This window comes from Vombatus ursinus, unplaced genomic scaffold (assembly GCF_900497805.2).
Source record: "Vombatus ursinus unplaced genomic scaffold, bare-nosed wombat genome assembly UNPS02001287.1, whole genome shotgun sequence".
Classification (NCBI taxonomy): domain Eukaryota; kingdom Metazoa; phylum Chordata; class Mammalia; order Diprotodontia; family Vombatidae; genus Vombatus; species Vombatus ursinus.
In genome coordinates this window covers 11588206-11658889 of record NW_020941065.1, presented here as the reverse complement: position 1 = coordinate 11658889, position 70684 = coordinate 11588206, and the positions used below count along the sequence as shown (strand labels likewise).

At 49.5% G+C, this 70684-nt stretch overlaps 2 protein-coding genes across 3 annotated transcripts; one reads left to right on the top strand and one right to left on the bottom strand.

Annotated features, from left to right (window-relative positions):
- Nucleotides 1-20179: 20179 nt before the first annotated feature.
- On the bottom strand, nucleotides 20180-48146 carry MVK (mevalonate kinase). Of its 2 annotated transcripts, none has more exons than XM_027863697.1 (11): nucleotides 48054-48146; nucleotides 46403-46494; nucleotides 45643-45790; nucleotides 41887-42031; nucleotides 41093-41248; nucleotides 36068-36171; nucleotides 35213-35258; nucleotides 28537-28627; nucleotides 27246-27362; nucleotides 22470-22623; nucleotides 20180-21463 (listed from the first exon to the last, which is right to left on the bottom strand). In XM_027863697.1, exons 2-11 carry the CDS (start codon nucleotides 46478-46480, stop codon nucleotides 21312-21314), a joined length of 1191 nt encoding a protein of 396 aa, XP_027719498.1. In that variant the 5' UTR covers nucleotides 46481-46494; nucleotides 48054-48146; the 3' UTR covers nucleotides 20180-21311. The 2 variants fall into 2 exon arrangements, with proteins under 2 accessions (XP_027719498.1, XP_027719490.1); XM_027863689.1 differs by lacking the exon at nucleotides 48054-48146 and adding an exon at nucleotides 47822-48022.
- A 222-nt stretch (nucleotides 48147-48368) lies between these two features.
- Nucleotides 48369-63185, top strand: MMAB (metabolism of cobalamin associated B). Its single transcript, XM_027863709.1, has 9 exons — nucleotides 48369-48548; nucleotides 53520-53581; nucleotides 55416-55509; nucleotides 55700-55757; nucleotides 58697-58769; nucleotides 59024-59121; nucleotides 59353-59417; nucleotides 61472-61531; nucleotides 62786-63185. The coding sequence occupies exons 1-9, from the start codon at nucleotides 48403-48405 to the stop codon at nucleotides 62871-62873; spliced, it is 744 nt and encodes a 247-aa protein (XP_027719510.1). The 5' UTR covers nucleotides 48369-48402; the 3' UTR covers nucleotides 62874-63185.
- The last annotated feature ends 7499 nt before the right edge of the window (nucleotides 63186-70684 follow it).

Sequence of the window (70684 nt, the reverse complement as noted above, 5' to 3'; positions counted from 1 at the left end):
ACTCCTCCCTCCTCCTTCAGAATTCTTCATTAGAGGAGCCTAATTCTATTTCCCTTCAATGAGATCATACATGTGAGGTGCCCTGTAAACCTTAAAGCATGTATAATCATTAGTTATTAGTAGTAATGGTTGAGTTAGTATGACTCCATCCAGTGAAAAGAAACCTGACTTGAGAAGGGAGCCTGTAAGGCCTTGGAGGGGGGAATTCAGTCCTCACTCTCCCCTCCCCCCTTGCTCTCAGAGCCTGAGACCTTCTCCCAAGCCCATGAAAGTCAAACAGCGTCCTGAGCAGATGTGGATGCCTCCAGAACAGAAGGCAGGAGCCTCTTTCTTGGTGTGCCTTTGCATGCAAGGTCACATCCTATGGCTCCTGACTCCATAGGCCTACAAGAGATTCATAATAATTAATACACACACAAAAGCCCAGCCAGAGAGGGGCACATCCCGGCCCAGCTCCAGCGGAAGCCCGCGTGGAACTCCCCTGAGGCTTGGCCTATCTCTGAAGGCCCCCATCTAGCTTCCCCTGCTCAGCTCAGACCAGAACGGGCCCCCACCCACTCAAGCCAATTCAACAAGTATTTATTAAATTCCTACTATGTACCAGTGCTGGGGGTGCAAGTGAAGGCCTAACAGGGGTCCCTGCTCTCAAGGGGCTCACCATCTAACGGGGGGCAGCCTGCAATAACTATGGACAGACAATGTACAGACAGGACCAAATGGAGGGAATCTTAGAGGAAGGTGCTGACATTAAGGAAGACTGGGAAAGGCATTTTACAGAAGGTGGGATTTTAGATGGGAAAGAAAGCCAGGAAAACCAGGAGGCAGAGATGAGGAAGGAGTGCATTCCAGGCCAGGGAAAATGCCTGGAGTCTGGAGACGGAGGAACAGCCAGAGGTCAGTGCCACTGGATCACAGGGTACAAGGGAGAAAGCAAGTCATAAGACTAGAAAGGGGAACAGGTTATGGTATAGATATATGTAGGGGATATGTACATGGGAGATATATATATCTATATATCTATATACATATATATACATATAGGGAACAGGTTATGGGATAGACATATAGGGGTATGTACATGGGAGATATATATATACATATATACACATAGGGAATAGGTTATGGGATATATATAGGGGATATGTACATGGGAGATACACACACACACACATATATACACATGGGGAACAGGTTATGGGATATATATATAGGAGTATGTACATGGGAGATATATATACACATAGGGGAACAGGTTATGGGATATATATATATATGGGTATGTACATGGGATATAGGTACACACACACACATATATATATGCACACATATATACACATATAGGGGAACAGGTTATGGGATATATATAGGGGATATGTACATGGGAGATATACACACACACGTATTTATACACATACACACATATATGCATATAGGGAAACAAGTTATGAGATATATATAGGGGATATATACACACATAGGGGAATAGGTTATGGGATCCATAGGGGATATGTATGTGGGATATATAGCAGAACAGGTTATGGGATATATATAGGGGATATGTACATGGGATATATATATATATCTATATATATACATATAGGGAAACAGGTTATGGGATATATAGGGGACATACATATACACATTTAGGGAAATAGGTTGTGGGATATATAGGGGATATGTATGTGGGATATATATACATATAAGAGAACAAGTTATGGGATATATATAGAAGATATGTACAGGGAATATATATATATATAGGGGAACAGGTTGTGGGATACATAGGGGATATGTATGGGATATATATGTATGGGATATATATGGGGAACAGGTTATGGGATATATGGGGATATTTATATGGGATATATATGGGGGAACAGGTTATGGGATATATAGGGGATATGTATACAGGAGATATATACACACACACACACACACACACACACATACATACATACATATAGGGGAACAGGTACGAAGGGGAGAAGTTATGAAGGATCTTAAGCCAACAGAGAATGTTATATTTGATCCTGGAAGTAATAGGGAGCCAACGGAGTTTATTGAATAGAGGATGAGGTGAGACCAGCGCTTTAGGAAGATCCATTTGGCAGCGGAGTGCAGGATGGACTGCAGCGGGGAGAGACTTATGATGAGAGCAACCAACAGGCTGTTATAAAAGTCCAGGCTTGAGGTAACGGAGACATTGACGGCAACGTCAGAGAAGACTAGGGGATGTATACGAGAGACTTTACGAAGATAGAATTGATAGCTGGTGTAGTGGATAGAGTGCTGGGCCTGGAGTCAGGAAGACTCATTTTCATGGGTTCAAATCTGGCCTCAGGCACTTACTAGCTGTGTGACCCTGGGCAAGTCACTTAACCCTGTGTGCCTCAGTCTCCTCATCCATAAAGTGAACTGAAGAAGGAAATGGCAAACCACTCCAGTATCTTTGCCAAGAAAACCCCAAATGAGGTCATGGAGAGTCCGGTAAGACTGAAAAGTAACTCAACAACAACAACAACAGAGTTGGTAGGCCTTGGCAACAGATTAGATATGGAGGATGAGAGTGAGTAATCGAGGACAGCACATAGGTTGTGAGCCTGGATGATGGGGAGGATGGCAGTACCTTCAATAGTAAGAAAAAAAACTGGGAATGGGGGAGGGTCTGACTGGTGGGAAGATCTTTGTTCAGCTTGTGATCTGTTAGACTTAAGATGGAGGCATCCAGTTACAGAAGTCCAACAGGGAGTTGGAAATGGGAAACCAGAGGTGAGAAGAGAGGTCAGGGCTAGATAAATTGTTTAAGAATCATCTTCATAAAGATGATCATTGAATCTATGGGAACTGATGAGATCTCCAAGTAAAATAGTACATCGGAAGAAGAGAAGAGAAGGTTTTTATCTTGGAGCTTGAAGTGTCTTCATGTTCTCCAGAGGAGTTGTCCCTACATCTCCCAAACTAAGTCCATTTGAATTAATTTTTATTTTTTCCGTAAAATAATAGCTCCCACTTCTAAGAGGCCTCAAAGTTTACAAAGTGTTCTCCTCACACTAACCCTATGGAGTAGTGGAGATGCAGGGGTATAGGAGGGAAAGGTAAGGGTTAGTATTCCTGTTCTAAGAAATTATTTTATTTTTACTAATTCTCTTTTTGTTTTGTATCACATTCCATTTTCAAAGAGGAAGCATAAAGTAGTGAATAGAGAGCTGGCTTCTGAGCCAGGAAGACCTGGGTTCAAGTCCTGCCTCTGACAAGTACTGACTGTATGACCCTGGGTAAGTTACATAAAAGAACAATCGTGTTGTTCTCTACAAAATGCTGAGAAGGTGATGACCTGCACTGGGAGGGGGAGTTTCCTCACCTAGGAGTTCCCTGTATCAATGAACAGGTCCAGTCCCTATCCACTTCCAAATATATCTCTCCATCCTTCCTTACTTAATAAGCTTTCCCTTGTAACAAAGAGAGGGTAAATGCAGACTATCAGAACTAGCTAACACATAAGTGGCATCTGACCATATATGCAATACTCTACACCACATCTCTGCAGTGGAGAGAGGGGGGAACTATATTTTTTCAATTCCTCTGCAGGATCCTTAGTTTCACAGCCAGGTTTTGAAGTTACATCTCCTAACTCCAAGTCCAATGCTATTGACACCAAGCTAGGCTGCCTCCATGTCACCTGTTGGTGGAGTAGAGGATTTTGTTAGACTCAAATGGCTAATTCTCATGCTCTTTCCCCCTTGCCCTGATCATAGACTGAGCCAGACCCCCAAAGGGGATTCACAGCTCTTGCTTCTGATGCCTAGAGGAGACAGGAAACTCCTAGATAAGTCCAGTGGATTAATTTATCTAGGGGAGAAATCATTCCCTTTGGGGAATCTGGCACAGCCCAGCAATAGATTGACCCATTTAGGGGTGTACTCAAATTTTGACCTCATCAGCCAATTGTTAAATTTTCAGTGTGACTATTTATAACCAGGAAATTGACTAATACTGCAAACCAGAGTTTGATTTATTGTTTTGTTGATTGAATAGACTTAAGGAAGTGATAGGGAAAATGTTAAAAATGGAGACTAAACTGTATGATGGGTACATTTCTTTTCTGGAGAGCCAGTTGTTAAATATTTACCAGCACACTACTAGACCCATTCATCACCCACACCATATCCAGAGTGAACTGTGTAAAGACTGGGAAAAGAATACAGAAGCCCTGTGGTTCCAGAATCGTGACTTGCCTTGGTCACATGCGTTCCCTACATGTGTGTCTCACAACCCAAGTTTGTATTCACTCTCCCACTAAATCTATTTGTGGGGCAATGTGTTCCAGGTTTGGGGGATGGGGAATCCTATTTAACTTCCCTATTATTGTCAAGGGCATGGCTATCCTCCCACTACCCAAGGCTCATCATTGACTCCATATGCTCATTCAGCCCACGTAATCAATCTGTTGTCAGACTTGGCCATTTATACCTACATAACATCCCTCTTATAGGTTGCCTTCTCTCTTCTTCCACGGCCACAGTTTAGGACCTCACCACTGCTTGCGTAGTCTCCTGTCATCATCTTCTGGTTGGTCTCCCTGCCCTGTCTCTCTACTCCAATCCAGTCTCTACTCAGCTACCAAGGTTATTTTTCTAACTCTTAAGTTGATCACATCACCCTCTGCCCTGGTCCCTACTCTTTCTCAGTGAGCTTCATTCACTTCCTATTATGTCTAGGACCAAATAGAAGGTCCTCTCTTTGATATGTATAGTTCTTCCTCCCTTTCCCATCTTCTAATACTTGACTCCCCTCCTAGCTCTCTACAGTACAGCTACACTGGCCTAGTAGCAGCTCTTTGCATACATCCCATCTCCCGTCTCCATGTCTTTGCACTGGCTGACACCCATATTTGGAATGCCCTCCCTCCTTACCTCTACCTCTCAATTTTCTTGACTGGGCTTTCCTGGTTTCCTCAGCTACTGGTGTCTCCCCTCTGAGATCACCTTTCATCTACTCTCTCATCTTCGAGAATGAAGGACAAACAACAACAACAACATATCATGTATATACCAAGTTATTCACGTGTTGTTTTCACCATTAGAATATGAGTTCCTTGAGGGCAGGGACTGCTTTGTCTTTCTTCGTATCTCCATCACTTAGCACAGTGCCAGACACATTGTAAGTGCCTGATAAAGTCTTGTTGACTTGTTGCTATAAATACCTTTCCTAAGAGCTACTTCCATATATTGGCTGATACTTAATGGGAAGCACAGTGGTGGGGGCTCCTGAGTCACAATGCTTGTAGTTGCCCAGGAGTTTACCTCTAGAACCCAAGATAGCAGTCAGCTCTCTGGGAACCCAACCTACAAGTACATGTATGAGGGAAGGTTATTCCACGGGCACTACAACAAGAGAAGACACAAATTTTTTTTCTTTTAAAAGAAAAGAAGGCCTCGATTTTTTTCCCAAGAGCAGTTTTCTTTCTATTTTCAAAATCCCTGACTGCCCTGTGGGGATTCTGTATGGTGAACTCAACCTTCACCTGAGAATATTAATTACAACTCTGTCTTATTGATCAAGACAGTTAACAACGGTTTTGAAAAAAACAGAAATAGATCCCTAATTCAATCCAATCCACTAATTATTGGTGTCTGAGATACATATGTATATATGTACACGTATATGTGTATATGTACATACACACGTATATACATATACATGCATACACACATGCATATGTATGTGTGTATATACACACACATATATATGCCTATTCTGATTTGGGATGTTGGCAGGATAATTAAGTACATGCTGAGCAGTGAGGCATAGGTTTAAATCTCCCCCTTGGAAGCTTCCTGCTTGTGTACTCCTGGGCTAGTCACTTTCCTCTACTGTGCCTCAGTTTCCTCATCTGAAAAATGAGGGAGTTGGCTGAGATGCATTTGAGGTGCCTTCTAGTTCCGGAGATAGGATTTGAAGACTTGTGTTTTGAATCTCATCTTGGCTACTTCTTTTTTTTAGCTTCATAGCCTTGGGCAAGTTACTTACCCTTTCCAGGCCTCAGTTTCTTTATCTATAAGGTGAGCAGATAGGTTAGAGGATCTCCAAGCTCCCTTCCATCTCTGAACCTATGATATAATAGGATGACAAGATAATATGATCTCTCAACTCGCTTCCATCTCTAACGTCTGCTGGCTCTAAGATGCTCTGAAAACTCTGTCCCCAGACTCTGGAGTTGCCGGCAGGAGGAAGAATCTTGTCCTGGTTACTGTCAGCCCGAAATGGGTGGATCAACGTGACAGGGCCCTGTCAGATGTGGAGGGCTGACGAAATACAGAATCCCAAAGGTCAGGACTGGTAAGAGCCAAGCTTTAGAAGGACCCTGTTGTCGTTCAGTCCCGTCTGACTCTTTGTGACCCCATTTGGGGTTTTCTTGGCAAAGATACTAGAGTGGTTTGCCATTTCCTTCTTCAGTTCACTTTATGGATGAGGAAACTGAGGCACAGAGGGTTAAGTGACTTGCCCAGGGTCACCCAGCTGGCAAGCGTGTGAGGCTAGATTTGAACTCGGATCCTCCTGACTCTAGGGCCAGTGATCTATCCAATGTGCCATCTAGCTGCCCTAGAAGGACCCTGGAGGCCAACACCCTCCTTTAAAGGCAAGGAAACTGGGGCAGGTCTAGAGAAGTTGACTTACCCAAGGTCACAAAGGAAGAGGGTAGGAGCTGGATGTGGAGCTGTAAGAGACCCCAGAAAGCCCCTGCCTGGCTGACCTAGGCCTCTCTGGGGTCCAGGTGTAGGATTACATAACTAGAGCCCTTCTGGGCCCCACCCCATAACTCCTTTCTCCTCTCCTTTCCAGGAGATAGGTATAGTCGAAAACAGATCTGGGCTCAGGAGACAACTGGGCTTGAGTCCTTGCTCTGCTTCACTTAAATGCCCTTGGCAAGTGCAGATGCCAGTCTGGGCCTCAGTTTCTCTTCTGTAAAAGGAGGAGCTTGGCCTGGTTTGCCTCCAAGGTCCCTCCTAGGTCCAGCTCTACAATAGGATCTCCACCACTTGTTACCTGCGTGAGCGTGAGCCAGTTGCTTTGGGCCTCAGTTTCTTCAACTGTGAAACCAGGAGGTTGGACTAGCAGGAGGCCCTTTCTGGCTCTTAAATGGATCCAAGGCCCTTTCTTCTTATGTGACCTTGGGCTAGTCACTTGCCCACTATGTGTCCTCTGAGGTCCCTTCCATCTATAGATCTGTGGTTTGATGCCTACAAACAAAAGAGAATTCCTGAAAAGATCTCTGCAGCCTTGCCTATTAGGTAGGGTGTGCGCATGTGCGTGTGTGTGTGCACGTGTGCCTGTGTGTGCGTGTATGTGCGCACGTGTGCCTGTGTGTGCCTGTGTGTGCACGTGTGCCTGTGTGTGCCTGTGTGTGCATGTGTGCCTGTGTGTGCCTGTGTGAGCGCACGTGTGCCTGTGTGTGCCTGTGTGTGTGCACGTGTGTGCAGGGGAGGTGCGGACCTTGCCCTCTGCTCTCAGGCTGGGCTACCTGCAGCAACAGGACAAAACCAAGAGGCCAGCAGGGAAGGAGGGGGAGGGAGGGGAAGGGCAGCAGGGGAGCCTCCAGTCCCTTTCTGCCAATCATGGCTCCTCTTGGGCCCAGGCCAGCAGAAGCTCTCAGCCTGAAGGGGCTGGAATCTAATTCCTTCCCACGCCTGGCAGAGTCTTCACTTTGTGCGATTTAGAGATGGAAAGGATCTCAGAGATCTTCCGTCCATCCCAAAGGCACGGCTTCACCTCAATCCCACAAACGTTTATAAAACGTCAGTAGCTGTTATTCCCTGGGCCTCAGTTTCTTCCTCTGTAAAAACAGACTGGTTAATCCATGGTGAGGTGGATAGAGCACTGGATTTGGAGTCGGGAACACCTGGGTCCAAATGCTGCCTCAGATGCTCACTAGCTGTGTGACCCTGGGCAAGTCACTTAAGGTCAGTAAGCCTCAGGTACCTCCTTTGTAAAATGAGGAGGTCGGACGATAATGTGCAAGGCCCCTTCCAGCTCTCAATCTAGAACCGTGTACACTGGCCCCACTTTACAGAGGAAGAAACTGAGGTCTGGAAAGATAAAGTGACTTTTCTCAAGTCCACAGAGTCAGGATTTGAACCCAAGCCTTCTTTCCCACATCCCAGGTGTCATGACACACAGGTCCAGTTAACCAGTGGATGCCGTTTCAAATGCTCTGAGGGAGACTAGATGGGTGAGGGCCCCTCACCCCCAACCCCATGTGACCTTTCACACCCAGCAGGTGATCAGAGTGTCTTTCCCCAGGAAGAAGAGGGGTCCTGGTGGGTGATCAGGACTGTGAGAAGGCAAGCTAGAACTGTCAGTCTTTTTTTTTTCTTTTTTTGGCAAATCTCCTATTTTATGAAAAATGATGCAGGAGAAAAATTAGCCAAATTACGGGCATAATCCTTCAGCTGAAGTCACATCTGTAAAACAAGGTATAGGAATGATAAAATGGACGATGGGGGAAGAAAGGAAAGGGAAATGTGTCCTCACAAGCGCCCCACAGTGTCCTCTAACCTGCCTGCAAACACCAAGATGATTATCTGTGGAAAGATGGAGAGCTTTCCTGGTATTTGAGTCTTAACCATGGGGAGAAACGCCCAATTATACACAAATGCAGCCCATAGAGCACCTGGCCTGGAGTCAGAAAGACTCATCTTCCTGAGTTCAAATCTGGCCTCAGACACTGCCTAGCTGTGTGACCCTGGGCAAGTCACTTAACCTTGTTTTCCTCAGTTTCCTCATCTGTAAAATGAGCTAGAAAAGGAAACGGCAAACCACTGACGTATCGTTGCCAAATGGGGTCACAAAGAGTCAGACACAACTGAAATGACTGAACAACAAGTCTGCTCTAGGAATGGAAGTCTATTTAGATTGGTTTCACAGCGGGACCCAAACTCAGAAAATTAATCAGACCTCTTCTCAGGTAATAGGTTTCCAACCTGCTCAGGAAACCATCCCTTTGGCTCTAGCCAGGGCTCCTACCTGAGTGCTGGCTGCAGGAGCCAGAACTGAGGGCTTCCCTGGTCCCTTCCTGGCCCAGCCTGGCCCGGCCCCAGCCAGGCTTCTGCTGGCTTCTCTGGGCAGCTGCCCAGCTCAGATCTGGCACCTGATACCCACCTCTTTCCTGATCCCTCCAACCCCACTCAAGGAAGGGAAGACCGTAGCCACCTCTCTGCCTTGGAGAGAGAAAGGGGATGTAGGTCTGCCGGAGCTACTGCAGCCATCTTCCCTTCTCTCCACCCATGCCCGGTCTCCAGATGGCAGAGAACTACAGAATACTTTCTCCTTGCTGAAGTTGTCTCTGCTTATGCCAGGCCAAACCCTGCCTCTGGAATATTGCCAGTAAAGACATCAAGGCAGAAAACCTGGCTGTGTCATTGACTACCTGTATGCCCTTGGCAATAATGATCGTAAGATCACAGATGTGGAGCTGGAAGGAAATTTACAGGTCTTTGAGTGCCACTCTCCCATTTTATAGATTAGGAAAGAAGGCCCAGTTAGCTAGGTGACTCATCCCATGTCAAGCAATAAGAGCCAGGATTAAACCCAGGTTCTCTGGGTTCTGATCCAACCTACCCCCATTGTCTCAAATTGCTCACATTCACTCAAGTGCTTTATATACTTTTTTCCCATTTGATTAACCTCTCTGGGCCTCAGTTTCCTTTTCGGTAATACGGGGGGAGGGGTCCCTTCCAACTCTATCTCAAGGTTTTGTCCTCCCCAAAAAGGTGTGGGGCAAGTGAGCATGAGTCAGGGGAGCTGGTATCAAAATGGCAGAGTAAGAGTCAGCATCTTTGCCTAACACATCTCCTTGATGATGAGCTAGAAAATGTGCCAATGGAATTCAGAGCAGGAAGGCCAAGAAAGTCACAGCGGGTCATTTTTCCAGCCCAAGCAGCTTAGGAAGATAGACAAGAGAGGTCTGTGGACTCCGGGGAGGGAGGGCCAGGAATGCAGCAGCTGGGGGAAGCATTCTTGCTCCAGGGGACAATAAGGGGGGCTGAGGCTGAAGCACCTGGTCAGAAAGAAATCCCAGGGAACCCCCAAACCAGGGCTGGGAACAGGTCCTGCTGCCATCTGGCAGCTCTGGGGCCCATTACTCAAGTCCAGGTCACAGGTCCAGGGAGGAGAGGAGGGGTTATGAGTGAGAGAGGCCCTGGCAGTATGCAAAGATCTTGTCCCAGAGCCACAGCCGTGTGGCTCTGAGCCCGAGAGCTGAGAGGGGACTCAGTTCCAACATTTAGACCCATACACAAGCCTGCAATGGAATAACCAGGGCAGGAGACCAAGCCCAAAGGGGAAGCGGCAGGTTAGAGACTCTGAACCAGGAGAACCAGCAGTGGGCTAACAGTGACTGAGCCTAGCAGTGGCCTATGGAAACTCAGCCACATAGACCAACAGACCCAGACTGGGTCAGGAACTTTCAGAACACATACCCAGAGGGCAGCAAACAAACCTTTCCACCCGTCACAACATTGTGGAAACACCAAAAATTTACAGGACTCCAGATTGAGGTGTGAAAGCAGCAGCAGGACATAAAAGGACAGATGCTCAGGCCAAGCATCCCCTGCTCCCCAAAGTGAGCAGAGCCCAGCACTAACATAAAGTCCAAAGTCAAGAAGTTCCTAAAAGAATGAGCAAATAAAAAATGAATCCAACCATTAAGAGGTACTATGGGGACAGGGCAGCCCAAGACACAAACACCAGAGAAGACGACGACCTAAAAACCTCTACAAGCTTAGGGGAGCATGGGGTAGTTTACCTATCAGATAGATCTACAGACAAGGGAAGAATTTCAGACCAAACAACAGAGAGAGAGCTTTACAAAATGTAAAATGGATAATTCTGATTATATTAAATTTAAAGTTTTACATAAACAAAACCAATGCAACCAAGATTAGAAGGAAAGCAGAAAACTGGGGGGGAAATGTTTTTATAGCGAGTATCTCTGATAAAGACCTCATTTCTCACATATATATAGAGAACTGAGTCATTCCCCAATTGACAAAAGATATGAAGAGGCAATTTTCAGAAGAAGAAATCAAAGTTAACAAGTCATATGAAACACATGGTCTAAATCACTATTGATTAGAGAAATGCAAATTAAAATAACTCCAAGTTGTTGCCTCATACCTATCAGATTGACTAATATGACAGAAAAGGAAAATTATAAATGTTGGAGGGGATGTGGGAAAATTGGGATACTAATGCACTTTTGGTGGAGTTGTGAACTGATCCAACCATTTTGGAGAGCAATTTGGAACTATGCTCAAAAGGTATAAAACTGTACACATCTTTTCATCCAGCAACAGCACTGCTAGGTCTGTATCCCAAAGAGATGTTTTTTACAAAAGTAAAAGGACCTACTTTTACAAGGGTATTTATAGCAGCTTTTTTGGGGGCGTAGCAAAGAATTAGAAGTTGAGGAGATGTCCATCAGTTGGGAAATGGCTGAACAAATTGTGGTATATGATTGTAATGGAATACTATTGTGCCAAAAGAAATGATGAACAGGATGATTTCAGGAAAACCTGGGAAGACTTACATGACATGATGCAAAGTGAAGTGAGTAGAACCAGGAAAACATTGTACACAGTAACAACAATACTGTATGATGAACAACTATGAATCACTTAACTATTCTCAGCAATACAATGTTCCAAGAAAATTTCAAAAGACTCATGATGAAAAATGTTATCTACTCCAGAGAAAGAACTGATAAAGTCTGAAAGCAGACTAAAGCATACTCTTTTCCCCTCCCTCCCTCCATTCCTTTCTTGATAAAATGACTAATATGGAAATATGTTTTATATGATTGTACATGTAATATCTATATCAGATTGCTTACCATCTCAGGGAGGAGGGAGGGAAGAGAGGAATTTGGAACTCAAATTTTTTTTAAATTGTTAAAAATTGTCTTTACATGCTGATCGGGGGAAATGGGCTGAGTCTAAAATATTATTTAAAAATAAAAGAAAACCTCTATAAGCAAAAATCTCAAAGAAAAATGTAGATTGGACCAAAATTTGGACAAAAATGCAGCCCAATAAAAATTCATAGAAGAATTAAAGAAAGAAATAAAGAGCAAAAAACATTATTTTAAAAATCAAATAAGAGCGATAGAAGGAAAAATGGGGAAAAGAAATGAGACCTATGCAAGAATGTTATAAAAAGAGTATTAACAGCTTTGTTTAAAAAAAAAAGTACAAAAGTGGGGTAGCTAGATGGTGCACTGCATAGAGCACTAGCCCCAGATTCAGAAAGACCTGAGTTCAAATCCAGCCTCAGACACTTGACACTTACACTTACTAGCTGTGTGACCTTGGGCAAGTCACTTAACCTCGATTACCTTACCAAAAAATAAAGATAATGACAACAATAAGACAATATATCAAAATTTTGAGGATGTAGTCAAAGCGGTACTTAGAGAAAAATTTATATCTCTAAATGCCTACATCAATAAAAGAAAAAAGAGCAGACCAATGAATAGGGTACACAACTAAAAAAGAAAAAAACTAAAAAAAAAATTAAAAATTCCCACCCAATTAAACACTAAAATAAAAATCCCGAAAATCAAAGGAGAGATTGACAAAATTAAGTTTTTTCTAACTGAATTAACAAGTAAAATTTGGAGCTGTTTTTTTTTAATCCAATAAACTAGACAAACCATCAGCTACTTTGATTTAAAAAAAAAAAAAAAGAAAGAGAAAAGTCAACTTGCCGGTATAAAAAATGAAAAAGGGAAATACACAAGCAATGAATATAAAATTAAATCAATTGTTAGAGGCTATTTTGACCAACTATATGTCAGTAAAACTGACAATCTAAATGAAATGGATGAATATTTACAAAAATATGAATTGCCCAGAATAACGGAATAGGAAATAAAATAGAAAATATATTTTATTGATGTAAACATTTAGAGATATAAATTTTCCCCTAAGTACTGCTTTGGCTACATCCCAAAGTTAAGTAACTATATCTTAGAAAAAGAAATTGAACATGCCATAAATGAGCTCTCTAAGGAAAATGCCAGATGTATTTATAAGTGAATTATGCTAAACACTTAAAGAACAATTAATTAGAATACTATATAAACTTTCTGAAAAAATAGGTGAAGAAGGGGGCAGCTAGGTGGCACAGTGAATAGAGCTCTGTTCTTGGAGTCAGGAGGACCTGAGTTCAAATCCAACCTCAGACACTTAACACTTACTGGCTGTGTGACCCTAGGCAAGTCACTTAACCCCAATTGCCTAAGCAAAAAAAAAATAGGTAAAGAAGGAGTCCTACCCAATTTCTTCTATGAAACAAATACTCTCTTGATAATTAAACCAGGGAGAATCAAAACAGAAAAAAAGAAAAACTATAGACCAATTTCCCTAATGAATACTGACGCAAAAATTCCAAAAAAAATATTAGCAAGGAGACTACAGCAATCTATCACAAAGATCATACACTATGACCAGGTTGAATTATACCGGGAATGCAGGGCTGGTTCAATATTAGGAAAATGATCAGCACAATTGACCATATCAATAACAAAAACAACAAAAATCACGTGATTATTTCCATAGATTTAGAAAAAGCTTTTGAGAAAATATAACACTCATTCCTATTAAAAACATTAGAAAGCATAAGAACAAATGGAGCTTTCCTTAAAATAAGCAGTATCTCTCTAAAACCAAGAGCAAGCATTATTTGGAATAAAGATAAGCTAGAAGCCTTTCCGATAAGATCAGGGGTGAAGCAAGGATGCCCATTATCACCATTACTATTCAATATTGTGCTAGAAATGCTAGCTATAGCAATAAGACCAAAAAAAAAAAAGTTGAAGGAATAAGCACAGGTAATGAGGAAACAAAACTATTACTTTTTGTGGATGACATGATGATTTACCTAGAGAACCCCAAAGAGTTAATTTAAAAAATAATTAACAACTTCAGAAAAGTTGCAGGTTATAAAACAAACCCACACAAATCATCAGCATTTCTGAATCTTACCAGCAAAATCCAGCCAGGAGAGACAGAAAGATATAGAGCTCCAGACAGTATAAAATACTTGGGAGTCTAATTGACAAGACACACAGGAACTATATGAACACAATTACTATATGAACACAATTACAAAACACTCTTCATACAAATACATATCTAAACAACTGGGGAAATATTAATTGCTCATGGGTAAAGTTAAGCCAATATAATCAAAATGACGATACTAAGTAAATTAATTTGCTTATTCAGTGCCAGACCAATCAAACTACCAAAGGATTACTATATAGAGTTAGAAAAAAAAATTCATCTGTAGGAACACAAGTTCAATAATATCAAGGCAAGGGTATAGAAATCTATCCTGCCCAATAGGAAAATAGAAGAGGAAGGAGATAAGAGAAGGAGGGGGAGATAGAAGGGAGGGCAGATTAGGGGAAAGGGTATTCAGAATGCACGCTGTCTTGGGGTTGGGGGAGGGATGAGATGGGTAGAAAATTTGGAACTCAAAATCTTGTGGAAGAGAATGTTGAAAACTAAAAATAAATAAATTAATGAATCTCAAACAAAAGAATATCAAGGCAATAAGTGAAAAAAATGGGAAAGAAGCACGTCTAGCAATATTACATTTCAAACTATAATACGAAACTGTAAAAAATCAAAGCAATTTGGTACAGGGTAGGAAATAGGTTGATCAGTGGAACAGATTAGGTACAAAATATGCAGAAGCAAATGAGCACAGTAACCTAGTGTTTGATAAGGTCCCAGCCTTACCAAACTGGGGCAAGAATCACTTTTTGACAGAACTTTTGGGAAAACTAGAAAGCACACTAATAGGAATTAGGCATGGATTCCCTTCTCACCCACTGTACCAAGATAAACTCAAAATGTGTGCATGATTTAGACATAAAGCATATCATAAACAATTTAATGGATCAGGGAAGAATTTACCTGTCAAATCTACGGGGAAGAGTTCATGACAAATAAGAGATTCACAGGAAGTAAAATGAATCATTTTGATTATATAAAATTAAAATGTTTTTTACACAAACAAAATTAATTCAGCTAAAATTAAAAGAAAAGCAGAAAACTGGGGGGAAAGTCTTTGCAGCAAATTTCTCTGATGTAGAACTCATTATTAAAATACATAGCAAATTGGGTCAAACTTACAAGAATAAGAGCCACTCCCCAGTTGGTAAATGATAAAAGGATATGAATACGTTGCTTTCAGAAGAAGGGATCAAAGCTATCAATAGCCATATAAAAATTGCTCTAAGTCACTTATAACTGGAGAAATGCAAATTAAAACAACTCTGAGGTACTTCACAACCATCAAATTGGCCAACCTGACAGAAAAGGAGAATGACAAATGCTAGAAGGAATGTGGAAAAATAGGGACACTAATGCATTGTTGGTGGAGTTGTGAAATGATCTAACCATTCTGGAGAACAATTTGGAACTATGCCCAAAGGGCTATAAAATTGTGTATACCCTTTGACCCAGCTACAGCACTACTCCAAAGAGATCAAAAAAAGAATAGCACTCACATGTACAAAAGTATTTAAAGCAACTTTTTGTAGTGGCAAAGAATTGGAAACTGAAGGTATGCCTATGAATTGGGAAATATAATAATGATGGTGATAATAATAATGATGATGGTGATAGCTAATATTTATATAGAGCTTATTACGTACCAGACACTATGCTAAGTGCATTACAATTATTATCTCGTTTCATCCTCACAACTCTGGGAAGTAGGTGCTGCTATTATTTCCATTTTACAGATGAGGAAATTAAGGCAGAGGTTAAGTGACTTGTCCAGGGTCACACAGGTAGGAAGTATCTGACACCAGATTTGAACTCGGGTCTTCCTGACTCCAGATTCAATGCTCTATCCTGACGGAAAGCTACTGTGCTATATGAATGAAATGATGAAGGGAATGGTTTCAGAAACATCTGGGAAGACTTATATGAACTGATGCAAAGCCAAGTGAACAGAACCAGGAGCAATGTTATTAAAAAAGACTTGGGAACTCTGATTGACATAATGACCAATCACATGATGTTTCATGATGAAACATGCCATCCAAAAAAGAGAACTGATGGACTCGGAGAGTGGAAACAAATTTTTTTCTCTGTTTTTCCTTTTCTTGTTTTTCTGGGGGGGGAGGGGAGAAGGGGGGGACACGCCTAATTCAGAAATTCGTTTTGAATGACTGCACCTATTCATGATGGGTTTTGTATTTCTTGCCTTCTCAATGGGTGAGGGAGGAGGGGAGAGAATTTGGAATTGAAAAAAAAGGGGAATAAAAAAGTGCGCTTTAATAAAAAGATGGGGGAGATACCTAACTTAAAAAAAGGCAAACAACAAGAAAAAGTGGGGCATCAGCTAAAGGTTAAAAGAAAAAGGTAAGAAAGAGGTCATGAGGAAGCTAAGACTTGGAGAGGAGAAAGCCTCTCTGATTACGGCTTGAACCAAACGAAACAACATTTTGCTTCAGATCAGAGACCGTTCTGATCTCCCGGTTTAATAATTTTAGAAACATCTCTCACTTTGGCTCTGGCTCAAGCCACTGCACTGGTGTTTGGGGTCTGGGCTGGGGTGGAGAGGGAGGAGAAGCATGGGGCCATTTCACAGTTCAGTAAATAATGGGACGCTCAGGTTCGGTTTGTCCATTCAGCAAATACACGCAGTCGTTTTGTTTTGTCTTGTCTTGTGGCTTGTGGTCAGCTCCACGCAAGCCGCCGGTCTCCAGCTTGGAGCTCACAGGGGTTGGAATTGCACAGATATAGGAGAAGGGCTGGGGAAGGCAGGAGGATTTGCTGGCAGTAGGTTATTGGCTCCCAGACCGACACGATTCAGGAATCTGCAGAGGCTGGGAGTCTTTGGAAAATCACAGGACTGTAGATTTAGAACTAGGAGACACATTGAAGGTCATCTCTAGCCCCCATTTTGCAAATGAGGAAACTGAGGCAAGGAAGTGACTTGCCCAACATCACACGGGTGGTAACTCATAGTCAGGATTCGAACCCAGGTCCCGACTCTGAATCCCCCACCCTTTTCCACTATGCCACAGAAAATATGAATCCCATTTTACAGATGAGGAGACTGAGTTTTGGGAGGCTTTTGGGTCATCTAGTCCAATCTCCTCGTTTTACAGAAGAGGAAACTGAGGCGTTAACTTAGTTTGTGCAAGAGACATTGGTAGGGAGAGGGAAAGGTGGGATTTGAAGCTGACACTCCTCAGACACTTTGCTCTTTGCTCATCTATGAAATGGAGCAAGTCATCCTCCCCATCTCTCCCCTAAGGCCGTTGTAAAAGCAAAACAAAACCCTTTCGGCAATCTTTAAAATCTCTACTATTTGAAATATTTGCAGGAGAGCAGAGCCCAGGGGTGATGATTCTATCACGTGAAGGCAAAGTGACCTGCCGATCACATTTAAAAGGCTAAAAAAAGTTTCAAACATCCACTGCAGCGTTCTGCCACCTCGGTCCCAGGAGAGGACCTCTGACAAACTGGGAAAAAAAATTGGGGGAACTTCGTGTTTTGTAAGTAGAGGCTAAATTCCCAGCAGCTCCCAGGGCTAAGTGCTGACCCGAGCAATTACTGTCTGGCTTGTTGGCACGGCTAACGCCAAGCTCCAGTGATACCCAACTGCCTCATCAGAGAGGCAGGATGGGGAGGAAAATGCCCGTCCAAATTAGACTCGCTTCTAAACAGCCACTAAGAGGTCCTAACCTCAAGGGCTGCTGAAGACTCCAGGCTGGGGGCTCTTCCAGAAGGTGCCTCTGGTCCAAGGAAGGTTTTTGTGACGTGCCCCACTTCCCCATCCCAATCGCAGGGTTCTGAGTGATGTGGGACTCCATTGCAACGTACATTTTGGGCACGGGTTGATAGGGGGTCCAGAGAGGCGGACCCAGCTGGTGATAAGAAGGGACTTCATCCATGCAACACCGTGGATGGAAGGCAGCCCAGATCAAAGAAGGCTAGAATGTCACAGTGGGACACCAGGGGTTCTTAACCTTTCCTGTGTCAAGGTCTCTGCCGGCAGTCAGCCTGATGAAGTCGACAGACCCCTTCTCGGAAGAATGCTTTTAAACGTATAAAATAAGATACAGAGGAATATAAAGGAAACCAATTACATTGAAATACTGTTATCAAAATACTTAAAAAATCAAGTTCACAAGACCCCGGGGTAAGAACCTCAGATTTAGGTCAATTTTCATTTCAGAGAGAGAGGAAGTGTGGCCCAAAATTGACTCTGATAAAGTCACTCTAAGCCACAGCGCGGACAAAAGCTCCAATCTCCTAACCACCCCCCCCAAGGTAGCAGTGGAGAGCATAGGATTTCCATCAGTTCAGGACCAAGAAAATGGGGGCACCATTACCTCTCCTTTCCCCACCCCCAAATAGGATATGAAGCCAGCTATTTATTTCCTTCATCTACCAGGAGGGCCCATTGAGAAAAGGAACACGATCCGGGCCTAGGATTATGGACCTAGAACCTAAAGGGGCTTCAGGAGCCACTTGGTTTCCTATCTTCCCATTACCAATATGGAAACTGAGCAAAGTCACATGGGAAGTAATAGGAGCCAGTGGAATTTGAGTTTATGGCCTCTGGATTACAAGGACCAGAACCCAAAACCAGGCATAAGAAATACAGGGAAAACTCAGGGACAGCCTGGTTCTGCTCATGGAGGCAAGAACATTTGTTAACCTGGATGCATCCTGGGAATAGAGCGGGGCCTAGGAGGGCACAGTCCAAATGGAAAGCATTTGCAAAATGTACGCAAACACCACTGGGTCAGAAGAGCCGAAGGTAGAGCGTGGCTCCCTGGCTCGGCAGGTCGGCTCCCTAGCATCTCCCAAAGGGACTTTGGTCAACACCCTCTTCCAGAAGGCATCAGTCGCCCCCTGGCGACCAAGGGCAGGAACACACAGATGTCTGCGCGGTAGGGATGGATCCAGTTACTCAGCCCCATACCCAGCCCCAGCCTTGCCTGCTGATGACACAGAGGGCCAGAGCTGCCCCTTCTGCGTTGGTAACAAGCCCTCCGTGTAAAGGCTGTTCTGCTCGACTTCTCCAGTCTTCAGAAACAGATGACCCGCTTCTACTCACCAATTTACTCATCCCTTGCCCCTTGCTAACTGGTCGGGTGCTCAGACAGGTCTCGAATCGTGTCAGTTTAGGAAAAGATAAATATTCCTGTCTCATGGTCTCCGTTTTTGGTTTCCTTGATGACCCAAGGTTCAGGCACTGTGTACTGTGTGTCATTTAGGAGTCGGGGGAGGTTTGAGGAGGTCTCATCCCCTCACCTCTGGGGAGGAGGGAGTTGTGTGCAAGGCAGTTATAAGGAGCAGGGGGATAGACGAGTCAGGTGATGGACATGGGGCGCTTGTCCAGTGACCAAATGATGGCAGCACCTCACCTATACAAAAACCACGCAGGGAGATTCCCATCCATTCACAATCAAGACAGTGTGGGTCCCCATCGCTTCTCCCCCCCAAAACACGTGCCCCACCAGGACATGATATAAAGTCATTTTTCCTTTCATGTACTGATAGGGTCCATTGAGAAAGGGAACCACTGTAGTTGTGGACAAAGGTCAGGGAAAATGGCTCCCTGGGGGATGCAGGGGACACACAGTCCCTGATGGGTCACAAATAAGGTCAGTGCCCTCATACATTAAGTCCTTTTTCTTTTCTTTAAATCTAAAGTGACCAGTTTGTCTAAAGTGAATTTTAATCTAAAGTGAACAGAGAGATAGAAATTCCACGTTGGTGGTGAGCTGGACCACAGAGCTGGGGCTTGGGCCTCTCCCTACTCCATTAAGGGACTGCTGTGTACTGTGGGGGTCCAAAGAGAGTTCAGAGCCCTAGAAGTGAGATCTCTCTGGAAGGGCTTCCCCCCAAAAATACAACAAATCCTGTAAAGTAACACAAAATTGCCATATTAAAAAACATATATTTACTACCAAAGATTTTTTACTTTTCTTTCCATTCCTATAAAGGCTTTGTTCATCATTTCTGTTGTTGATGTGAGAACGGGTGAGGCTCCCTGGGGGTGGGGATGTCACAATGTCCTTAGGTTTTAAGTTCCCTACCCTGGTTTCGAGTTCAATGCACTCAGGCTACAGTGGCCTTCATTTACTCAGCATACATTTCTGTATTTAAAAACATCTTTACAAGGTCAAGTTCCTTTCCTCCATCCCCAAAACTTTCAAATCTTCCCTCCACCTCTCCACTCCATGTGGAGGTCATGGGGACAAGTTGGCCTCCACCTCCCCCCTCCCTGCACCTTTCAGGAGTTAAGGATGGGAAGAACTCCCAAGCGCCCCATGGCTGGATCAGAGGATCCTGGTCTTTCCTTTGGATTCTGCAGAAGCTGCTGGGCAGAAAAGCTCCCTGGGACTCCAGGCAGCGAGATCATCTCATGGACACAGAATTATCACAGGAAATTCTCATATTTCATACCAGCTGGACGTGGGGGCAAGAACGCTCTATACGAGGACCAGTATGGTACATTAAACATACCACAAAGGACATGACGTCTTCCCCGGTTCATTCATTCGGACATTCGGAGAGGCCTGCTCGGTGCTAGGGTGTCCAAAGGAATTTTAAAATGGGAGGAGTGGCCTGCATGGACAATTCCAGTTTCGCTGCTGAAGACAAGATGCTTATCCGTGACAATTTAACAGATGACCCCAAACAGCACTGGCTAAGTGATGACTGAGGAGTCCGGGTGGTACCACCCTGAGATTTCCAGAGGGAGTCCGCCAGGGCTTGAGCGGTCAGCGAAGGATTCATCGCAGGGCCGGTGCTGAGGGGCGGGATCTGGAGAAGCAGAAAGGGCAAAGGAGGCACCTCGCCCTCACCTCGTCTCTACAAGCAGAGAACCGCCACAGCCAGAGCTGAGGGTATCCCTCCAGCCCAAGCGGGTTCAGGCACTGAGTCGGAGGAAAGAGGGAACAAGGCCCGAAACCAATGGGTTTACGGTAGCTCTTAGGGACCCGGCGGTAAGGGAAGTTTGGAAATGGGAGAGCCTTCGCCTCTGGGGCAGCTGTGGGCATCAGGAAGTGGAGGGGGAGCATCCGGTGACCGTGGGAGCGGCGTGCACCTACACAGAATGGGATGCCGTTCTCATGTGCCAGCCCGCAGCTCTGGCTGCATGCAGCCATGACCGGCACTGGGGCAGGCCGGCTAGCTGTCTGTCGGGAGCTTGTGGCTGCCAGGGGCCCAGGAAGCTGCTGTCTGGGACAGTGACCGCAGAGCATTACCCTAGGAGCTGTTCAAAGCCTGTAGCACGTCGGCCTTTAAGGAAGACTCAGAATGGAGTGAGACTCCAGGAGCCCCAATGATGGTCTCCCAGCACTCGAACCCACAGTCGGTGAGGGCCTGTTTGGCTGCTTCTACCACAGACTGCTCCAGACCTGGAGGAGGAGGAAAGGCAGCCGTTACCTGCCCAGGACCTCGGTGTGATCAGACCCAATTCTCTGGGCACCAGGGAGTGTCACGGGAACAAGCCCGGGCTGTGCCTTCCCAGACCTCCCCTCTGCTCAGCAAGGCCGTCCTGCTCAGGACGCTCCGGGCCCTTTCACCCTCCTCCACGGCCTGTCTGGAGCCACATGCCCTCCATCAGTCTCCTCAGCACCGAGCACTGGGGACACGCCCTCAAGGTGCAAATCATCTGAGCCTCAGTTTCTTCATCTACAGAATGGGGTGACAGCAGTACCTGCTTCACAGGGTTGTTGGCAGGAAATGTTTATTATCAGGGAATGCCTAAATCAGGGCTCAGAAACCCTGAAGGTCAGCAATGAGGGCTCAGCAATGCCCCTTGGGGAAGGCACTGAGGGTGAAAGGAAGAGGACCATCAACTCAGGGCTGGACGGGGCCTGGGAAGCCATTCAGATCGGCTGCCATCTGGGCGGGAGGATGCCAAGGTCTTGGGTGTGAATCCCAGCTTAAGTCCTCACTACTCTGTGTCCTTGGGAAAACCACGCCCACCCCAGCCCCGCCCTCTGTGGGCCTGACTCCTTATTGGCAGAGGGGCTGCCAGCACCAGACTATGACCCTAACAAAGGGAGAGGGAGGAAAAAGAGAAAGGGGGAGGAAAAAGGAAGAGGCGGAGAGTAACAGAGGCGGAGAGGCAAGCTCCAAGCACACGAAGGGCCCGACGGGGAGACAGAAAAACAAGAGGGGCCTGGGGTGGGCAGAGGGCCAGGCCCGCCATCTCTCTGCGGGGCAGACACCAGGGCAGGCGTCCTGTCTGCAGCACAGCCCCTTGCCCAGCCTCGGAGGCCACCTCACAGTGGAAGAGCCGGGGAAACACTCCTGCTCTCCTTTCTAGAGGGACCACAGGGGCCTCACCCTTAGCACCCCTCCCCCCAGGAGCTGCCAGCAGGCCCCAAAGCTGGACTGTGGGAGCAGCCGGCTTACCTGGTCTGAGCAGAGTGAAGCCGCAGCCCCCGCCGCCGGCCCCCGTCAGCTTACTGTGCAGCCCGTGGGATGCTGTGACCTGGCACAGCCTGTCCAGGGAGGCGTGGCCCACTCCAATGGCATTGAGGTGATGCTGGTTCATGTCAATGAGCTCCTAGGAAACAGAGAGAGGTCAGGACACACTACACGTGCCTCCTGGGCAGGCTGCCGGAGCCCCTCGTGAGCACAGGCTCGGACCAGAGGCCAGCCTCCTTCTTTTACAGCACAGGAAACAGAAACCAAGAAAAGTTCCACGATTGTCCAGGTTACTGTGCACAAATGTGCATACGCGTGCCCAGAGAACCTCCTTGAATTCAGGACTTTTTCCAATTTTGCCCTGTCTGTCAACTGGCATAGTGCCAGGCATACACTCAACACTCAATACATGCACTTAATGACCCAGTGACCGGTCAGTACCAAGCCCGAGAGGAACCAAGGTCCCCCGCTGCACACCTCTCTCTGGGCCCCTGAGGGCCCCTGGCCCCAGGCCTGCTAACAAAGCACAAGGACTCTACCATCCAGGCTGCCATGGCTGTCTTAATCCCATAGATCAGGCCTGCTTTTCTGGGAAAAGCATTGGACTACCCTGGCAGAAGGTGTGTGGCATGCCTGTGTGCGTGTGTGTGTGTGCGTGCGCGCCTGTGTATGCGTAATCTGGGGTAAACCTGTTTCACAGAAAAAAGAGGCAGAGTGAGAGAGAAGACAGAGCAGACAGAGGGACAAAGAGGAGAGACAGCCAAAGAAAGAGGAGAAAGAGGAGAGGAGGAGAGGAGGGAAAGAGAGCGGCAGGTGAAGCAGATGGTTCCCAAGAGCCTCCCCTTCCCCAGCCCGGCCTCCACGAGGCCCACTCTGTGGGCACACACGTGAACGTGCACTATCTCCCGCCCTGGGCTGCAGCACGGAGGGGCGGCGGGCGGCGGGCAGCCGGCACCAGGCTCACCAAGTTCAATGGAGCGTGTGACACCTGGAGACAGGCTGACAGGGCCCCGGTCTGCCAGGCAAGGCGGAGACCCCAGAGCTCCGCAGCGTGGCCTGGGCCATGGATGAGGATCCGAGGAGGGCTCCTTGAGGGAGGAGCTCACAAGGGACACAGGCCGGTCACGGGAGGGCCAGAGGGAAGCTGAGCATCACGTGCCACAGCATCGTCCACTGCCAGAGGTTCTGGCTGAGAAGCCAGATGCTCTAATGGGCAAGAGAGGGGCTGGCAGGGAGGGCAGGAGGGAACAGCCTTGGAGAACAGAGAAGGATGGGGAGGCCAAAGCTCCCTGGGGGCGTGTGGCGGGACTTGCTGGAAAGCAGCACGTAACAGGAATGAATGAGTCCCCAGATCTTGGGGGGTCTGTTTCTCCCTCTGTAAAGGAGGCCCCCCTCCCCGAGATGGATCCGCCAGTGACAGGAGACCAGCCTTACAAGGTGTGATTACGCACACGGGAATCAGTGACAAAACCAAAGGGAAAAAAAAGATAAAATTCGAAAAAATAAACAGTCAAAGTGAGGGGGTTGGGCCAGACGACCCCAGGAGGGTTGGTTTCTAGCTGCCAAGGCCAGTTCCACTCAGCCTGGCCAGGGGAAGGATAGCACGTGAGGGGGCGGTGGAGGTGGGACTTCTGGCCGCCAGCCCTGTTCTTAGCCACCGGGTCACCACGGCGGGGTGTTAGCCAGGGGCAGAGGATCGAGGGAGGCCATTGACCACACGGACAGAGGAAGCTGCTGACTGATTCTGGGGCCAGATGCTGGGGCAAGCTTGAGGCCTTCAGACCCCAAACAACTATTAATGACATGGGAAATGGACCACTAGACAAGATGTGGGTACAGAGCCTTCCCAGCAGGCTGTGGGAGGTTGCTACAGAGAGATGGGGCTTTGCCTTTGCTAATCTTTGTCAAGTTACTGAGCCTGCTTGCCTCAGTTTCCCTATTTGTCAAAATGGGGTGAAATGGAGCGGTCTCTGGTCCAGGCCCCTCCTGCCAGAGTCCTCCCCTTCTCTGAGAAGCGACACCACTCTGGAGACCCGGCCCTGAATGATGGGCTGTGATCAGGGAGACCTCCTCTGCTGCCCCAATATGCAGAGCTGTTTGCTTCTGAGAATGCCGAGATGAGAGGCCTCTTCCTGACTTCTGACAAGAGCAAGCTGTGTTTGAAGGCGTCTGGCCCGATATGCTTGGCTTGATGGAGCTTCAAGCTTCCACGCCCCACGAGGGCTGTCAGTCACGGTGACACGTCTGCTGACGTCCACCCGGTTCACTCGTCCCTATACCTGCCAATGAAGCAGCGGCTCACCCGCCTCCCCCAACACCACCAGCCGATGGCCCTGCCACCGTGGCGTCAGACAGATGAGCCAGGGAGGGGAGCGTGAGGGGAGAGAAGGGACGGGACCCAGGCCCACCGGCAGCAGGGCGCCCAGATTCCACAAGAGCCTCCTTCCCCCGCCGTTCCGCCTGAGCGCCAGGTGCAGCCTTATCTCAGCTGATCCCAGACACCCGTCACATCCCGATCCCAAATCCATCAGCAATCAGACAACAGGTTATGACACAGTAGAACAGTTTGCTGGTTTAAGTATAAAGCTGTCCAAAAGCTGAGCCGTCCACAGCAGCCAAAAACACACCCGGTGGATAATCAATGGACTGTTCATTGAGCTCCCCACACAAGGCTGAAGCATGGGGGGTGGGGGTGGAGGGGGTGGAGAAGGGAGAAAGGAGAGAGAGAAGGAGAGACAGACAGACAGAGGGAGAGAGGGAAAGAGGGAGAAAGGGAGGGAGAGAGAGGGGGAGAGACAGAGAGAGAGAGAGAGGGAGAGAGGGAGGGAGAGAGAGGGGGAGAGAGAGAGAGGGACAGAGGGAGAGAGGGAAAGAGGGAGAAAGGGAGGGAGAGAGAGGGGGAGAGAGAATGAGAGAGGGAGGAGGAGGGGGGTAGGGGAAAGAGGATGAAAGAAAGAACAAGACAGAGAGATTGAGGAAGGGAATAGGAGAAAGAAAACAAAAAAGAGAACGAGAGAAAGAGAAGGGAGAGGGGAGAGAACAAAAGAGAGACAGAGAGAGCGCTGAAGCGCACAAGCTCGGGCGTGGCCACTATTTTCCCCATCACTGATTCCCTCTGAAAAACCCCCTTTGGATGGAGCATTTGAGGCCGTGGAAGATTCTGTCGCCTCCCGATTCCCCGCCAGGTGCTGGAGGGAGCTTGGCCAGGGGGATCTCTGTGCTGTCTCCCGCCTGGCCTCAGGCCCTCTAGGCAGAGGTCCCCTCAGCCTCACCTGGGCAGAGCCTCTCCCCAATTCCGTGTTCTTCCATTTGATTCAGCCCCTACTATAAGCTTGTGTGGACAGGTGCTGAGCCCTAAGGTCTTCCCAAGAACAGAGGCCCTGCAAAGCACTGGCCTGGGGCCCCATCCCAGGCCAGTCACTTGTTTCGGTCACTAGGGCTTGGCCCCTTACCTCTCAAATGGGGCTAAAAATCCCAGGCCTGCTCTACCTTCCCAGGGCTGCTAGGAAAATTTGATGAGATAAAGGGGGAAGAGTCTATACAGCATGCCCCAGGACATAAGGGACTGGTAGCATTGCTAAAGGCAGGGCTTTGGGGAGGAGGCGCTAGTAAAGGCTACTGGAATACTGCCTGCAGCCAAAGGAAAGTGGGTTTTCTCTCCCAAACACAAGACAGTGTGGTGTGGTGTGAAGAGGACTAGTCTGAGAGATTGGGGTTGTCTAATTCTGGCTCCGCCCCTTGGCTAACCTTGGGCAAGCTAACTAATCTTCTGTTACCTCAGTTTTCCTATCTGGAAAGAGTGAACTAGATGATCTCCAAGGCCCCTCCCAGCCCTGACATCCCCTGTTCCCAGGCCCCTCCCTGCTCTGACATCCTCTGTTCCCAGGCCCCTCCAGCCCTGACATCCCCTGTTCCCAGGCCCCTCCAGCCCTGACATCCCCTGTTCCCAGGCCCCTCCCAGCTCTAACATCCCCTGTTCCCAGGCCCCTCCCTGCTCTGACATCCACTGTTCCCAGGCCCATCCCAGCCCTGACATCCCCTGTTCCGAGGCCCCTCCCAGCCCTGACATCCCCTGTTCTGAGGCCCCTCCCAGCCTTGACATTCCCTTTTTTAAGACCCCTCCCAGGTCTGACATCCCTAGTTCTAAGGCCCCTCCCAGCCCTGACATCCCGTTCCCAGGCCCCTCCCAGCCCGGACATCCCCTGTGCCCCGCCCCCCCCCCCCCCCGTGACATCCCCTGTTCCGAGGCCCCTCCCAGCCTGACATCCCCTGTTCTGAGGCCCCTCCCTGCTCTGACAGTCTGTCTTTCTCTGATACTGAAACAGTCCATCACCTAAGCTGGGCACTCTTGTGCTCAAGCTCAGAAACCAGCCCCTAGCTGAAGAAGCAGGTTCCCAGCAGCCCTCTCTCCAATGAGTTCAACAAAAACTGTTCATTCTCAGGCAGTTCCGCTCCAGAATTAGGGAGGACTTTCCTTCCTGAATTCCCCTCCTCCCCTAGGAAGATAATCTGAAGGTTTAAGATCCTAACCCGCATCCCAATTCATTTTTTTGGAAGACAAGTGAGAATAGCAAGAAACAGGAAGCCAAAAGGACCCTGCCCCCCACTGGGTGCCCACTTGCCCTCTAATGATGCCAGCTGTGTGGCACAGCTCCCTCTGAAGGGCTGTCTGTCCTAGCTCCTGACACACCAGCTGCCTAATGGCTTTTCAATGAAGCTCTGGTGGGTGACGGACCCCAGGGAGGGGAGAAAAGCGCTTACTTCCAATACCACGTACTGCTCGGGGGTCGGGGCCACTGCCATCACACCCAGCACGCGCTCACATTCCTGGGAAATAGCATTGATTGAAGCTAGTAATGGGTTCATGATCTCTGGGAACTGCAAGGGAAAGAAGGAACTGTGAGGCCAGAGACAACGGAGGGGTAGGAGAAGCCGCTCGGGCCAAGGCCTGGTCGCCCTCTCCCTCCTCCACAGGTCGGTCTGACAATGTCAGGCTGGACACTGCCTAGACCTGCCACCATCCCATCTCTTCAGGGGACACCGGCATCCTGGGGTCTAGGCCTCCTCTGCTCAAATGGCACTCGTGTGACTCAGGGCATGAGTCTCTGCTCTCCAGAAGACGTGGACAATGAACCAGACGCCTCTTCTGTTCACCTCCTCACCCCTGACCCTCAAGAGCTATCTAGTGCCTCCTCCATGTCCCCCAGCACTGTGCTGGAGGGAGGAGGATGGAGAAGGAGCCGCTTCCTTTCTAGTGACAAGAAAAATAAAAACCACAAGGAGGATAACATATAAAGCGAATAAATATAAATACAGACAGAGTAGTTTGGGAGGGAAGACACTACCAGTCCAGAGGGTGAGGAGAGGCCTCCTGTAAAGGTGGTGTTTGAGGGAGCAGAGGAGAGAGGGTGCATGGCAGGTAGGCCAGCCAAGGCCAGGGCATGGAGACAGGAGACAGAGGGCCATGTGGGAAGAACACAGACCAAGAAAACCAGCGGCTGGGAAGCCAGAAGCCCTGGGCTCTTCACCAGGACTGCTGAGAAGCCTTAGCCAGGCCACTTAATCCTGCTGGGCCTCAGTTTCCCTGCTAAAATTGCCAACTGGCCAGCAGCTCCCCAAACTTAAGCCTCCATGCTTTTGCACGGGCCTCGTCCTCACTCCCACCATGTGGAACCCTTGACCCTTCAAGGCTCATCTTCAGGGCCTCCTCCCACAAATCCCCTTCCTTCTCAAAGGACCACACACATCCTCACCAGTTTACCAACTGTATACCCCAAATAGAATGGAAGCACCAGGAGGGCATGAAGTGTTTTTGGTTTTGTAAGTATATCCCCAGCACCAAGCCCAGGGCCTAGCACACAGGAGACATGTAAGCAATGTCTGGTGGAGTGGATGAGATTCACATGGCTAGACAGGGAGACTGGAAGGAGAGAGAAGTGGACGATGGATCACCATGAGGCGAGGAAGCAGGCAGTCCTTGGCTTTATTCTCGTCATTTCTCTGGGGCCCAAGTTTGCCCCCACCCCCGACCCAGAAACCCAAGAGAACTCACCTTTACCAGCTTGTCTTTGACACCAGCCACCAGGGTCTTGGTGCTCCGGGGCACTTTGGTGTTGGTCAGGAGAATTCTCAAGATCGGAATCCTGGGGTGGGGGAGAGACAAAACCTCTTAGGCCTTCTCCCCAACACTCCTTTTGTCCAAGAGCAATCCAAACTGGGACTTTCAACTAGGTTTTCTGGCTTGTCTTCCTGTGCGGCCTAATTAATTGACCCTGATGTACAACCAAAAGGTATAGCCAAGCAGTAGAGAATGCAGTTTAATTGGATAAATGTTGAATTGCCTCGAGGACAAACTACAACCTCCTTGGCCTAGAATTTAGAGCCCTTCACTCTCTGGCTTCAACCTACTTTTTCAGCTTCATTTCCTATTATTATCCTTAATGAAGTGGTGGGAGCCAAACTGGCCAATGAGCAGTTCCCGAATCAAAGTCACTGCCCACCTCGGGCACACTCTGCCCCCTCCATCCGCACAGGCTGCCATCCTACCCGACCCAGACCTCCCCCACTGCTAACAAGCTGCTTCTGCCTTCTCCTCCAGGGGCTCGTGGACCTAACGCTGGAAGGAGCCTTGGAGACCATCCAACCCAGCCCCCTCAATTGAAAGATGAAGAAACTGAGGTGTAAGGAGGGAGGGAGGCGCCTCAGCCCAGATCACAGAGGCTGGATTTGGGCCCGGGTCCTCTGCCTCCAAAGGCAATGCTTTTCTCACTGTATCACCCTGTGTGTGTAATGTAGCCGCTCACTAGAATGTGAGGGCTCTGAGGGCAGAAACTCCTCTCCCTTTGTCCTTGGGCCCTCCCCATGCTGGGAGGGGGCTTACTTCTTCATTTTAGATTTGATCCACTTGGGACTGTCCCACTGGACCCTGAGCACAATTAATCAATCAATATTTACTAAATGCCCCCTATGCACCAGGCACTGTGCTAAGATCTGGGGATACAAAAAATGCAAACAATTGTCCCTGCCTATAAGGAGCTCACAATCTAACAGAGGAGAAAATAAGTATACAAATACACGCAAGACGAGCTACATACAAGATATAAAGGAACGGGGGGCGGGAAGGGGGGGCATTAGAATTAAGAGGAGTGGGGAAGGCTTCCTGTAGAAGGTGGGATTTGAGGTGAGACTTAAAGAAAGTCAGGGAGGTCAGGAGTCCAAGGAGGAGGGAGAGCATGCCAGGCCTGGGGGGCAGCCAGACAAAGTGCCCAGGGCAGAGAGATGGAGGATCTGGTTGGTAGAACAGCCAGGAGACCAGTGTAAGTGGATAGAAGGGGTCGTGTTGGGAAGTAAAGTCTAAGAAGACTGGAAAGGTAGAAAGGGGCTGTGGGCAAGGGGCTTTGAGTGCAAAATGGTGTTTTGTACTTAATCCTGGAGGTCACAGGGAGCCCCTGGAGTTTACTGAATAGGTCAGACCTGTGCTTCAGGAAAATCCCTTTGGCGACAGACCCTGCCCCACTTCCCCGGCAGCTACTGCAGACATCCAGGGGGAGGTGATGAAGGCCTGCACCAGGGTGGGGGCTGTGTCTGAGGACAAAAGGGGGCATAGGTGAGAGATGCTTCAGAGGTGAAACTGAAGGGCCTTGGCACCATCTTGGATCTGCGGGGTGAGAGAGAGTGAGGAGTCCAGGCTGACTGCTAGGCTGGGAGCCTGAGGGACCGGGAAGATGGTGGTGCCCTCGACAGTCACAGGGAAGGTAGGAGGGGGCAGGGGGGAGGGGGAAAGTTCTGTTGCGGAGGAGAAATGTTAAGAGGAGACACGGCAGCTCCTGCTTTCAAGGTGTTTACTCTGAACTTGCGGAAAGTTCCCCCACCAAAAATGCCTACTAGGTGCCTTGCATCGTGCTAAGGGCTGGGGACATAAAGAAAGGCAAAAAGACATCTGGGCCCTCAAGGAGCTCAGCCTAACGGGAAAGATAACAGGAAAAACAGTCGTGTATGAACAAGATCTATACAGGAGACCAACAGAGCAAAGACCCTAGGATTAAGGGGGGATTGGAAAAGGCTTCTTGTGCAGCAGAGGATCCAAACGTGACCTAAAGCCCCAAACAGATTAAAACAGAATCGGGAAATACTTAACAAAATGGATGAAAATACGGACAACATTACATTTTAAAACTAAGTCAACATGCAGCCTCCAGGGATCTTTGGGTGTGGACTGGTGGCTCCTGTATTGAGAGGCCTTGGATACCGCTGCTGTAGAAGGCAGGCTGTTGCTGGGCCTTGAAAGAAGCCAGGGAAGCCAGGCAGATGAAAGGGAGCATATTCCAGGCATGGGTCATAACCAGTGGAAAGGTAGGAGGGGACGGGAGTAGGGAATCCAAACCTGGATTCAGTCAAAGGGCCGCACTTGAGGACCTAGAGGGCCACACGTGGCCTCGAGGCTGCAGGCTCCTCGCCCCTGGCCTAGGTCCTGAAGGTCTCTGAATGCCAGAGCATTTCATATTTGATTCTGCAGGCAACAGGGAGTCACTGGAGTTTATTGAATAACGGGATTACATGGTCAACCCCGTACTTTAAGAAGATTAATATGACAGCTAATTGGAGGGTGGATTGGAGTGGAGAGACACCTAAGGCAGGAAGACCCTCCAGCAGCTACTGTGATAGACCGGGGGTACACCGGGGCAGAGGCGGTGTCAGAGCTGAGAAAAGGGGGTGGATTTGAGAGATGTTAAGAAGGCAAAAGTGACAGGCCTTGAAACAGATTGGATATGGGGGGGAAGAGTAAAGAGCTGAGGATGACACGTAGGTTGTGAGCGTTGGTGCTGTCCTTCACAATAACAGAGAGGTTCAGAATGGGAGAAAGTTTGGAGGAAAGAGGAAATCAGTTCTGAACACGCTGAGTTTGAGACATCTATGGACATCCGGTATGAGATGTCCCATGGGTAGCTGGAGGTCAGGAGAGAGGTCAGGGCTGGAAAAGCAGCACAGAGATGAGAACTGAATCCAGGGAAGCTGATGAAATCACCCAGTGAAAAGGTATAGAGGGAGAAGAGGGCCCAGGACAGAGCCCTAAGGGACACTCCCAGTGGATGAAGATCCAGCCAAGAGAACTGGGAAGGAGCAGTCCCACAGACAGGAGAACCAGGGGAGACCAGTGTCACAAAAGCCTAGAGAGAAGAGGGCATCAAGGAGAAGCAGGTGATTGACAGTGTTAAAGGCTACAGAGGCCAAAGAGGATGAGGACTGAAAAGAGGCCATTAGATTTGGCTATTAAGAGATCACTGGTAACTTTGAAGAGAGCAGTCTCTGTTGAATAATGACAATGGCGGCCACATCTTGGAGCAGAGGCATCAAACTCACAGGTGTCACCCAGCATCTGGTACCTAGCACCCAGCAGAACCCCGAGTGTAGCCAACTAGGTTAAAATCTAATTGGGAAATGTCTAACAAAATAAATACACAATCCAACATAACATTAATTTGCAGTTTTTGAAGTTAATGTGTGGCCCGCAGAGATCTATGCCTATTTGAGTCTGGGACTCCTGCCCATAGAGAGTAGAAGACAGAGGAGAGGGAGTCAAGGTGCCCACGGTGGACAGTCTTTGCAAGTTTACAACAAAGGGGAGAAAAGTAATGGGACTGGCAGGGATGGACTGAGCCAGTGAGGGGTTTTTGAGGACCAGGAGACACGGGCACGTTAGCCGGCAACAGGGAAGCAGCCAGGAGAGAGAAGTGAGAGGTTGGGGTGATGGAGAGGAAGGGGTGGAATGGGATTGCCTCAAGTGGGCAGGGCTGAAGGAAGAGATGGCAGCGGGAGGCATCTGGGCAATGGGAGGTAAGGAGGGAGGGAGAAGGCCTTCAACCTCAGTGAAACAGGAGGCGGCGGTCTGGGCTGAGAGGCCATGGGGCGTCTGGGGAGGGATGGAAAGCTTTGGAAGAGCCGCCAAGGAGACAGGGAGAAGTGGACGAGGACGGTCTTGCCATCATGACAGCACAGCTAAGGTTGAGTCAGATAAATCGGGGTGGACCCCCACAGCACAGCCCCAAAAGGAGCCAAGGCAGCAGCTGGTGGGAATCATCCATAGCTAAGACCCGACAGGGCAGAACTGGCCATGGGAGAAGAGGGCCAGGCCACGCAGACCTGAACTGATTCACCAAGGGGTCAGGAGGGGGACGAGAAGAGAGCATGGCTGTGCAGGGCCTGGAGGTCACAGGATCGAGATCAGATAAAGGAATCCCAGAGGCTGTGAACTCTGGACGCCTCTGGATAATGCCAAGATCAAAGGTGGGGCAGAGAAGCAGGTCACGGGAAAGGACTACATAGAGAAACTGGGGAGTTAGGGTGATTTGGGGTGTCCCCAAGTGTGAGGGCAGATGAGGAGGAGAAAAAGGCCATGAGCCAGGAATTTAGCCCACTGAGGAAAGTGGGGGCGCATGCTGGAAGTGTGTGGACAGCAGCGTGGTGGACAGGGAAGAGAGGTGATGGGGGTGGGAAGAGAGCCTGGAGGCAGCAGTGGCAGTAAGGAGTGTTCCAACGCCCCCAAATCACCCAGTGCTGGTCAATTCATCTGTCATTTATAATCTTAGAAAGTTACCCTGGGCACTGAGTGATTTGCCTAGATCGTACTGCCAAGACTGGTAGAAGGCAGGACTTGAACCCAGGTTCTCCCAGGGCTACCAACTGTAACCATGCTATACTGCCTAAGGAGGTGCCCCTAGCTGCCCTCCAAACTAGGCATGGCCCGATTAGGGCAGAAGACTTCTCCCTTTCCTATTACTGGATATTATGCTACTCGATGTGGTTTTGCTTTTTTTTTTTTTTTTGGTGAGGTAATGGGGTTAAGTGACTTGCCATGGGGCACACAGCTAGTAAGTGTCAAGTGTCAGAGGCCACATTTGAACTCAGGTCCTCCTGACTCCAAGGGATCCACTGCACCACCTGGCTGCCCCTTATACTGCTCAATGTGAAAACTAAGGCTGCATCTGCTTTGTCAGCTGCTGTATCCTACCATTGACTCCTACTGAGCTTGTAGTCCACTAAAACCCCCAGATCTTTTTCAGAAGACTGCTGCCCAGCTTCTCCTCCCCCATCTGGTACTTTGGGAATTGTAAAGTAAATCTCATTAAATGTAGTCCAATGACCCAGGGCCTGTTGGGTTCTTTCCAGGGATGGGGGTGACCTATGAGGCTACTGAGAGGAGACAGGAGACAGGAGGTCTGGTGTGACTGCAAAGGTGGGGAGGTGGGGGACAGAGGCAGGGTCTTGAACCCCAGGCCAAACAAGACCCACGGAAGACTCTGGGCAGGTGAGGGGCACAGCCAGCCCATTAGAAAGATGGTTTAGTGGCTACCCAAAGGGTGGATGAGGAGGTAACGACCACGTGTTCCCCCGAGCAGCTCTGGGGCAACCAGCCCCGCCCTAGATGTTAGGACCCCTCCTCTGCCTGATGGATCCGAGTCTGTTTGAAGACAGAAAATATCATTACCTGTAGCCACATCAAAGACCCCTTGTGTCTCTGCTGGAGAGGAACTAGGAACATGGAGCATCCATGGAAAAAGTGGACCACTTCCCCTGGCCCTCACTCAGGCTGGCCTGCCCCAACCTCGCCACCTTGTGATGGCACTGTGCATAGAGCACAGGGCCTGGAGGCAGGAAGACCCAAGTTCAAATCCTGCCTCAGACTCTTATTAGTTGTGTGACCTTGGGCAAGCCACTTCACTTCTGTTTGCCTCAGTTTCCTCGATTATAAAATGGGGATGATAAGACCACCCACCTCCCACCAAACGAGGTAGTATTTGTAAAAAGTGCTTAGCACAGGGCCTGGCACGCATAGGCACTATATGCACCTTCTTCCCCTGTCATGACAGTCACCAGTCAGCCTCCCCCAAGGGACGGCCTGCACTTCCCACAACAGCTGCCAGACCGCCCCAGGAAAATGAGTCGGGGCCCTCTCATGGCCTCTAGTAGGGCTGCGAGCTCCTTGAGGCATGGACAACTCCCTGTGTTTCCCTCCAGTGCCCAGCCCCGTGTCTGTCCTGCTCACAGCGAGCACAAGGACTGGGAAGGACAGCGAAGGAGATGTCCAAGCCATCTCATTACACACGCCCTGGGTGAGCCCAGGTACGTCTCTCAGCCAAGCTGCACCTTGGTTTCTTCTGACCTGTCACGAGGTGAGGCTGGACTAAATAAATTGTCTCTACATCCTTTCCAAATTCAAATCCTAGAATCCCAGCAACGTGATGCTTTTTAAATAAATGAAATCACATGAACACATGTTCTATGTCCCTGTGCTCTAAGAGGCAACTGTGCCACGTAGGGCCAGGCTTTTACTTTCGTGGGTTCCTTCATTTCCTTTCTGAGGAAGATTATTGGGCAAACAGGGCTAACGAAGCTGGAATAAGACAAAGGACAAAGCCGTGTGCTTGGGCCCAACTCTCCATGCCAGGTGACGAAGCTGTAAAGGGGAGAGCCCAGCCACAGAGGGCAGTAGCCCCAGGCCTCACAGGGGGCCACAGGCATGAGCACCTGGCAGGTATGGCCTAGGGGGCACATCTCCCATGGGGGGGGTTGGATAAGGTGGTCACTGGGGCTTCTCTCCTGTTCTCTGCTTCCCTGACTTTAAGCTGGAAGGCCCCAGTTCCCCCCTCCCACTGGCATATCAGGGCTGGTCCACCCCACCCCTACCCCATCCCCTGCCTCCCACCTCTCCACAATCACCCCGACTTTACCTCTGTAAAGACAAAACGTTCCCTCCTTGGAATCGAAGGGCTCCACCTAGAGAGGGGAACAAGGAAACAGACACAGCGCTATCTGTACAGTCTACAGTCTAGATCTCAGGACGCAAGTTTAATGTTGGGACGAGGCCACGGGGATTGGCTCTTCTCCAACACAGGGAGGGTCCTGGCAAAGAAACCTGGTTTGTCTTCATCTCAGCTCCAAAGTCCCCCGGGGCCAGACCAAGGAAGGACCTGAGTGAGTTACAGAAGGAACTTCCATCCAGGAGTCTAAGTGCCTCCAAAGTCCCCACTCTCACATCAGGCCTGGCCTCATTGGGCCGGGGGCCCCAAGCACCTGCCGCGTGGCCAGGCTGCCTGTTCCACTCCGACACCCATTACTCTCTCTGTAAACAGAGCTGCTGTAGCCAAGACTGTCAGCCCCCACAGCCAGCATGGGGAGAGACTTCCTTGCATGTGGCTAGGCTGGTCCCCAGACCACAAACCATCCCTCAGGGCCATGCTTGAAGCCCTTCCACGCTGGAAAGACTTGACAGGGTTGGCCTGAGATTATTACTTCCATGCATCAGAGGAGGGGAAAGCAAGTCTTGGACCTTCTGTGGGTGGGGCCCTCTGCAGACTCTGGGGCATTCAGACCCTGATCCACTCTACCCTCCTACCCCTGCCCCACCCATACTCCGCCCACCTCTTACCAGCGAGCTCGAACACTGGATGAACTTCCCAAGGACAGCTGCTGCACGGGATGCATTAGAGATTTTCTCCCTAAGCAGGGAGGTTTCACTGCCCCTCGTTCTGAACAATCTAGCCTGAAACTGAACTCCATAGCAAGGGGGAAGAAAAGGAACATACCCCAAGTGCTGATGGAGTTATCCACACCAGAAGGGTTCCCATGAATGACCTTCTCTCCCAGAAAGGCCCATCTGTTAATCAAATTCAGCTCCTCCTCAGTCCACCTGACGAAGCAAGAGAGCCAACTGTCATCACCACTGCCAGCAGCTCACAAGAGGGTTGGACTGCCCTCGTTCCCTCTTTTGACAAGATCAGAGGAATCAGGCAGACAGAACATCCCATGATTTCTGTGGAAACACCAGGCACTTCGTGGTATCCCTGTGGACCCGATGGCTAGGGGGCACGAAGGGCAAGGAAAGAAGATTTGGAATTGGCTGAAAGCCAGGACTCAGAGAAAAGTCATTAATGGGTCTACTTGGAAGGAAGTCTCTAGTCAAGGCTTGGAAGTATGGGGGTACTTGGCTCCGGGCAGCTTAACATGGATCACCAAGAACTAGGATGAAGACACTAAAACCACTTGTCAAATCTACAGAAGACAGGAAGCGAGGAGGGACGGCCAACAGGTTAGATGATGGTACAAGCCAAAGAGACCTTGACAGGTTAGAATAACGGGCTACGTCTAATAAGATGAAACAGAGCAGGGATAAATGTCAAGTCCTTCAACAAGGGTTCAAATAGTCAACATCACAAACACAAAATGGTGGAGGTATAGCTAGATGACCCAAAAGCAGAGCCACAGAATCTCAGGAGTTGACTGACCTCAGAGGTCATCCTGTCCAACCCATACCCATCCAAGAATCCTTTCCATCATATTCCCTAACACGTGGCCAGGTAGCCCTCCCCAAAGGTCTCTGGAGCGGGGAAACCAAGGGAGCCAGCACAGTATAGAAGAGAGGGTGCTGACCATGGGGGCAAGTTATGTAACCTCTCTGTAGTCTAAGTTTCCTCATCCAGAGAAAAGAAGATGGACAACCCCCTTCAGATCGAGAGCTACAATTCTGCCTACCAAGGCAGCCCATTCTGTTTCTGGATAATTTGAACCATGGAATCCTTCCTTACAATGAGCTTAAATTTGCCTCTCAGTAATTCCCACTTACAGCACTCTTTCGTCTGCCCTCTTGGTTCAAGTCAACCAAATAGGTCGGACCCCTTTTTCCATATGAGTGGCAGGCCTTCAAATATTCAAAGACTCAAGCCACCAGCGGGTCAGACAAGTGGTATGACGGTGAGATGGGGGAATTTGTCTTGAAAGTTGGAAGGGATCATAGAAACCAACTGGAATGTGGACTCTTAATCTTTCTAGAACCCTTTGTCTTTGGCATCATCCCTGCTCAGAATCACAGTTTTAAATAATTGAGGGAAATGCTAAATTTCAGTTAGAAATCAGTAAAAATAAAGATGCAATTCTTTTTTCCCATCCAAGTTCACAGGCCCCAGGTTATACACCTCTGATCTAGACCAACCCTCTCATTTTATAAAGGAGACCCAGAAAAGTTAAGGGAGTTGACCAGCATCACACAGGCAGGAGGCTGCAGATTGTCAGACTCCTAATCCTGCCATCTTTCCAGGAGACCAGACAATATGGTAGAGTGGAAAGACCACCAGATACGGAGTCTGAAGATCTGGGGCCCAGCCCTAAGTCTGGCACGAACTAGTTGTGGGATTGTGGGTAAGTCATTTCCCCTCTGAGGGTGTTACTTTTGACCTCTGTCAAAGAAATGGGTTGGCCTTAGACACCTCTGAAGCGCCTTGCATCTCTGCTGCTGTATAATATCCAGGAGTAAAAGAGAATCATTAGAAGCAGTAAGACTGAGGAATGCAGAATGAAGAGTGACCAGCAGGAGGCAAATGGATGTTACCGATGCACTCAGAGCCAAGACATCCAAGAGCTGGAAAACCTTCTGCTCGATATTCCTCTGTTAAACAGAGGCTCCTCGACCTGCCCTCCAGAGGCCACCTCCCAGGAGTACTTCCTGCTTCCAAGCCAGAGAGGATCTTTGGGGCCAATCAGTTGAATACCCTCATTTGGAAGTTGAGACCAAAGCCTTGGGAAGGAAGGAGGATCACCATGGGCCAGGTGGCACCCACCATCAGCAGGCAGTGCGGCCAACCCTGGAAGCCAAGGCCTCTGACGGCTGACACCCTGCTGAGTACTGATGACAGCTAGAAGGACTTTCTTTAAGGCCCCACAGTGAGTCAAAGACAGAATCTGCCTCACATTCCAAGTGGTCAAAGCTTGGGTGCCTGCTCTGATCCCAAGAAGATGCAATGCATTCCTTTGTACCCTTTCTCTTTTCTTGTAGCTGGTCCCCTGGCAGGCAGGCAGCAGAACCTAGCTAAAAAGAGTCGGGACCTTCCAGGAACATCTCCTCAGGCCATACACATATCTTCTATGCTACAGACAAAAGACAACATTCACTTACTAGAAAATCCTCACAATTTGCTTTGGCTCCAATGGAATGGATGTTACTTAAAGAAGGATGGGGCTCTGCACTGGGAGAGAAAGCCTACACCACTTACGGCTGTGGACATCCATAATTCCATCAACTATTCCAGTGGGACGAGGCCTTGTGATCAAAAACAAAGAATGTTCAACCAACGGGACCCTAACACTAAAGGTCTTTAATAACAAAAAGCACAATGTCAGGGCTGGAAGAGACTTACAAGCAGGAATGTTAGACTAGGACGGTAGCTCCGGGTGGGGACTCTGAGGTTATCTTATCCAGTACCTTCATTTTAAGGATGAAGAAACTAAGGGCCAGAGGTCCAGAACCTCACCTAAGATTATCGAGCTTGTTAATAGTACAGGGAACCATAGAAAAACTCCAGAAAACGGGCTTGTTCAACCCCAGGTGCAGCTCTGCACCATCTGCTGTCTTCCCCTCCACATTCCTCTCTTCCACACGAGAGCTCACACAAAAGATCCAGTCAAAGCAATTCTGGGGAATGTCGACAGAAATATTAATACCAGCAGCTCTGGCATCAGCGGCAGGCTACATAGATCAAAGCTCCCTTTGGCAAAAGGCATCAGGGTTTGACAGCATTTTCATCTCAGAACAGGAATTCCAGGATACAACCAACACTAAATGGCCCATTTTTATAGGTGTCACAGCATCACACATGAAAGGAAGCCAGGAAACAGAAGACTAGGACTCCCAGAATAAGAGGGATAGGAACAGATGTAAAATATAATCAGCCAGGAACATAAGCCCCTTTGAATACGTTCTGGGGCTGGCAGGAGGGTGTTCTTAACATCACACTATTCTTGGCACAGGATGTAACAAATAACCAGTTTTTTCTGTCCTATAAAATAACCAAATCACAGAAGAATTCCCTACAGATGGTGAGGTTCTCCAGATTATCCTCTTTGCAGATAACATTGTGCTAAGTGCATAAAGTCAGAGACTCTTCAATGAGATTTATAATCATACAAAAGTTTGGCCTGACAACTCACACGAGACAAACCAAGTGGATGAAGACTGTCTTTTGTCCAGACCAGGACATGCAGATGAATGGACACTGTCCTGGACAGGCACTGCAACGATGAGCAACGGGGCCCAAAGATGAACGAAGCAAGAGCAGGCTGACTTGCCTTCCAAAACCGCATGGCGCTTTTACTTCTCCCTGACACAAAGGCGTCACAATCCTTCCCGTGATGCCACAGGGCATCTGTGAGCCAAAGAGTACAAAGAATGAAAGAGAAAAGGCACCCAGAGGGCAGGGGAGCCATACACAGAGGGCGCAGGCAAGCTACCAACCCAAGAGCCAAAGAACCAGACAGCAGCTGGAAGGAGATCATCATCTGATCGGCGTACAAATGGCGAGAGGTCAATGGCCAAGTGGCCAAGAGCCTGCCTGGGCACTCCCATGGCATTTGGCAACGTGGAGGCCCTCATGCACCAGCCAGCCCTGTGGCGACCTGTAGGAGACCAGGGATGAGAGTTACAAGAGATGGGAAGGTCTAAACGGGCTGTGAGTGGCCCCCAGGGAGGATTATCCCTGGTGATGCCACAGGCCCATCTAAGTCATGCAAGACAGAACCAGGGGCTGCCACCCTGCCAGGGGCACTCGATGCCACAGCTGACACTGAGCACTGTCTGCCCTGGGGCCCTCGGCCCAGGACTCGTGTGAGGCAGAGTGCTCAGTATAACCCAAAGAATCCCACGGGGAGGCTCTCCTCAGAGCCAGGTTCCATGTCCCCTCCTCTCACTGGTGTAAAGTCAGGCAGCTAGACTAGCTGCTCCCTCGGGCCCCTTCCACTTTGGAAGTTCTATGGCCATTCCACAACAGCTGACCTTTGCACAGTATCCTAGGGAACCTGATGGAAAAGCATTTGATGCACCAAACGTCCTGTGGGCCTCACAGCCCAGAGGCAGGCAAGCAAACAAAACGTCAGAGGGGTGCCCTGTCCAGGGTCATCTGTGCCTGAGGAGGGACCTGAGCCAGGCCAGGCTCCCTCCCAGTGACCCCCCAGACTCACAAATGGCGCCAGCCTCCAGGTGCAGAGGGCGAGCGGAGAGAAGGGGAGGGAGCCAGATGAGGGCAGTCTACACGTGTGCGATGCTTTCTGTGTCGAAGGCCGTGTGCGTAAGCTCATTTCAGCTCCACAAACACCCTGGGAGGCAGGCAGCTCCTGTCCTTATGACGCCCATGTTACAGAAGGGGGGCTGCAGCCACACTGTAAATGGCTTTAACCGCCCCCACGAAGGAGCCTGTCCTGGATCTAGAGGTGACAGGGACCCACAAGAGTCTGCTGATCAGGGGAGCAATGTGGCTAGACCTGGGCTTCAGGAAGACCACCCTCCAGCAGCTGTGGGGAAGAAGGCCTGCAGGGAGTCTCAACTCAGGGGACAGTCACATGGGTGCAGAGAAGGCAGTAGACGCCGGAGAGCCTGTGGAGGCCGAATGGCCAAGACCTGGAGACAGGAGGGGTGCAGGGGAGCCCAAGGCTGTAGTGGAACATCCCCTCTGGGCCCCATGCGGGGATGGAGGAGCCTGGAGCCCAGAAGAGTCAAGAGGGCTGGTTTTCAGCCTCTTTCTACCTCCAACACCCTGGGCCTCCCCAGGACCCATGAGCCAAGTTACCTGGCACTGGCGGTGCCTTCCTTCAGATGACCCGTGATCTCTTCACAGGAGGCCAGCAGGGCAGCTGCCAAGCAGACCGAGTAGGCAGCGCTGGAGCCAAGGCCCGCCCCGGTGGGCAGCTCAGACCACACCACGATGTCCACGCTGGGCAAGGGCCTGAAACAGAAAGGCGTGACCTGCTCAGGGGAGCTGTCCAGACCCACCTTCCATTCAGGCAGCCAGGAAGTCAACGCCAGGGGCCGGCCCCTGGAGCCTACTGCTGAGATCTGGCCACAGCAACCACTGGCACAGGGTGGGCAAACCATTGTGTACCACTGCCCTTCCCTGGCGTGCCCACTGCCAAACAAGGACCAAAGAACTTCAAAGCTGGAAGAGAACTTGGGAGGACACCACCCTTGCTATTAGAAATTAAAATCCTCTTCCAACGCCTCCCCATGGCACGGAGGTGACCCTGAGCTCGCCAGGGCTCTCCCAGCAGAGTCTATGCCATCGCAGGTCCTAGCAATCAGTGAGTCAGTCAACAAGGGTTCATTAAGAGCTCGCTCACTGTGTGCCAGGCCCTGGGCTAAGCTCTAGGGATACAAAGAAAGGCCCTCAAGGAGCTTAAGGAAGCCAAGACGCTACCATTCTGTCCATCCAAGCTCTGGATGGAGGGTGATCTCAGCAGGGACGGCCCCGGGGCACAGGGGGAGACGCTTCCCACAGAAGGCGGGGTTGGAGCTGGGTCTGGGAGGAGGCAGGGAAGCCAAGAGGCAGCGGCAGCGGAAAGGCTCAGCAGCGGAAGGCAGACCTACCTCTGCTTCCTGCAAACAGATAAGTACAAATAGAGGAAGGCCAGCACGGCCAGGCACTCGCTATCGGAGGAGCCCGTCGGGAAGCCTGCAAACACCTTCAGTTTTTCCACTTGCTCTGGCGTCGGAGCTGGGGGCTCCCCGGAGTCTGTCAACAGAGCAAAAGAGCAGAGATGAAACAGGGGGCCTTCCGGACCACTGACCGCTGAGCCAAAACGGATACAGATCGGCTAACAGGCAGAATGGATATCCAAGTGGAGCGTCTGCAAAGTGCTTTGCAAACACCATCTCCTTTGAGCCTCACAGCCACCCAATGCAGTAGGTGCCATTTTACAGATGAGGAAACTGAGGCAAACAAGGTTAAGTGACTCGTCCAGCGTCCCACAGCTACTGAGTGTCTGAGGCAGGATTTGGACTCAGATCTTCCTGACTCCAGGCCCACTGCTCTATCCATTGCTCTAGAACAGAGGTCAGCAGGCCAAATCCAGCCAAATCCACCTCCTGTTCTGGATGGCCTACAAGCTAGGGATTCTGAGTTCATCAGCTCTACAAAAACAACAATTTTTAGCCCTCAGGCAACAGGCTAGAATTGGCTCAATGGACCGTAGCTCATCAACCCTTGTTGTAGGATCTTGGCTGTGTGGCTCTGGGCAAATCCCTTGGCCTCTCAGGGCCCAGGCAAGGCTTGTGAGGCCATAAGCTGCAGAACAGACATGAATCTGCATTGGCAGAGGGAGTTTTCTCCCTGGGAGCCCACTAAGGCCAATGAAATCACAGGTCAGACTAGAAGAAAAAAAAAAGGTTCTCCACGCATGTAACTTCCCATCCAGGAAATATTTCTCATACAACGTACAAGAGTGACGCAAAAATTAAATGACCAACTTGCCCTGGGCGTGTTCAGCTTACTGCTGAGGCCGCATCGGGCTGTCCATCTCACACACTCAGAGAGCCACTCACTGGTGGCTAAGAAGCATGCCCAGATCAGGTGCGTTCATTCACACAAGTCAGATCATTGGGGATGACTTAATTGGCTCTCGAGTGACGTGATTGTGACAGGCCTGAGACACAGGCAAGCCCACATCTGCAGGGCAGGTGTACAAGACTGTGTCGCTGTGTGTCTGTCCCGGCTGCCGCTGCAGCACACCCACTGACCCCAGGATCTCACAATCAGGCACCGTCTGACAGAAGGCTCAGGTCAGACAGTCGGCTGAGGGCCCGCCGTGCTGAGAGCCTCCACTTGCTCTGGGGGAGGCAGGCTGGGAAAAAGGGCACAAAAGGAGTTCACTGTCCCCCGTTATCTCTGTCTATGCCATTCTTCTCTTCCCTTAAGGGCCAGCTCAGGCACTAGGCCTTCCCTTTACCCAACTCAGCCCCTGACTGCTCCCTTCTCATACACATTCTGATCACGATTTCTTTGAGACCAAGGACTGCGTCACTTTCATCATTACATCTGCAGTAAGCAACACAGTGCCTTTCACCAATCAATCATTTGACAAGCACTGATTAAGCACCTACTATGTGCCAAACACTGTGCTAGGGTTAGAGACAACCACAGAGAACGAAACCACCCTCACAAGGGGCTTACATTCTAATAGGAGAGGCAAGTACATATAAACATACATACTGCAGAAATATCAAGTGAATAAATATCTTTTCACATAGTTGGTACTCTAAAAACGTTTATTGACAATGGCTAACAATCAGTGCTAGAAGGGAAACAGAGATGTCAAGGCCCAGTCTGTTTCCTCCAGGAGGGTCTGGTCTGAATAAAGAAACCACAATCTACAGCAATATGCTGAAGAGCTATCTTCATGCAAGATGGTCCGGCCTGGTGGCCAAAGGACTGACCCTGACACCAGGAAGCCCTGGCTTCTGATCCTACCTGGATACAACCTGGCTGTGTGACCCCGGCCCCAGCTGACCTCTCCCAGCCCCAGCTGACGCTCTCCAGTCCCAAGATCTGCATTGGCAGAGGGAGCACCCTCAGCCCAGAGTTCAGTGAATCCTTGGTCCAGCCCCGAGGCTTAAATTCAAGTGAGGAACAAGGCAAGAGAGTCAGAGATGAGGGGAAAGTGAACTCCTACAGGGTATCACCAAAAGGACAGGGATAAGGAGTTTGGGAACCAAATCCAAGGCTTGACTCAAGTCAAGATGCAATGACAATTTCATCTGTCAGTAGTCAATCAACAAACATTTATTAAGCACCTACTATGTGCAGACATTATGATTCTCAACAACAGGGAGGAACTGGGTGCTGAGGTAGAGATACCTAGAATTTTGTGGGGAAGTGACCACTCCACCTTAGAATTTATGACAAAGAAGAAAGCCAGGCGGTCTCACAGACTCCCCAGATTTGGGGGAGAGCAGATTTCAAAGGATCCAGAGAAAGGATAAGAAGGATGCCACAGAGTAAGCTCTACCGAAGAATTCAGCTCGAGAGAAACGGGAGGCTTTTAAGGATGAAATTCTAAAGAACAGTCCCGATGAGGAAAGAGGGATTCATTTCCAAAACTGGCCGAGACGATGCCCAGGAAACTCCCCAACCATGCTGGACGTTTAAAAGACTGGGAGAGGAGACGGAAGGCAGCGAGGCGCTGACGGAAGGCAGCGAGGCAGGGGAGGTAGAAGGAGAGTGCCTTGGGTGCACACACCCCAAACCTGCAGAACAGGCCCCGCTTGTTACAGCTCAGCCACTGATGTACCAAGCCCGGCAAAGAGAACCAGAAGAGTTAAACCCCAGAATTAGCTGAGCTTATCACGACGCTGAAGACAACAGATGGGGCGTTTTTGGGTAAGCTGGGAGAAAGCAGAGGATCACAGAAGGGACAGGACAGACTCTCGAGTGGATGGGCCAGTGACAAAGGACGACAAAGACATCAGAACCATCCAATTCTTTTTGTCTTCTCTGCCAATAAAAAGACTTTTTGGACTGGAAAGGAAAGCACCAAGCTAGCTAATAGGGAGTTGAAATCAAAGATCATTTAAGTGGAAAGTAGGAAGAGAGCACCTTGTGCTCACTCATCCCAAGCTCACAGAACAGGCCTGCTTGTTCCAGCTCAGTCCCTGACGTAACAAGGGCCAGACTGAGCATCTGACAGAGCACACACAGGGGGTCAGTGCCCACTGACTGTCTCATTAACACAACATGCCCCGTGGGAGTGCAACCTCAGCACTCCGTACACATCAGTGTTCTAGAGGCCATCCTCCCAAGAAGGGGACAGGCGCCCCAGACCAGAAACAGAGAACACAAATGACCATTTCAAGGAAACACCACTACGAACTCCTGGCCATCCAGGCCCTTAGAAGGGATCTTTTCTAACCTTTAACCGGCTAAAGGGCCCAGGAAGTGGATGACTGGACTTTGCTCGAAGAACTCCTCCCAAAACGGCCCCAGGTGCTTTCAGCAGCTCTGATCCCAACCTCCCACTTCTAAGCCATGGCAAACACCCAGGCAACCTCCCCGAGGGAAGCTCCCCACAATGAGCAGGCCAGGAGGTCGAGAACCCCCGGGCTTCTTTTGGTTAATCGCTTTCCAGCAGGCCTGAGCTCTAACCCATTTTCATTTTCCTGAAAGCACAGGCCAAGAGCTACACTGGCATCCACTGAATATTAAAACCCAGAAGGCCCCTCCACAGGGCTTATGGAAGGACATGAACACGGAGACAAGGACGGATGGATGGGACACCCACACCCACATGGTAGAGCAACGGGTCAAAGGGCTGGCAGACCCCCTGAAGGTCCGAGAAGTAGAGTACTTACCTAGGAAGGCCTCATGCAGAAGCTGGAGCTTGGAAACGTCCCAGTCCCTCTTGGCCCCTATGTTTGGCAAGCTGAGCCTCACTTTCTCGTCTTTTTGGGGCTTTATCCGCAGGAACGTTCTCAAGTTCAAGGCTTCAGCCAACGCGATCTGTAAAAGCCAACAGCAACCAAAGCAGAAGTCAGCCCAGATCGAGGAGCTCGGGGCCTCCTTCACATCTGCACCTAGAAGGTATTTAACAAGTCACTGAAGAATGGCCCAGGAAGAGATTCTCCTGGGGTCTGACAACTCCAGACAAGAATACTCTGTTCCCTTCTTTAGAGCCTACAGGGAAAGGAGGAGGAAAATGGCCTCATCCCAGAGCCTCCCTCAGCTCTGCTAGCAGAAGTAGCTGGCATCTGTCTTTCGCCTGACGAGCTGAAGAACAGCCACTCTCTGCTCCCTTCTACCACCGAATGCTACCCTCCAATCACAGATTCAGAGATGGAAGGGCCTGAAAAGGGATAGAGTGACTTTCCAAAGTAGAGTGACTGGAAGACTTGGGGTTCAGCCCCAAGATCCCAGAGGGACCAAATGCAGCCCTCTTTTCACCTTTTCTACTTTAACCAACAGTTGATGCCTCTGAGCAGGCTGGACCAGATTTCAACTTCCCACCTCCCCATCTCCACTTAGAGAATCAATGTTTCTAAAGTTTTTAGCCTCTTGGAAGAAAAATGCAGTAGAGAGGTGAGGCAGAAGCATCCTGGGGCCCGAGTCATTTACCTTGCCATGGACCACGGCATGCTCCCCATGAAGGATGATTTTCCCAGGCGCCGACACCAGCAAAGCCTCAGGCAACATGTTGAGCCTGTATCCTAAAAAGAAAAACAAAGTGGTCCTGAGGGGAGGGAGCCAAGAGACTTTAGGGAGCTGGAGAATCATGGACTGAGCACCTGAGGCCAGGGAGTCAGTCAATCAATAAGCTCTTATCATACACTTATTGTGTGTGAGGGGGACACAAAGAAAGGCAAAGATAGTCCCTGCTTTCAAGGAGCTCCCATTCTAATGGGGAGACAACATGCAAACAATGACATTCCTCATGTGTAATCTGAGTCTCACGGAAGGGGAAAAGACCTGTAGAAACCTAGGCCTCTACAGAGAAAGAAAGGAGGGGAAGATCGGGAGTAGAAGAGACACAGGACAAGCGGGTGCCGTAAGGGAGAAAGGAGAGACCCCGGGGCCCCCAGTCCCTTTGACCTGAGACCCTACTCTGCTGACCACTATTTCATGAGGGGCCCCAGCCACCCGCTTCATTCTAGATCTGTCTCTCTGGAGTGCTTCTCCATACCCACTTCTCTACCCACTTTTCTTTCTAGTTCCCCTTTATTATCTTGCCACCTAGGAATGTGAGACTTGAAAAGTTGGGACTGTCTTGTTTGCCAGTTTTCTGTATCCCCAGCAATTACTGGTACATACTAAGCATTTAATAAATAGATGCTTCATCTATCTACCAATCTTTGACCCTAGAACCCTTGGCTCTCTGTCCCTCAGCCCTTTCATACCATGGATCCCTCAAGCCTGGATTAAAGGGTCACAGAATTCAGACACAGCACAGATCCTACACATTATCTGAGCCCTTCATTGTGCAGAAGAAATTAAGTCTGCGTGGCTCAGTGGAAAACACGCCTGCTTTGGGAGCCTGAGGAGACCCTCTCAATCTAGGTAAAGCTGGGCAAGAGCCTGCTGAGGCCCGTTTCCTCATCTGTAAAATGCAGGAGGGTGACAAGGTCAATCAATAATCCATCAGCAAACGTTCATTAAGCCCCTGCTATGGCAGGAAGGAGGAGACACACTACAGAGGAGGTGAAGCTTGTCGGGATACACAGCCTTTAAGGCAGGCCCTGCCCCCGAGGGGCTTACACTCTGCACTGGGGGGGAGGGGGACTAACAGACACAATTTAACACTGGCACGTTCAGGGCACTCGCAACCACGGAGGGGCACCCCTAAGTCTACGGTCCTAGAAGATGCTGCGGGGCCAGCGGCTCTCCTCGGGCCCCCCGAGGCACCAAGCAGGGAAAAGGGCTGGGCTCGAATGCAAAGGGTGCCGGGTTCGAATCCCGCCGCACCGAAGCTCCCTTGCCCGTGGACGCCCCTCTCCAGCTTCAGTTTCCCCGTCTGGCAGTTGGTGATGGCCATAATACCTCCACGTAAGTGAAGCGCTTTGCAAACCATAAAGCGCTACAGGGGCGCCGGCTGTGGTCCGTATTGTTGTTATTACTGGTCACTTTGACCCAGGGGCCAAGTCAGGGTTCAAGGGTCAGAGCCTCCCGGCTCCGGACCTGCGGCCCCGGGCTCCCGGCAGGCCCAAGTTGTTCACGGTCAGCGGGGCGGCAGCCCCAGGCCCTTCCCCGTCCCCCCGGACGGCGATCTCACCGACAGTCGCTGCCACTCTTCAGTGCTCAAGCCGAGACGCTGTCATACACTGCCATCCCTGACAGCCAGGGAGGCTCCGCCCCCAAGATCGGCCAATCAGATCGTCGAGCCGCAGCGGCCCCTTGCTGAATGGCTATCGATGAACCCAATAGGACCGAGGAACGTACATCACATGGCCCGATCACCGCCCCCGCTGGGAGTCTGAAACCAATCGAAAATGCGTCTCAGGGTCAGGTCGGCCCTCGGCAGAGAGGCATTGGCCAATCGGACAACGAGAACTCGCGGTGGTGCGGTTGGTGGCGTGACCTCGGGGGCTGTACGGGAAGCGAGCAGGGTCAGGCTCAACGCGATGGCTCTATGGGGCAGGGGCGGCCGAATGGGCCTGGGCCTGGGCCTGAGCCTCGACTTGGGTCTGGCCCGTCTGGTCTGCGCGCGGGGGTTGCGGTGTTCCCGCAGGCAGAGCCACGGATCCCAGCAAGGGGAAAACGCTGCAAGGTGAGTGCTGGGCTCTTCTGCCAGCAGGCCCGGGTGGCAGCGACCCACGGGCTGATCAACCCTCGCCGGGGCATCGCCCTGGTAACACCGCCTCGCCGTGACGTCAGCGCGGCGGCGACGTAGTCTCGTTCTGATGTCACCATGGCAACGTCTGGCCAGCGTCCGCGTTTCCATCCTCCCCTTTCCTCCACGTGCCGCAGTGGGACAGAGCCCGGGGTGAGGAGCCAGAGACCCTGGTTCCAATCCTGCCCCGCCACCACTTAACTCTGTGCAAGGCGCCTGCAACCCCCTCCATCCTGATCAGTCACCCAACAAGCATTTATTAAGCACCTACTGTGTACCAAGTGCTGGGGCCTGTGTTTTCATTGGTATTGGGAGCTCTCTCAGAAGAGGAAATTCCCTCCACCAATGCAGGGCAGCACCTCCTCTGAAGCCGGTCACTTAAGTGACCTGAGCGTCCTCATACACAGCCAACAGTGGATCTAAGGCAGGACTTGAACCCAGATCTTCCTGAGTTGAGGCAGCTCTGTCTACTGTAGCCACAGTCACACTCATTTGGTATGTTGTTACCAAGATAAAAAAATGAAATGGGTCCTGCCTCAGCAAGCAACTGGGGTATAGTGGCTACAGTGTGGGACCTGAGTTTGAATCCTGCCTCAGATGTTTACTGACTGCATGGCCCTGGGCAAATCACTTAAACTCTGTCTACCCCAGTTAAAATGGAGATAATAGCAGCTTACAAATAAGATAGTATGTCTGAGTCAATAAATGTTGAGCATCTTCAGTGTGCCAGGCACTGTGCTAAACACGAAATACAGAATGTGCCAAAATTGTGCTAAATACAAAAATGTGCTAAAACAAAAATTGTGCTAAATACAAAAAGAGGCACAAGACAGGCCCTGCCCTCGAGGAGCTTATAATCTAACGGGAGGAGACATAGACAAACAAATATGTACAAAGCAAACTGTGTACAGGATCAATAGGAAATGAGGCCTGACATTAAGGGGGTTGGGGAAGGGTTCCTGTGGGAGATGGGATATTATTTAGGACTTGAAGGAAGCCAGGAGCATGACAGGAGGAAGACAGTGTTCTCGGCTTGGGGAACAGTCAGAGAAACATGCTCAGAGCTGAGAGATGGAAAGTGTTGGTGGTGGAACATCCAGGAGGCTGGTGTCTTTGGGTCAAAGGGTATGTGTCAGAGAGTCAGGTGGGAGAAGACTGGACTGAAGGAGGGGGATGGGTTATGGGGGCTTTGAAAGCCCAGCTGAGCATTTTGTGTTTGATCCTGGACGAGATAGGAAGTTAATAGAATGGGGGTGAAATAACAGGTTGTCAGACTTTCACTTTAGGAAGATCTGTTTGGCAGCTCAAGGAAGATTGGGTCAGAGTGGGGAGAGTCCTGAGGCAGGCAGACCCCCCAGCCACTATTGCAATAGTCCAGGTGTGAGGTGATGAGAGTGCACCAGGTTGAGGGCAGTGTCCGAGGAGAAAAGGGGGCGTATTCCAGAGATGAAGAATTGAAATCAAAGGACCTGGCACCATCTTGGATCTGGAGGGTGAGAGATAGTGAAGAGCCCCAGATGACTCCTAGGTTGGGCACCTGGGGGGACTCGGAGGGTGGCGGTGCCCTCAGAAGTAATAGGAGTGTTTAGGGAGAAAGATGAGTTCCATTTTGGACTTGTTGAGTTTAGGAGGCCAATGGGATATCCAATTTGAGATGTCTGAGAGGCAAGTAGAGATGTGGGACTGGAGGTCAGCAGAGACGTTGGGGCAGAATAGCGTGGAGATGGTAATTAAATCCATGGGAATTGTTGAGATTGCCAGGTGAAGTAGAATCAAGGGAGAAGAGAAGAAAAGAGGGCATATGTACAGTCTTTCATAAACCTTAAAGTGCTATATAAATGTTAGCTGTTATTCTTCTAGAGAATAAAATAGATGCATGTAAAGTAATATATATACGTATATAGTGTGTGTGTGTGTAAATCCAAGGTAATTTGGTAGTGTATTAGCAGCTGAGGGATGAGGAAAGGCTTCATATAAAAGGGAAGTTGGAGAAATATGGGGCACAGCTTGGACAAAGGCATGGAGGTGGGAAATAGAACATTGTACATGAGCAGATAGGCCAGTTTGGCTAGAATGGCACAGGAGTGTCATGTGTACTGAGCAAGGAGGCTGGAATTTGGTTGTCTTTAAATGCCAGAGAGGTTTTATACGTTATCCTAGCAGTGACAGAGATGCTGGACCTTTTTTTGAGCAGAAGGCTTTGGGAATGATTGATTCCATTGGCAGCTGTATGGAGGATGTTTTGGAGAGGGAGAAACTTGAAGCAGGGAGACTGAAGATGAGGGTATCGCAGAGTGCCGACCAATGATAATAGGTTGGAGAGCTTGCATCTAGTCCAATTTCCTGTTTGCAAACGGGGAAACTGAGTCCCAGAAAACAAGGTCACACTGAGTCAGTAGCAGAGCTGAGTTTGAACCCAGACTTCGGTTGTTTAGACTGCAGATCCCAGAGTTGGAAGGCGCAGAGCTCAGAGACCCCCTGGTCCCAGCCCATAACAGTAGGAGCGGCCTCCCTGACTCCTGATCCCCGCCCAGTCTTTGTTTGGAGACCGTAGCACCCTGTGCGGCAGCCCGCTTCTCTCTCCAGCAGGTCTTCTCAGAAGCCAGGTTTTTCCTCTGTGACCTCCACTCATTGCTGCCCTCCTCAGGTTTGGCCTCTGGGTCCTTCACTTCTGCCTGAGGCCAGCGATGCCCATTTGGAGGCTGGATTTGGAATCCAAGGACCCGGGTGACAATCTCTGCCTCTTACCCATGTGCCTTCCCCTGTCTGGGCCTCAGTTTCTTCATCTGTAAAACGAGGGGATTGAACCAGATGGCCTCAACGGTCCCTCCCACTCTAAATCCATGATGATCTGCATCCATTCCTAGGGCAGGTTGGTGCCTCGCCTGGTAGGACAACACACAGGCCAACCTTAGAACCACAAGTACCAGTGTGGCCAGACTAGACCTCCAGTCTTGTGGTGCTGACCCTGCCCTGTACCCCAGTATTCGGTGATTCTGTGAAGTGTAACGCATTTACAAAGTCATGTTCTTTTTCTGTGGGTGCTTTTAATAAACATTAAAATGTATGGATTCTCCTGAACCTTCTAAACCAGTCTGACTCCAGACAGTCATTCCTCTGGCTCAGCCGGCTGTCAGAATGTGCCCAGGCCCGCCTTTTGGACTTGTGGTCAGAGCCAGATTACGAGCCACAAGGACACCCAACAAGTCTGTTAACTCTAGGGCCACATGTTCTTTGGGACCCCCAATAGGATTTTCCAGCTCAGGCATCACACTCCGATGACAGATCTACTTTTAAAGGGGAGGAAAAAAACCCCACATACCTCTGAAAATATTTCAATAAGTTGAAAGAATCCTTCAGGGATTTGGAGTCAGGGAACCTGGATTTTACTAACCTGTGTGACTGTGGGCAAGTCTTCACTCCCTGCTCTGGGCCTCAGTTTCTTGACCTGTAAAGTAGATCTTCCCTAAAGCCCCTTCCAGTTCTGGGTCCCCTGGGCCAGCCCTGCTAGGACCAGATGCCCAGGATTCCCCCAGGCTCCCAGCCTTTGTGACAGCCACCCCTCCCCTCTTCTCCCCAAGCCCTATCGGCCAAAGATAACCAAGCCCAGACTCACCTCCTCTCAGCAAGCCTTTGTCAAGCCCCTACTGTGTGCTAGCTGGTGAGGATGCTGAGAGTGGGGATGAGGAATGCAGTCAGTCATTGAGCGTTTATTAAGGGACACTGAGGAGGTGGCATTTGCAGGCCCAGCGGGGAAGGGACTGGGGACCGCAGGCCCAGAGGCAGGAAGGTTGAAAAGGAAGCAGCCACGGCCAGACTGACAAGACCAGAGTCCATGTGCAGTGAGGCTTGAAAAGATGGGCTGGGGGCATTAATCAGTCAGCCCACAAGCATTTACTAAGCACCTACTGTGTGCAGGGTGCTGAGCGTACAAAAACAGTAAATGAACCAGGCCCTAATCCTGAGAAGCTGACCTTCCAACCGGGGAGACGGGGACATATTTAAGTATATTCAGAATAAACATGAAGAGAACTAACACAAGTCAGTACAAAATAGTTTAGTGTGGGGGGTGCCTGGCCGTCGGGACGGTTGGGAAGGGCGTCCTGTGGAAGAGCTGCTCCCTGAGGCCGGCAGGTTCGTCCCAGGCCTGGTTGGGCCGGGCGGGTGAGAGAGGGACAAAAGGCCCGCATGGCCGGATCCCAGAGGGGGAGAGGAGGAGCATAGAGCCAAAGGGAGGGGCTGGTGTTTGATTCAGGAGGTGATAAGAAGCCTCGGGAGGAGCCCAGGGCGGGGCCATCGGGGTCCTCCAGGCAGGAAGTTCTCATCCCATCCATACCCCAACTGGTGCAGATTGCAGCCCATTCGTGCCCACCCATCCTGAGCCCCTCTTGTTCACTGAAATGACCCACTGCAGCAGGTGCCCCCGGGGGCCTTCCTCAGCTTCCTTTGATGGCATCACAGGGAGCGCACGGCCTTCTGTCCGGCCAGCCCCTGTCCTTTCTGCATACATGTCCCTTTCTTCACGCCTTCCCAACGGGCTGCAGCTCACATGAGGATGTGATCTCACTCAGCCTTACATGTTCAGCGGGCGCTATCGTCATTTCCCATTTCAGAGGAGGAAAAGGAGTCTCAGGTTAAGTGACTTGCCCAGGGCCACTCAGGGCTTCCCGACACCGCGTGCACATAGGCTGGTCTGGTAAAAAAGCAGACCTCTCCCAGCTCGTGGGAGACTGCTTCCATCGAGGCTCCAGCTGTCCTCTGAGCTCACTTCTTCACACCCTGTGGTTCCTAGTCTTTACGACGGTAGAGGGCAGGTGTCCTCTGGGGCCACCGGCTCCCAGTGAAGGGCCCCACACAGCATAAACATCGCTAAGCAGGTGACTGACCTGAGGGTCTGTTTCTCCCTAGGCCACGGTCTTCCTCAGAGACAAGGAGGCTGCCCAAGATCTACACCAAGACCGGAGACCAAGGTAGCTGGAGAGACCCGGCGGACGGGGAGCACCGGAACCCGGCACAACCCGGCTTTTCTCTCCTTCCATCAATAGCTCTGCTTTTTAACATCTCTGCTGTTTCCAAATAGATTCCCCTGCCCTACCCCCCTGGGCCTTTCCTCGTAACTAAGAACATTTGGATAGTGGACCCTGGCCATCAAGATAGTCAGGGTCCACACCCATCCCCCTGGCCCTCTGCAGAGAGGAGACTGAGGGTCTGGGCACTCTCAGCCGTGAAGGTTTGGGGCCGCCCCCTCCCTCACATTACCATCTGGGTCCCGTCTTCCCATTCACCTGCGGGCCTCACCTTCATCCTTCTTAGCACACGAAAAGACCGCGTTCCATTCACACGCAGACTTTCCACAGCCCTGTGTCTGGGTAATTATTTCTTAATTACAAGGCGTATATTACAAGGCACACCGCGCAGGTGTGTTCACGTCCAAGTCAGGAGATGATGGGTGGCTGCGGCTCAGCATGGAGCTGAGGGTTCCGCCGGTGCTTCCTTGCCGGGTCACTTTAGAAGGGTTCTCTGACCCTGTCTAGCCCACGGTTGGCGCATCCTCAATGACTGAGTCAGAGGACCCCAGGAAAGGTGTCTCCCAACACGGACATTCTCCCTTGGGTTGAGACTCTCAGCCGTGGCTGCTGAAATACCCTGAGCCCCAGAGATTTTTTAAAAAGAGATGGAAATAAATACTCCTCAAAGAGGTTGGACTGTATCCTGCCTAGGAAAAAATGTCAGAGTAAGGAAGAGACCAGTCGGGATGAGGGCCTGGGTGAGAGTGGACGCCCCAGGGTAACATCCCCACCACCGCCCGGCTTCCCAGGCCTGGAGTCTGGGTTCGTCACTTATATCACTGGGGTCAGTGCGAGGGAGATCCGTGACCCCTGCCCATCTGACCTCTGGGGCCCGCAGTGACGGGGCAAGAGCGGCGGGCGAGCTTGAAGGCCCTGATCCCGGCTCGCCGGGTGACCCAGGCCCTCTCTGCTCCGTTACTAATTTGTGTTTATTTTTTCCCGCTGGGCCCCCTTTCTTAGCGGGCTGGTTTTTAGAAATCTCTTTGTGTAACAGTCACGTCTTGTTTTGTTTGTCCAACTTTGCTGTTGTGACAGTTTGGTTTTAACTGTTGTCTGTGTTGTAGGCAAGTTACGGAGGGTTGGCAAAGTGGTCGGGGCAGTAAGACCCGAGTTCAAGCCCGGCCTCAGACACTTCCTAGCTCTGGGACCCTGCGCAAGTCACCTAATATCTCTCTGCTTCAGTTTTCTCATCTGTAAAATGGGAATAATAATACCATTACTTCCCAGGGTGGTTGTAAGCCTCAAGTGAGAATATTTATACAGCGCTTTGTAAACCATGGAGTGCTCTGTGGATGTTAGCTATTATTGTTTATCTAGGTGTCTGTTTTGTTTTGTTCTTACCCCTTAAGATCAGGTGACTGGGATTATGGGCCTAGATCTGTCACTAAAAGGTGTGGTACCTTAGGAATTTCACAAAGGTCCCCCTTTCTGTAGTCTCAGTTTCTTTTTCTGGAAAATGTGGAGATGAAACTAGATTTCCAGGTCCCCTCCCAGCCCTGACATCCCCTATTCTAAATCCCCTCCCAGCTCTGGTATTCTTTGTTCTAAGGAAAGTATCTCTGTGCCCTCAAAAGTACCCTCATATTTAGAATAACTTTGTCAAGTGAGAAGCAGTAACAGACAGAAAGGGTTTATGGGGGAAAGCCCCCAAAGAGAAACCCCCAGGTCCCATCTCTCCCCCGCCACGGCTAACTCAGAGCCAACTCCTGACCTCTGTCCTCCTCTTTTCCCACAGGTTTTTCCAGCACTTTCACTGGGGAAAGAAGACCCAAGGATGACCGAGTGTTTGAAGCCTTGGGAACAACTGATGAATTAAGTTCAGCTCTCGGGTAACTGAGCTGTCTTTGCCTTTGGCACGTCTGTAACAACGACTGTAGTCACCGCGTGCCCCTTCTGGGGGAGGGGATGGGGGAGCTTCTCATCCCGCTTCCTAGATCGCCTCGGAGGCCCAGAATAGCCGAGAGGTCCGCCGAGCCCGCGCCTCTAGGCTAAGGAATGACTTTTTCTGGTTCCCTTTAGGTTTGCCATAGAAGTCGCAACAGAAAAAGGCCACACGTTCGTGGATGAACTTGAGAAAGTGAGTAATACCAACCCCTTCTCCCTCGGTGAATGACTCCGGCAGTGGGCACACGTCTCAGCTGCCTGCAGGTGCAGCTGGCCTCCCTTCCTCCCTGCCTCAGTGAAAAGCACTCTGGGGGGCATTCTCCTGGAAGGGACCGTGAGACCCATTGAGCTGCCCTATATTGTGAGCTATAAGTCAACCTGGCTTTTTTGGTATAGAACATCAGGTTTGGCCTATATTCCCTATATAGGTCAATCCTAGTCTGACTTCCTGCTTTCTCTGAAGCACGGTCCCCAGTCCCCATTGTTGCCGGAGCTGTGATCAGCTAGAGGAAGAAGGCTTTGTTGGCAGTATACCTGGTGTATAGAAACCAGCTTTATTTGGGGTCCCATTGGGGGGCATTTTTTTGTAGTTACCCTTCTAAGGCCAGAGATGATTCTGCAATGCTACACCCAGCTTGGTTTGGGGACAGCTCAAGGACTATCCCCTTGTATCAGGGCCGTGGCTGCTTGATAAATACGATGGGCCTGATCCTGGCAAAGAAGAGCTGTTAGCTCATGGTTTCAAATATATGCCTTTTATCATATGAAGAAAAAAGTCCTTCCTTTTCTTTATTTTTTAGTGTTTTGCATATCACTAAGTGCTATATTTTATCAAAGGCTTTCTCTTCTAATGGCATAATTATGTAATCTTTACTTTTTTCTCTTGTGTTGAAAAGATTTACTATGTTGATTGTTATCCTGATCTTAGCCATCCTTGCATTCCAGTTATAAATCATACTTGGTCATAATCAATATCATTTTTGTAGTGTTGCTCTCTTCTGTTCCTGAGTATTATTAGCTGTGTAATCCTAGGCAAGTCACTTAAGCTCTCCACAGCTCAGTGTTTTAGGACTCAGTCAAGTGAGAGATTTGACCTTGATGACCTCTAAAGCCCCTTTCATCCCTAAATCTATTATCCTATTTAAAATTATGTGTCAGTATGCATTAATGATCTTGGCCTACAGTTTTCTTTCTCAGCCTTATCTTTTCCTGGTTTAGGGATCAAAACCATATACCATCTTTCTCTCTTTGTAGAATCTGTCTATATAGCATAGAAATTCCTTTTTCTTTAAAAGTTGGGTCAGATTTGCTTATGAATCTATGTAGACTTGGTCCTTTCATGCAGATATTTCTGGTCTATTTAGATCAGATTCTCTGCCTGTTACTTTTGATATTATGTACTTTTGTAAATAAACAGTCATTTCTTTTAGATTGTTAGCATAGATTTGGGTATGGTCATCTAATTTTTTATAATATTTTGCCTTCACTTTGTCATTTCTAATTTGGACTTATTCCCCTCTTTGCTTATTAGTTTTGTTGATCTCTTAAAAAACAGCTCTAGAGTTTTTTTTTATCATTTCCATTTTTAATTTTCACTCATTAGTCTTTACTGTTGTCTTGGTTACAAGTGCAGACTGAACTCAGTAAGCTCCTTGCTCCCTTTCTTACTGATTTAGACATTTAACACTAAATCTGCCCTGATGATACTTCGGCTTAAGCATGCCATTGGGAGTCCCTGCTGAGGAGACGGCATCGCAGTCTCCAAGCACTTTGATAGCTGTAACATGGAAGAGGGATTAGACTTCTTTTGCTTAGTCTTAGGTGGCAGGATGAGGAGAGCAGTGGAGAAGCTGTAGAAAGGCAGATTCCATCTTTCTGGGAGGAAAAACTTCCCATCCCACCTATCCCAGAGTGGAATGTGGATTCCCTGTCAATGGAATTCTCCAGCCAGAAGCCGGATGTCTGCTAGGTGGAAGTATCCTAGCAGAGATTTCTGGTACAAGTCAGCCTACGTGGCCACTGGGTTCCCTTCCGTCTCTGAGACTGTTGATAAGGGCAGCCCCTCCCTGGTAGGAGGCCTGGCCAGTGTTCCTGAGCAGATTGGAGATGGGGGCACCAGTAAACACGGGGCCAAGGGAAGGACAGAACATCTGTTTACACTTTTATTTGAGGCTCATGAGCTCAAGCTAATGGCGTAAAGGTGCCCTGAGACGCTGTGTGATGGAGGTGATCAGAGCTGGAAGGGACACTGGCATTATCTCATCTAAAGCGCATTTTACAGAGGCAAAAACTGAGGGTTGGCAGGGTAGGACGGGAGCGATTTATCCCAAGTCACAACAGCCAAAAGTGACCAAACCGGACCAGGGAGTTAGAAAAAGCCAGCTCTTCCACCTTCAAACCTAGGGATTTTTTCCTATTATTCTCTCATATCCAAAAGCTATTTATAAAAGAAGAAGAAGTACCTACTATGTGCCAGGCATTGTGCTAGGGGATTTATAATTATAATCACATTCAATCTTCACAACAACCCTGGGAGGTAGGTGCTGTTATTATCCCCATTTTACGGTAGAGAAACTGAGGCAGACAGAGGTGAAATCACTTGCCCAGAGTCACACAGGTAGTAAGTGTGAATTTGAACTCAAGTCTTCCTGATTCCTAGCCCAGGGCTCTATCCACTGCACTGCCAACTGCCTCAAAACTTGAAATCAGGCTCCAATTTCACAGGTTTCCTTCCTGTGGTGGCCAGTTGGTGATTGTGGTAGAGATTTAAATCTGGAATTCTAAGACCAATGTGTCTCTTTTGCTTACTTAATACAGCAGTCACACTTAGTATTCCCTTAGTGGTATTCCTCCTCCTCCTCCCCCTTCCCCCCTCCCCCCCTTCCTGCGGCCTCAGGAACAGCCCAGCAAACGCCTTCCTGCAAGGAGGGCAAGGCTTCCAGGAGGGCCTTCACAGGGAGGGTTCCAGAGGAGTTTGTTAATTAGAATTTAATGTCCACTAATTAAAGGTTCTGACTGGCCCCAACAAACTGCCCCTCGGTGCTTTGTGGGAGTGTTACGTGGCACCTCCACTCCCCCTTCTCCAGCCGTCACAAGTGGATCTGCATCCTCACCTTCTGCTGCTCTCCCCAGGTCCAGTGCAGGCTACAGGACGCCGGCTCAGCCATTGCAACGCCGCTGTCGTCGGCCAGGGAGGCTCACTTGAGTAATTCTCTCCTTATCTGACCCTTACAGAGGTAGCAGCTCCCTTTGAGCATCCTGAGCATGCCCTCCCTCGGCCTGGGCCCGCTGTTGTCTCTGGATGGGCCAGGAACCCAACTGTGGGATGGCGGGGAAGCCCCCAGAGGGAGGGGAGAAGCTGTGTCCGTTCTGGGGAAGGGCGAGGGCGTTCTGCCCGAGGCTCTGCAGTGAGCATCGGCCTCGTGAGGGTTTCCTTGGGCTTCCTCTGTCCCTCTGCAGAGCGCACAGCGTTCAGTGAGGATGCTGTCCAGGACCTGGAGCGCTGGATAGACGCATACACGAGCCAGCTCCCTGCCCTCACGGCTTTCATTCTGCCTGTAGGTATTGGGGTTACCGAATCACTTGGGCTTTGGCCAAACCCGTGTGTGTGTGTCTGTGTGTCTGTGTGTGTCTGTGTGTGTACATGTGTGCCGAAAAAAGCAGGGGCTCCTGTCATCCCATCTTGGTGGCCTTTGGACATGGGGAGGAGCTATGGTTCTTCCTAGGCCTTCTCTCCACTAAATATGGCACCGCAGCCTATCAGAGCCAATGTCTTGTTTCTGTTTCAGTCGGGAGGCAAGAGCAGCACGGTGCTCCACTTATGCCGAGCTGTGTGCCGCAGAGCTGAGAGATGGTGAGAGACCGAGGGACAGGAGGGAGGGACGGCCCGAGTGCCGGTGTGTCTTCCTCATCTTTGTGTCTGCCCCCAGCAGCCAGCCCAGGCTTTAATCATGAGTGGATGAATGAGTGATTGAATGAGCAAGTGAGTGAATGAGTGATTGAATGAATGAGCAAATGAATGATTAAATGAATGAGAGTGAATGACTGAGTGAATGAACGAGTGAGGGATTGAATACATGAGTAAATAAGTGAGCAAATGAAGGAGTAGATGAATGAATAAATGAGTTATTGAATGAATGGGTGAATGAATGAATGAATGAATGAACAAGTGAATGACTAGGTGAGTGAATGACTGAATGAAGCAGTGAGTGAATGAAGGAGTGAATGAGTAGCAGCCTGGCAGAGAGAAAAGGACATTGGAAGTCAGGAGATCTGGATTCTAGTCCTGAGATTTCCACTTGGTCCCTGTGACCTTGAGCATGTCACATCCTTTGGGCCTCAGTTTCATCCTTTCTAGTAGGAGAAGAATCAGAAAACCCAGGTTCTTGACCCAGGTGTGCTGCTACTTAATCGCTGTGCTTTTAGGCCAGTCACTCGCCCTGTCTGGGCCTCAGTTTCCTCATCTGTACAATGGAGAATTTGGCCTTCTGTGAATCTGAGCCAGAGGCTCATGGCCAGGGCCCCAAGATGCCTCTGTGCCCATGCTCGCGGCCGGAGCCGTAGGAGGAAGGCGCATATGTGACAGAACACCTTCATTCAGCCAACATTTGTGAGCCCATGAATGAGCTATTGCGGGTACCCCCTAGGCCCCCCAAAGTCTAGAGGAGAGGGGAGAACTAAAGCAAAACGTCACTTTTCCAAGGACATCACCTTAAACGTTTGAAGAGTAATAAATCCACGTGAAGACGCCTGGCTTAGCAGCGCCGTCCATGTACCCCTGCACGGGGAGGGCAATGAAGCCCCGATGTGAGGAGGGACCAGGAAATAAAGTCTGCCCTCCTGTATACTGAGGCGTCTCCTATGGCCATAAGTGCTTGGGGATCTCCTCAAAGAGGCCTGTCCCTGCAAACAAAAGCCAGCCCAGGCCAGCCTTCCATGGGCATGCAGGCCAGTGATGGGCCTGCTGTCGGGGCAGAGTGCAGGGGAGGCGGGCCTGAGGGCAGGAGACCCTGTTTGTTTCTCAGTCTAGCTCTGCCACTAACCACAACAGTAATAACAATAGTTAACATTACACTAACAAAAAATAGATCACATTTACATAGCGCTTTAAGGTTTGCAAAGACTTTACCAATATCATCTCATTTGATCCTTACAGTGAGCCTGGGAAGCAGGTACTATTAGCACTTCTTTTTGCTGATGAGGAAACTGAGGCAGACAGCAGTTAAAGTGACTTTCCCAGGATCACACAGCCAGTTGGTGTCTGAGGCATGGTTCAATTTCAGGTCTTCCTGACTCCCAAGTCCAGCACTCTTGTCTGCTGCACAGTGACCTTAGATGAGTCATAAGCCCTCTTTGGCACTCCCATTTTCTCATCTGTAAAATAGGAGGGTTGGCCCAGCTGGTCCTTAAGCCCCCTCCTCTCCCTCTGTAACATTCTGTGACAATGAGCGAGAGTTGCCCTGGTCAGGCCAGGCCAGCTGGCTCTCTGCAGTCCATCAACAGTCTCCCCAAATGACCAGGACATGAAGGCATGAAGGAGGGTGGGGGGAGAAGGATGTGTGAGTGTGTTCAAGAAAGTGGGGCTGTGGCCAAGACCTGGAGAATGCTCCACGGCTTGGGTGGGGAGGGTGGTAAAGGGGTCGCACCTCATCTGGGCCCTCCTCCGAGCTCCCTTCCTGGGTGATTGTCTAAACACCCTTGCTGTGTGTTTTCATGATCTCGTGTGCGTGCCCACTGTGTTCATTCATAGCATCGTGAGTCAGATGGGGTCAAAGACTGGCCCTCGATGGAGCTGAGGGTGGCCCAGAAGACAGCCCCGAGCAGGGAAGTGAGAGGAGTGGCGCTGGAGGTCACTGCTCCCAGGCCACGGAGACCAGTATTCTCTGCTTGTTTTCCTCCCCCTTCTAGTGTGGTTCCGCTAGTCCAGGCTGGGCAGACAGATGCAAACGTGGCCAAATTCTTGAACAGGTAATAAAACCAATGGAAAGAATCCCATTCCCCAAATGGCTCTCCCTTTGAAGCCAAGCTCAGCATTTTATCTTCACAACGTCTGGAAATGAGGGCCCTGATCGCTCCAACCCTCCAGCCTTGAGGAGGACAGATCTGGATGCACTGGGTATCACAGCCGTTTGGCTAGTCAGAGGGCACAGACATGGGCAAGGTCGTGTTGCCTCTGCCCTCTGGCGCCATTGACGGCAGCGGCCGGGTCTTATTCAGTCTTATTCAGCAGTCACAAAGCACCTACTATGGGAGACAGTTTCTGCCTTCAGGAAGCTTCCACTCCAACAAGGACACACAGAACATCTACTGAACATGTGCAAAATGAATCCACGGTGGTTTTGTGAGGGAAGGCACACAGGGTCCTGCACGCAGTAGGTTCTTTCTCAGTGTTTCATGAATAAAAGAAAACCGGAGATGCTGATGTTGGACTGTGACAAGCTGTCGTCTTGAGGTTGTTCTAGGGTTGTGAAGCCCTATCCCATCCGTGATCCCACCTGGTCCTCACAGCAGTCTGAGAGTAGAGGGCAGGGAGTGGTATTCCCATTTTGTGGGTGAGGCCCAGAGAGGGAGCTGATTTGTCCAGGGTCAAAGCAGTGATAGGTTGAGCCCGGCCAAGGCCCCAGGCTACTGACCCTCAGTCTCTGCTCAGCTCAGCTTCCCAAGGAGTCTGTCCCCTTGCCAAGGTAATGAGTCATCTCTGTTGGCAGGTGGTCCGTTAGGAGTAATGGGCATCGGTTGCAGGGGCAGGCTCCCTGGGAGCAATTAGCAGCCCCTCCTGGAAGGCCCTCTGGCAGAGGCTGGACGGCCACTTGTCTGGGACGTTGGCAGGAGGCGATTCTTGTTCAGGGTTGGACTGGACAAGGCAGCCGCCGAGGGTCTTCAGCCTCTTGGCCGTGGCGGTGCCCAGAGCTGGCCTGTCCGTTAGACTCCTGGCCCTGCTCCATGTGTCAGGGCCTTCCTGCCGGGCAGTTGGGATGATGCTGTTGGCCAGGAAGCCTGTTGGGCCAGAAGCCCTGGCACCGTCCTCGGCCTCAGGCTCCGACGATAATTCACCACATGCCCAATTCATCAAACTGCAGTTGGCCAAGGACCCACCACCACCGTTAAGTTCTGTTAGGGACCAATTGGCCATTTAAACGTCTGCTTTTAACATTAATTTGGGAATCAGTGTTTCTCCTTTGGAGATGTTCTCTTTGACTCTCTTTCTCTTTCCCCCTCCAGACTCAGTGACTATCTCTTCACTTTGGCCCGATATGCAGCCATGAAAGAGGGGAAGGAAGAAAAAATATACCGAAGACAGGACCCCTAAGGCCAAGGCATGCTGGGAAAATCCTGTAAAGAGAGAGGCCAGTGCCTTTCTGCCCCCATCCCAGCCGGGTAGGGGCAGGCGTTAGCATGTGGAGCATCCAGACCTGGTACTGTCCTGATGAAAAGCCTGAACTCCCCCACCCCAGCTTACATCCCATCCCCCCATGGCTTCATCCCGGCCCCTCGTCGACTCTGTGAGCAGCCAGTGTTCCCAGGGACTGGGAGGCCCAGTTCAGGGTCTCTGAAAACAAGATGGTCGGACACTTGTAGGCCAGATGCCAAAGGTGACCAGAGGATAAAAGGAATGCCTGAGTCCAGCGTGTGTGTGTGTGTTCACATGTGAAGTTCCAGAAGCCCTCCCGTGGCCAGCCTTCCCCCTTCAGGATTCAGCAGGGCACTTGAGCACATCCACAATGTAAATGTGATTTACCTGTGCCGGAGGGGCCTTAAATGTCACATTTATAAAGGAAAAGCCGGCAGGATTTGGTATTGTAGTCACCCCCGAACCATCCGTCAACCACGAAGCGTGAGGAGAGGCCTGAGCAGATTTACAGGCTAGGGCTGCCAACAAATACTGGTCCCCTTTGGTCCACGTGTCGGGGTGGAGGAGGGAGGGGGCAGCTCACGGTTCTGCCCGGGCCCCACGGATGCCCCAGCAGGCGCTGCCGAGACTGCTCGAGCCTGGGCAGCAGGCCCACAAATGAATGGGCGACCCCTCGTCCCACCTGCATCAGGCCTTTTGAGGCAGGACCTTCAGAAAATGCGCTAGCTAATGCCTCAGGTCAGCTCCCACAATTGTTATGTATTTAAATTGCAGTCAGGCCTACCCTCTCCCAAAAAGCACTGGATGATGGTGGGTCCCCACAGCTTGCAATTCTCCTCGTTTGCTGCCTTCCTGACCCAGTGTGGGGAAGAAATGAGTGGTCAGGCTATGGCCAGAGGCCTGAGCATGCTTCCATCTGAAATCAGAAATCAGTGGGTTTCCAGAGTTACTGACAGCAGTTCACAGCTTTGCCCAAGGGAGATTAGGAGGAAATGAGCCCATCAACTGTTAACAAGGGAGAAAACAAGCATTGTGGTACAGGCCCAGGAAGAGGAGGCGTGGGAGTCGAGACCTGGATTCAGATCCCGCCTCTGACACCTACTGACTGTGTGTTCCTAGGTGAGTCTGACTTCTCAGCCTCAGTTTCCTCCTATGTAAAACAGAGGTGAGGACAGCGCCTCCACTACTGACCTTACTGGGTTGGGGGGAGGACCACGATCACATGGGTCAAGCCCTTTGTGAGCCTTGAAGCCACTCTCCTTGTCAGATAGGAATATTATGTGCTGAGGCAGAGGAGAAAATGCACCTGATCTCAGAGGACCCGAGTTCAAATCCCAGCTCATTTGCCATCTGTGTGACCTCTCGGGGTCTCAGTTTTCTCCTTTGTTGTAACAGCAGCAGGGGACACATCAGAGCAGTTTGCCAGGCACTCAACCAACATAATCTCATGGGACCCTCACAGCAGCCCCAGGACGAGGTCGTCCTGTCCATTACCAACCAACCCAAAACCTACAGTGGCTCCACATTGACCTTCAGATAACATTCAGACTTGTCCCCTGGCTTTTGAAGCCCTCCTCCCCCACCTTTCCAGTCTTCCAGTCATTATTGCCCACCACTCCCTCATCCATGCTAGTCACATTGGCCTGCCAGCTGTTCCCCACACATACCATTCCAGTGCCTGCCTCAGGACCTTTGCCCAGGCTGTGTCCCATGCCTGGAATGCTCTCCCTCATTATATCCTCCTCCTGGAATCCCGTGCTTTCTCCCCATCATAGCTCTGGTGCCACCACCTATGTGGTGAAACCTTCCTAGATCCCATGCTACTCCCTCCTCCCCCTGCTCAGTTTTCTCTCTCTTGAAATTATCTTGTGTTACTTTGTATTTACTTATTTATCTGTGTACATGTTGTGTCCCTCTGGTAGAATGTAAGCTCCATGAAGGCAACAATTATTTGGTTATTGCCTTTGAATCTCCAGCCCCCAGCAAGGTGTCTCGTGCATTGAATTAGACACTTAGAAGCTTGATGAATTAAATGCCACAAGTATTGTGGTTCCCATTTTATAGACTAGGAAATGGAGGCTCAGTTAAGTGATTTGCCCAAGGTCCCACACCTAGTTAGTGTCTGAGGTGGGATTCAAATTCACTGCTGTCCTAGCGCACACATGAGGCAGGGGACGCATCATTTTAAAGGTCCTTTCCAGCTCTAATTCTTACGATCAGGCACAGCTTCCTCAATGACATTCTCTGAAACTGAAGACAATTTCCATATCTCATTCCAACCACTTTTTCTGGGGAAGATTCCAGGAAGGATCCTAGCCCTAGTTGGGAGACGGAGGCATCTGAGAATTGGCTTTTTCAACAACCAACATTCCCCTGGGAAATTTCTCCAGGCTCAGGAGCTAGAGAAACATCCCCTTCTTGCTCCACTCACTCAACAATAACCAACAGGCCAGCTTGGGGGTGGGGGGAGGGTCTCTGTGTTTAGCACAGGGGAGAGAGGAACCAGGTCCAGAACCCAAAGTTCTGTGCCTTCCACTATGTCACTGGCTTCCTGATGGAAGTTTTAATTAAGCTTTAGCATGCCTCTCGAGTTCACACACACACACACACACACACACACACACACACACACACACACGCACACCAGTCACTAATACATGCTGCTATCTTGTTATTCAACCTCTTCTTTAACTGATATTTCATGGCTATTGTTAACGTCCATTTTTCACAGAGTAATTTTCGAAGGCTGAGCTTGTAACACATCCCGATGACAAACGTTCCCAGTCCAGGATCCCCCGTCAGCTGCAATGTCACCCCGAGCTGTTCCTCACTACTTTCCTCAGACAGCCCACCCCATTTTATGATAGCTCTGTCTCAGTTATCACAATTGAACCTTTAAGAATTCGGCGGCTTTTCAAATTTAATTGAATACAATTCTTTGTATAATAAATTCTGCATGAATGCTACATAAATCAGCCCTAGGAAAGATTCATGGCTGTCTTCCTCCCCAACCCAGGGCCCAGAAATCTCTCACTGGCACTACTGGACCGAAGCCGGTACTTTTTGATTGTCACAAGAAATCAATTTCACCTTTCCGGCTCAGCTTGAGGGGCACGTCTGATTTATAGCCACCAACTCATCAGATTTCCCCATGTTTTCATCTCCAGGAGTCCCTGGAGGATGAAGGATTTAGGTCCAAATAGAGAAAAAAGAGGATCTTGGAAGTCCAACCTTCTCCAGTTGGAGTCCAAAGCCTCTATCTCTAAGAACCAACATGGCTACTTCTGTTCAAGTTGGGGAACGAGGTCAAGATTCAGAAACTCCCCCTACTGGGTGTCGGTGACCGCCTGACGTGTAGGGGAAGGCACAGTGGCTGCTCCCTGCTGTTTAGGAGAGACAGCCCTGCACCGTGGGAATGAGTAATGTGTTCTTATTCTAGCCCAGCATCTTTTTTACATTCCCATCTATTATTTCACTCGATCATCCATCAACATAAATTATTTTTGCTTCCAGTCCCTGTTGAATAGCACACCTAACCCCACAGACAGACACTCAGTTTGTCTTGCAAACTTTTTCAACGTGGACCTCTCATGTAGTCCTGTAGGTAGAAAGCCCAGAATCAACATGGGGATATTGGGAGTTACTGTATTGGTGAGGACGAGTCCATGAGGCACAGGCAGCTTCCAGTGAGGAGAGGTCTAGAAATCACTGGCAAGGTCATTTGAGAGACTGTGTGATCAGCATGCATTACTTGGCATATAGTAAATGCTTAATAAATTATTTTTTCCATTCATTCATCCATCCATCCCATCCATCTACCCATCCAAGCGTCCATTCATAGAAAGCTCTGGATTTGGAACCAGGACCCTTTTTGAAGCTTGGCTCCCGCTTCCCACCAGTGTGACTTCTGGCAAGCTTTTTCACCAGAGCGGCTTAGAGCAGGGAGGGACCTTAGAGATCACCTCATCTAAGCCTTTCCTCCAACAAAGGCCTGGAATGCCCCTTTTCCTTACCTCCAGCTCTTGGAATATCTGGTTTCCTTCTAAATTAATCTCAAGTGCTACTTCTTACTTAGTAATAGCTGGCATATGTATATGTGAATCCTTGTATGTGTACATCTATACTATATGTGTGTATATATGTAAATTATATTTATACATTTATATAATAGCAGGCACTTTAAGGTTTGCAAAGCACTTAAAAATATTGTCTCGATCCTCACAACAACCCTCTTACACCCATTTGACAGATGAGAAAACTGGTTAAATGACTTGCCCAGGGTCACCTAGCTAGTAAGTGTCTGAGGTCATATTTGAACTCAGGTCTCCCTGACTGCAGATCCTGAGCTCAATCCACTGTGCCACCCAGCTGCTTCTGTGAAGCCTTCTCTGATTCCACCATTTACTAGTATTCTCTCTTCCGAAATTATCTTGTATTCATTTTGTATGCGCGTGCTCTCTCTCTCTCTCTTACCCCCCACATATACATATATACATATACATATATATACATACATGTATATACATATACATATATATATATATACATACATACACAACACATAAAGTTTTCTATATTTGTTGTAGGCATATGGATCATAGCTTTCCTGGAGGGCAGAGACAATTTCACTTTTGTCTTTGTAGTTTAGCACAATTCCTGGTACCTAGTGGGTGCTTAATAAATGCTTGTTGATAGATTTATTAAGTATCCACTGTGTGCCAGGCACTGTGTTAGGTGCTGGGGATACATAGATAAAAATGAAACAGTTCCTACCCTCAGGGAGCATACGTTCCTTGAAGACAGACAACGTGCATTCAAACGTGTGTGTGAAAGAAATACAAGAAGAATTTTGGGGCTGGGGGAGGTGGGGAATCAGCAAAGAAGGTGGCACCTGGGCTCAGCATTGATGGAAGCCCAGATGTGGAACTGAGGAGGGTGTGCCTTCCAGGTGTGGGGGAGCCCTGAAGAGAGGAGATGGAACAGCAAGGTCGGTTTGACTGCACAGGAGTTAGTGTTACAGACAGCTTCCTTGGCTAGGAAGAAGCAATGACCCTTAGACAAATTTAGAAATCTGCCCAGATATCTGAAGTCATTTTGGCCCGGATTCAATGTAGCCACTTGTGGGGGGAGGAGGAGGCAGGGAGCACAGCGTCTGGGCAAGAACACAGACATGGCCCGTTGGGAATCCAGCAGAGATCTGGCACGTAGCACTGTGTGGCACATAGTAGGTGCTTAATACATGTTTACTGATTGAGATCCAATTGAGCCGCTGCGCCAATGGACGCGCCAATGGATGCACCAATCAAGACTTTCTTCCCCAACGCGCCTGGGAGAGAGAGGGGCTTCTCCAGCAGATGCTTTGGCAACCCGGCTCCCTGCAAGCCTTTCACTGACCATATGCAAAGCCCAAAAGCGTCCCTGCTGCGCAAGGCTCCTTTATTTACGATTACCTTGGAGCTGTCGGGGTAGACATATGTTGCTAAGGGTCGTTTATTCTTGTTTGTAAAATTTATGGCTTCTCCTAGATTACACACTGTCAAAACTGGAAGGATTGCCCCCCAAATCTCTTGCTGCATGATTGGATCAGACGTGCGTACATCTGTTAACACTGTAGGAATTGTAAAATGAGCTAAGTTCAACTATAACTCAAGCGTTCCTCAGCCCTGCTGGAGGGTGGAAGCCGCCGGCACACCGCTGACGCGCAGGGCGAGAACATACACACGCAGACGTTTTGTTGCATCACAAAAGTCTCGGACGCGAGGGACGTCAGAGACCATTGGGCTCAAGTCCGTCCCCGAACGAGGACGCTCTCTGTAGCGCTGGGAAGCGGCCAGCCAGGCTGTGCTCGAAGACGAGCCCCCGCCCAAGGCTCACCCTTCTGCTCCGCGACCATTCTCATCCCATCCGTAGGGTGCTTTTGCTGATGCTTCTGGGGCTAAACAGAGCTAGTGCTATTCTAATTCATGTGACAAGCCCTTCAAACACTTGAACACAGCTTTCACCTCCCACCCGAAGCTAAACGTAAAAAAAAAAATTACTTCCAAGGTCTGGTCCAGGGATTGGACCCTGACCCAATCCTCATGTGTCCTGAATTCGAAGTCCTTTCCCATCGTAGTTGCTCCTCTCAGGACACTCTCTGGCTCCTTCCTCCCTAAACCTCAGTGTCCAGAACATAGTCCAGGTGTGATCTGACCAAGACAAAGTGCAGTGGGACCATCACCTCCCCTTCCTCGCCCACCCCAATACAGCTCAACACTACATTAGTTCCTTTGAAGGCCAGTTGTGGTCCACTAAAACCTCAAGGTCCTTTTCAGAACAATGCTCTCTATCCACATCTCCTCGTCTTATTTTTGTGGCTTTGATTTTTTTTATACCCAAATGCGAGACTTTCTATTTATTCCAGTTGAACTTATTTGATTCAGCCTGATGCTATAGTCTGTCAAAACCCTTTGGGATCATGATTCTTTGTAATCACTGTTCCTCTTTCTAGATATTTATGAACCATCTCTTTAATGATCCATTGTGGAATTTTCCCAGAGATTGAAGGTCAAGCTTCCTGGCTCTGAAATCTACACTTTTCAGCCTGTCCTCTTCCTTTTTTTTTTTTTTAAATTAGGGCATTTTCCATCTTCTCCCATCTTCCAAGATCTCTCAAATATCACTGATAGTTGACTCTGCCATCAGATCTGACTGTTCTTTCAAGACCACCTGAGGATATAGCTGACCTGGGTCAGGGGACCCAGCTTCCTATTGAGAGTAGAGCACTTTGGAAATGTCTAGAACTGGGGACTTTTACACCCGAAGAATGGTATAGCTTGGAGGGACCTCACAATTCTTCTAGGAGTTGCAGCTCAAAGAGTGCTGAAAAAGACTTGAGTTCAAATCCTGCCTCAGTCACTTCCTAGCTATGTGTCCCCCAACAAATCACTTAAACTGTCTGCCTTAGCTTCCCCATCTGTAAAATGTGAAAATATGAGCACCTGTCTCAGGATCAAATGCAATATTTGTAAAGTGCTTTGCAAACCTTGTAACACTATGTAAATGCTAATTGTTATCATCATCATTATGATTCCCCAGGACTGGGAGGGGACCAGAGACTATACTATGTACATGTTGGTTGAAAGAACTAGACGTATTCAGCCTAGCGAAGAGACTTAGCGGGAGCATGAGAATTGTCCTCTAAATGTTTGCAAGATTTGTTCTCCTTGGCTTCAGTGGGTAGGACAGGGAACAGGAATGACAAAACACTTTGACTCTGAGAAAGGGAAAAAACATTCCTAACAATAAGAATTGGAATGAGACTGAGGAGTAGTGAGCTCTCCATCACTGGAGATCCTTAAACAAAGACTACCTGTCTACCTCAGATTCTGTGATTCATCCCCTCCCCCCCATTTTATAGAGGTTAAAAGGCTCCAAATCATTTGAGAGGGCTCTTAGGGGACCAAGCCAGCCAGGCACACTTGTTGGGGGAACCTCAGAGCTCCCAAGCACCCTAAGAAAGCATCTAATGTCAGTTTCCACCAGGAACTTGAAGGGGAGGAGAGAAACTAACCGAGTTTTCCTGCCACGGAACATCAGTTTCTTTGGGAAGGAGTAGCCCCTAGTGTGCCAAGGGAATGCCGGCGAGCAGCCTGGAGGCCCGTCAGCCTGCCCAGCCTGTGGGGAGAGATGACTGATATCTTTAGGCACGAAGAGCTCAGGTCCCTCCAAAAGGCCAGCGCCAGCAGCCCGGGGAAAACCAAATGTGTTTGTTTGATCTGAGTGAGAGC

Bases quoted from the DNA above. Each gene is read 5' to 3' on its own strand.
- MVK (XM_027863689.1), bottom strand. From the start codon at position 47,852: ATGGTTTGCAAAGCGCTTCACTTACGTGGAG. The intron at 36,172-41,092 runs GTAACTTGGCTC...TTGCTTCGTCAG, and splicing joins GAAGGCACCGCCAGTGCCAG to GTGGACTGAGGAGGAGCTGA. The intron at 28,628-35,212 runs GTAAAGTCGGGG...CCCCCACCCCAG, and splicing joins AACGTTTTGTCTTTACAGAG to GATTCCGATCTTGAGAATTC.
- MMAB (XM_027863709.1), top strand. From the start codon at position 48,403: ATGGCTCTATGGGGCAGGGGCGGCCGAATGGGCCTGGGCCTGGGCCTG. The intron at 55,758-58,696 runs GTGAGTAATACC...TGCTCTCCCCAG, and splicing joins TCGTGGATGAACTTGAGAAA to GTCCAGTGCAGGCTACAGGA. The intron at 58,770-59,023 runs GTAATTCTCTCC...GTCCCTCTGCAG, and splicing joins GGCCAGGGAGGCTCACTTGA to AGCGCACAGCGTTCAGTGAG.